A 65,455-nucleotide genomic window follows, 5' to 3' on the forward strand; every position below is an offset into this window, starting at 1 on the left:
AGGGTAAACGTATGGAAGAGGAAGGGTACATGGATGGGAGAATGAGCAGATGGATGAAAGGATGAAAGGTGGGTGGCAGGGTGGAGGATGGAAAAGTATATGGAAGGATGGATGGGTGGATGGATGGATGGATGGATTGGTATATGGATGGCTGATGACTGGACAGATAAATGGATGGGTGGATGGCTGGAAAAATGGGTGGATGAATGGAAGAATGGATGGATGAATGGATGGATGGATGGGTGGAAAGATGGATGGATGGATGATGGATGGAAAGATGGATGGGTGGATGGATGGATGGATGATGGATGGGTAGATGGGTGGTTTGTTGGATGAATGTAAGAATGGATGGATGGATGGATGGATGGATGGGTGGAAAGATGGATGGATGGATGATGGATGGATGGATGGATGGATGGATGATGGATGGGTAGATGGGTGGTTTGTTGGATGAATGTAAGAATGGATGGGTGGATGGATGGATGGATGATGGATGGGTAGATGGGTGGTTTGTTGGATGAATGTAAGAATGGATGGATGATGGATGGAAAGATGGATGGGTAGATGGGTGGTTTGTTGGATGAACGTAAGAATGGATGGATGGATGGAAGGAAGGAAGGAAGGAAGGAAGGACAGAAGGAAGGAAGGATGGATGGATATCTGCATGAAACTTTGGATAGATGGAGGAAAAAAGGTAAACTTTTCCAAAAGGAACTCCTTTTGCAGACACTCAACTCTCCAACTGCAGTGAAACAATTTATTACCAAAGGATAGTGGTGATAAGAGTAGCAGGACGGGTCCCCACTGAGGGGGTGGCTCACCCCCAACCACGAGTTTCAGGGTCTTCTCTGTCTACAACCCCAGTGGCTGGTGAGAGATGACAGCTGAAAGGCCGGGACAGTCGAACGGAGGAATTCACATTATCTGGAGCTTAACTGTGGGTTCCCTGATGCTAAGCAAGACTGATTCAAAGTGTTGCTTAAAGTAGCAGGTATGCACATTCGAGGGATCTTTCTAGAAGCATATCTGTGATACTACAGCAGGCCTTGAGTCACATTTCTTGTTTTGTTTTTTCTGTTTCAAACCTCGAGTCAAAAGTTCTGGAAGACAATAAAAATGGCTGTTAGTGTCCTATTCATTCAAGGAGCACCCATGAAGCCTCTACTGTGTGACAGGCACTTTCTAGAGACAGGCAATACTACCATAAACAAGAACCTTTGCTGGGCTTATGATTTAGAAGAGGGGGTAGAGGGGCGCCTGGGTGGCTCAGTCGTTAAGCATCTGCCTTCGGCTCAGGTCATGATCCCGGGGTCCTGGGATCGAGCCCCGCATCGGGCTCCCTGCTCCGCGGGAAGCCTGCTTCTCCCTCTCCCACTCCCCCTGCTTGTGTTCCCTCTCTCGCTGTGTCTCTCTGTCAAATAAATAAATAAAATCTTAAAAAAAATAATTAAAAAAAAAAAAAGAAGAGGGGGTAGAGACGCTACAAATTGAACACACGCTTCCCTCCTGAACGGGATGGGGCTGTGCGCGAAACCGGTAATGTGATGAGAGGGGGTGGGGAGGTGCCTCCCTGGGGCAGTCAGGGAAGGCTCAGGTCTGAGAGTCAATAATGAGGAGCCAGTCATTCAAAGATGAAGGGGAAAAAAATGGGAATGGCAAGTGCAAAGGTCCTGAGGTGGGATCAAGCTTGGCCTGGTTTAGAATCTGAGGGGAGGACGGTGTGGCTGGCACAGAGTGGACTTGGGGGTGAGGGGAGGTAGGCAGGTCAGCCTCGAAGGCCAAGGCAAGGAGCTGCCAGAAAGCTGAGGTGGGATAATCCTCCAGTTACTCCAGGTCACCAGGCCCTTTGAATAGCACCTCCTCATTAAGTTCCTAACTATGGCACAAACCTGCTACTGAGGGGACTTACTCAGTTTTAGACCCCAAACCACCATGATCCTGGGAAGGGGCTGTTAGGTTTTTTTAGTTTTAGTTTTTTTTTTTTTTAAGATTTTATTTATTTGTTAGAGAGAGAGAGAGAGAGAGAGAGAGAGCACAAGCGGGGGGAGGGGCAGAAGGAGAGGGAGAAGCAGACTCCTCACGGAGCAGGGAGCTCGACACAGGACTCCACCCCAGGACCCTGGGATCATTATCTGAGCCGAAGGCAGACGCTTAACTGACTGAGCCACCCAGGTGCCCCTAAATAAAATCTTTAAAAATAAAATAAAATAAAATTTCCATTGCACCGCGCAGACAGGAAGGTGCTGCAGGACCGGCCAGCACTGACATGAAGTCCGGAGTCTCGGTCGGTAAATATGGGTGGGGTCTCCGTGCGTGTGGCCATCGAGGGGCCGGCGGGATCGCAGACACAAGCCAGACAGAGGAGACCCGCCCTCATGGAGCTCACCACCAGTAGGCGACTCTGCCAAGTGACTGTGCCGCTCTTGGCCACCCCCAGGGAGATCCCAGGAGAAGCGGGGAGGCAGAGACCCGGGGGAGATGGACCAGGGAGGCTGGCCACTGCCTGGAGGGACAGGATGAGTAGATGAGGGTTGTGGGACAGGGTGGGGGGCAGGCGGTCTCCTGGACAGCTGTCTGCTGAGCTGGAGAGAGGCAGCGGGCAAGCTGTGTGGGTGGAGAGGGCCACGCCGTCACTGTTGGAGAGTCTCTGTGGTGGCGGCCCACTGTAGATCATGGGGCATTGAGTGGTGTCCCCAGCCTCCACCCACTCGATGCCAGCAGCACCCTTTCCCCAGCCGTGACAACCAAAAGTGTCTCCAGACACCCCCTGGGGGCAACATGGCCTCCATCTGAGAACCCCTGGCTTAGACAAACACTGAGCTCTGATTCCGGCCCCGGGGAAGCTTCACTTCAGAACCCGTCCACGCAGCCTTGCTGGAGTTAACTGGTGAGTGAACTTAGTTTATGTAGTTTTGACCTCCCCCAAATTTCTGCACACCCTCCCAGGGGCTAACGGGAGTGCAAACAGGTACACGGCTCTGACAGAGAGTGATCCAGTTCTCTTTCAAAATAAGAACCCCCTCCACAGACACACACGCACACCCGAGTGAGGCCCGTGCACACAGGTGTTCAAGGCAACGTTGCTTTTGTAGAACAAGCACCCAGGAAACCAAGCAAACCAGCCCAGCCGCTGGTTATGAAGAGTAGCCTTCCACCCACAGGGGAATATGGTGCCGCCATAAACAAGGTCGTGGACCTTCTGTGTGGACAGGGAAGAGCTGGGTGTGGCACCGGGCACAGAGCCAGCGAGTTTTGTGATGGGGGCAGGGGACGAGGGGGTGGGGAGTCAACCCAAAGGAAAGCAGAGGCTGCAGGTGGATGGATGGATGGATACAGGGGTAGAGAAACAGAGGGATGAAGAAAGAGAGAAAGACGGAGAGAGCGATGGTGTCTTGATTCTATTTTCCTGGCCCTGAATCCAGTCATGCCTAAAGCTTTCCCCTTGGAAGTTTCTTGCTACAAGAGCCAATCAATCCCCCTTTTCCTTAAAGCCAATTTGAGTTAGCTTCAAGCTACTTGCCATTCCCGAGGGCTGGAAGGTTCAAGAACCCTGCGGAAAAATCCAGCATATAACTGGGAAGTTGGCCCTGGAGTAAATGGTGTCCGGGAAGCAGGGGTGGGGGTATGGGGGGGTGGGGTTCAGACTCACAAACTCCTCCTATCAGAACCCACCTATGGAACCATGTGGACGTCCACGGGGTCGTAGGCTGACACCCGCAGATCCCGCAGCAGCGCTTCTAGACTGTTCCTCAGCACGGTGTAGGGCGGCTTCTCGTCATACTGAAGGGTCATCACCACCTTCATGTACTCCTGCAGGGTCTCTATGGTCAAGACATCCCCCACCATGAGAGAGGCCTGAGAAGGGCCCCTAACCCAGAGCCTGGGGGGCTGTGCCCAGTCTCCACCATGGTACCCATTTGCTCAGTGCTTCCTCTGTGCCTGGAACTGCCTCAGGCACTTCGATTAAATTTTTTTTTTAAAAAAACATCAAACATATGTAACAATAGAGTGGTGTCCAGCACCAGTATACCCCATCACCCAGTTTCAACAACTACCATCTCCCAGCCAATCTTGTTCATCAATACCCCCGTCACTTCCCCCTCTGGCATTGGGGTAAAGCAAATCCCAGCTAATGATATCATTTTCCCTATAAATATTGAGTGGGTATTCCTAAAACAGGGGCCAGCAATCTTTCACTGTAAAGTGCCAGAGGGTGACAGTTATGGCTTTGTGTGTGTGTGGGGGTGGGGTGGGGTGGGGTCTGTGTGCCTAGAAGTAGCCACAGATGACATGTAAGCCGATGGGCACGGCTGTGAGTGAGGCAACACAGGTCTGTTTATGGACGCTGCAGGCTGATTTTAGGCAAGGTTCACGTACCATGAGATGTTCTTTTGATTTTTTCCCTCGGCTATTTAACTTTTTTAAAGATTTTATTTATTTATTTGAGAGAGAGAGTGAGAGCACACACAAGCAGAAGCAGGGGTGCTGGGGCAAGTGGGGGGAGGGGCAGAGGGAGAGGGAGGAGCAGACTCCCTGCTGAGTGCGGAGTTCCCCCCAGGGCTGGATCCCAGGACCCTGGGATCATGACCTGAGCCCAGCCGAAGTCAGATGCTTAACCTCAGCTATTTCAAAATGTAAAACAAATTAACCAAACAACCCTCCCCCCACCACAAAACAGGCAGTGGCGCCAGAGATACAGTTTAAAAGGGCTACTTTAAAAGTTAAGGATAAAAGATAAAGGTCCTCTTGTTTTTTTTCCCCCTAAATAAATACAATAGCATTATCACACTTTTAAAAAGTGCCAATTATGATACTAATAACAACAGTCAATAAGAGCTTGCACCTGGGGACTACCTATCGCAGGCTGGGCTCTCAGTTAGAAAGGACATTTAATTAGGGTTGCGGCAGAAGCCAAGGCAGCGCCCCTGAGTGTTCAGGGCAACTTGGGAGGTGGGGGCTATCATGGGCCCCATTTTACTCAATGGGGAGGCTGAGGCTCAGAGGGGCATTTACCCACTGAAAGTCCCCTGGCCGGTAGCGCAGAGCGGAGTGGTGGTGGGGTGCAGAACCTTCTCCTCCCCCCACACCCCGTGACCAGCTTGGTTTAGAATGGCTGAGCCTCAGGGAACTAACCCAGGGGCTCATTCCTCATGGCCCAAGAACCCAGGGCTGGAGGGGAAAGTGACTTGAGCAGAGCCATGATCTGAACCCAGGATTTCAGGTAACTAAAAAAATGAGCCCTTACGGAGCTAGAAGGGACAAGCTACTTCTGTCTTTTCTGCCTCATGTTTAGAAAGCAATGTGGAAGTTCTACAGAAGGGACACTAGGAAAAAAAAAAAAAAAGGAACAGTCTAAATTTCCAGTCACGGGGATTGGCTTTAAAAATGATGGTTTTGGTGGGGCGCCTGGGTGGCTCAGCCGTTAGGCGTCTGCCTTCTGCTCGGGTCATGATCCCGGGGTCCTGGGATCGAGCCCCGCATCGGGCTCCCTGCTCCACGGGAAGCCTGCTTCTCCCTCTCCCACTCCCTCTGCTTGTGTTCCCTCTCTCGCTGTCTCTCTCTGTCAAATAAATAAAATCTTTAAAAAAAATAAAAATGATGGTTTTGGGTCACCTGGGTGGCTCAGTTGGTTAGGCGTCTGCCTTCAGCTTGGGGCATGATCCTGGGGTCCTGGGATCGAGTCCCGCATTGGGCTCCCTGCTCAGCGGGGAGTCTGCTTGTCCTTCTCCCACTGTCTGCCGCTCCCTGCCTATGCTCTCTCTGTGTGTCCAATAAATAAATAAAATCTTAAAAAAAAAATGATGGTTTAGCCAAATCATGGATATTGTGTGGCTATTTAAAAAAAAAAAAAAAGGTTGCGGTGGATCTAGGAGTAAGAACACAGAAAAGCCAGTGTCAATTAATGAAAACAAGATGTTGACCAAAACGTATGTAAGGCGAGCCTATTTTCATTTTTAAAAATAATAGTTTTGTGGGGCGCTCCGTTGGTTAAGCGTCTGCCTTCGGCTCAGGTCATGATCCTGGGGTCCTGGGATGGAGCCCCGGATCAGGCTCCCTGCTTGGCAGGGAGTCTGCTTCCCCCAATCCCTCTGCTGCTCCCTCCTGCTTGCGCCCCCCACCCTCTCTCAAATAAATAAATAAATAAAATCTTTATTTATTTTATTTTTTTTAAAGATTTTATTTATTTATTTGAGAGAGAGAGAATGAGAGATAGAGAGCACGAGAGGGAAGAGGGTCAGAGGGAGAAGCAGACTCCCTGCTGAGCAGGGAGCCCGATGCGGGACTTGATCCCGGGACTCCAGGATCATGACCTGAGCCGAAGGCAGTCGCTTAACCAACTGAGCCACCCAGGCGCCCATAAATAAAATCTTTAAAAAAATAGTTTTGTAAAAACAATGGTTCTGTAAGACAAAGCCAGGTGTGCGCGTATTTATCTGTGTTTGCTTCATACATAGAGGAAGCGCCGGCAGCAGCTTGCAGAGGTGCAGCACCTCCCATCTCTGCCCCGTGTCCCTTTGCAATGTCTGCTGCTTCTCCCATATCATGGGGTGGAGCTACTTGGCCACCTCTAGAGTCTGGGACAGCCTTGGTGACTTGTTTGAACATGGCAGAGTGATTTCTGGGCCTCTTCTGCTCTGCAGAAAGCTGCCTCTGACAGAGTTTTGAGGAGAAGCCTAGAGCTGAGGCCTCCCAGACCTGCCAGTGACAAGCCAGCTCCAATGGCCAGACAGGAGAGAGGAGCACTGAACAAGCCCGCCCCGGTCGAGCTGCCGAATGGTGGCATCAGCATGCATTCCCCTGCCCCGTGGGACCAGGAAAAGAAGCACCTGACAGAACCTCGCCTGTATTGCTATCCCAAAGAAATTTTCGTAGAGAAATACAATATTGTGTGTGGCTGTGTGTGTGTGTGTGTGTGTGTGTGTGTGTGTGTGTGTGTATGTGTTGTTCTTCAGAGACACTTCTGGATTTTGGGGGGAAGATTTTGGTTTTTTTAGAAGAGCATAGATGCACATACAATTTGGAGAGGCAACTCCAGGATGGACCCCAAGCCACCTGTCCCCACCATGGCCCCCAACTGTTCCGTTGCCCTGCAGGACATACCTGAGGGACAGATCCAGCGACTGCACTGTCTCACGAGGGTCTCCGGGTTGTCAAGAAACCTGACGGGACAGAGGTGTATGCAAGAGGTCTTTTAGGGAAGGGAGAGCAAACTTTTAAAGCCGAATGTCTGCCAGGTGTTGACTACCCTCGTAGTCTTTTGTGTTAGTGCACTCGAGGCTGGGCGCAGTGCCTATAATGAGCTCATCACCACCAACCGCATCCCCCTGTGGAGCATCTTGATGTTTCGGACCTTCCCTCTGTGGTTGTGATTGGGAGCCGGGGCTTAGGGAATGAACCGTTATCTTAAGTCATCTATTTTTAAAATTATTACTAGGACCTATCTTATTTACTCTGCACTAATTTGGTGAGTGCAGAGCCTCTTAGGGAAGCACGTCCCACTCACTGATGATCTCTTGTGAAGTGAAGGTGGCAGAGATGTGAAAAGGGGGATAGGGCTGTTCTTAGGAATTAGAGGACGCAGTGGAAGGAGGATTCAACCCAGCGAAGCCTCGAGGGGTGATTTCACCGATGACAAGTGGTGCCCTCCGCTAATTCACATCTGGGTCTTCAGCATTTCCTAGCACAAGGACCGGCACATAAATGCCCTCGGGAAACAGATTCTGGATGAATGAGTAGTTCATGTACGTGCTATCCTATCTGCGTAGACATCCTGCCTCCCTTGCCTGTCTGGGAAAGCCCTCTGCTCTGTACACACTGGGTCAGGCATCTCTTGGGTAAAGGCACCCAGTGGCCTGAGGCCGGGTGACCTGCCTCCCCCTCTGCTCCCACGGTGCTCCTGGGGCTGCCTCCACCCTCATGGGCAGCACCTGCTTCCTGCCCAGGCGTCTCCTCCCAGCCTGGGAACTCCCCAAGGCCGGGGCCGCATCTGCCTGACCTGTGTGTCCACATGGAAGCCTGGGCCGGTGAATGAAGGCTCACGCATGCTTTCCTTGTTCATTCATTCCGTGAGCACCCACCATGTGCCAAGTGCTGTGCTGTGAGCAACACAGTGAGGGGGAGAGCTGCTGCGGTCCCTGCCCGCACAGAAATTTGGCTGAAGGTGGCACCGTGGAGGGGTCTCTACCTGCTGTCCACTGTCACTTCTCCCCTTTAAGGGCACAATCCCAAGGGTCAGCAGCCCCAGGCCAGAGATGTTTCCTAGCCCCCACTGCAGCTTGGGGTGACCATGTGACCAAGAGACGCATGCCATTCCCAGTCCTGCCCTTCAAAAGCAACGAGAGACGGGGGTGGCAGAGCTAGCCCCACAGGAGGATATATGCATGTTGAAGCGGCCAAGGCTCTGTTCCCGAGAGGGAAGTAAACATCTACCTCGTTTGAGCCACCGCGGTTTAGGATCTCCTTGTAAGAGCAGTTCAGCTTTGTCCTTAATACAACGGAAGTGCGTGAAGGAGCCGTTCACAGGCTTCGGGCACATTTAATGCTTTAGCACTTGGGCCATACGCTCCTACTGCCACTGTTACCAATTCTCTGACTCCTTTTTACCTGGCTTCGTTTCAAAAATGGAGAGCTACCGGAAAACTAGAAAGATAGTGCAAAAATAAATTCTGAGAAAATAGGGCAATGGGCTCATGTTCTGGTGGGTTCTGAGGCAGAGGTTGCTTGTGGAAGCCTGGAAGCCCAGGGCCTCTCTCTGTGTGTCTCTCTCTCCTTCTGCAGAGAGGTCAAGGGCATATCAGCGCCAAAGTGAGACATCCTCCTTGCCTCACTGCCCTTCTGGAGGCGACTCACCTGTCACCATTGCCATGAGACCTGCCCCGGCCATTAAATCTAAAGGAGTGGTGTGTGGCCACACCCTGACAGTCCTCCTGGTGGGTACCCAGGGCTCTGGCCCAACGGTCCCAACCAGTCTGGCCTGTGACATGCTCTGTTTCACTCTTTGTCTCTTTACTGTCACCTCCACTAGGATATGAGTTCCCAGAGGGCATTTGTCTCAGTTATTCCCGTAACCCCAGGGACTAGACCACGGTGTGGTGCATAATAAGTGTTCAATAAGTATCTGATGAGTGAAGGAAGGCTGCATCTGAATGCCACCAATCCATCTGTGATAAGCCTCCCACACAGCTACGAGGTGAAAGAGCCTTCTCTGGAGTCAAATGGCCTGGCTGTGAGTCTAAGGACCTCTCCTTAGTGGCTGTGTGACCTGGGCTGATTCTCTCTGTGCCTCAGTCATAAGAGCATTTACCTCAGAATTGTTCGGAGGATGACACAGGAAGCACTTGGCACAGTGCCTGGCACAGACAAATGTATGATAAATGCTGGCCTCAAACAGGTCATTATGAGCAAGCCGGTGTGATGGGGGCAGGTCCCTTCCTCTGAGCACCACAGGCAGGAAACCTGAGGCCCTCCCCTGGGGAGTGACTGAGCAGAAATCTGAAGGAGGAGATTCAGGGCATGGTACCATTTGTGCCAACCAAATACACACCCAACAGCAACATCACAGATTTTTCGAGATCTAGATACATCCAAACAAACAAATCCAGGAGCAGTATTTGGAGGCACTGAACTAGCAACTTAGCTAAAGTTAGAAAATACAGCACTAAGTGAAAGGAAGCAAGAAACAGAATGAAATTTAGAGCTCAGTACTATTTATGCAAATTAAATACACTCATCATAGATTATTCAAGGTCACAAACATGTCTATACAACTCATTGAAAAGCAGGAATCAGAAGCAGTAAACGCAATGCACGTGTAACGATGCGGCTAAAGTTGAAGAACACGGTGCTGAGTGAAAAATGCCAGAAACAAATGACATTTAGAGCAGAATAGCATTTATGCAGGTCAAACGCACATAGTGCCGCCACTACCACACGAGTTAAGGATACAGATATACTTAAGCAAATGTATTAGTAGAACATACGCTGAGTACGTTTGAGTGGGTGTCCATGGTTGAGACAAGATGGTGGGGGGTTATAAAAGGGAAAAATACGAGAGAGAGGCTCAGCATGAACCAGCGACACGGCACACAGAGAACTGAGAAGCACGAGGGACTCGATGCTGTTCCCTGGAGTTTTGCCTCCTCCCACCAGGCACACTTTCCCTGGATAATCCCATTCTCTCCCAGGGCTTCTGCTGACGACTCCTGAGATAGCAATGAGGTCTGAGTCTCTGTTTAGACTTCATTCCTGCACTTCACACATGGATGGCCAACCATCTGCTAGATGGGCCCTCTGGATGACTCCTGGGCAACTCTCACCCCCACCCCCGCAGCTGTACCAGATCTTGAATCCCAACCTCCCGCAGGGCTTCCCTCGCCCCGGCTGTCTACTGTCCTTGGTGCTGAAGACCAAAGTGGCCGTGTGCACTTCCCTCCCAGCCCTGCTGCCTGCTGTCTTTGGTGCTGAATGTCTCTCCAGGGCCAGCTAGTCTCCCGCTGTCCTTGGTACTGAATGTCTAAACCAGAGCTAGCAGGATAGGGTGGTTTTACAAGCAGAGGGCGGGGACAGGAAGTGTGGACTCGGGTGGCCAGTGTTGCCACATGCTGAAGCAGGGCCCAGGCTTCACTGCCCAGGTTGCCCACTTGTCTGTGAAGGAATGAATGAGTCATGGCGTCCTGTGCACCATGAGTATTTTCTACAGGTCAGGCTCTGTGCTGAGTGCTACGTACCTGACTCCCCTGACGTAGGTGCTAATAAGATCTCATCCCAGAGAGAACACCGAGACTTGTGGAGGTTATTAGGCTGCCCACCCAACACACTGCAGTGGTGGGGTCGGAATCTGACCCCAGGCAGCGTGACTCCAGAGTCCACGCTTGTCTGGTGGAATGGACGCTACGGGACACACCTGAGTACTGCAGAGGCCTTGGCTCTGCTGGACGCTGCCTCCCTCTTTTTGTTCCCTGCTGGGTTCTGAGCTCCTGCCCCACTTTCGGGGGTGCTGGGCCAGTGCTGGGTTCTGCTGACCCCCGGACTCACTTCTGTTTCAGCTTCATGATATTCTCGATGTTGGGAAGGCAGTTTGTCCAAGGCAGGGTCCCATAGAGCCACTTCAGCAAACAGTAGCCCAGGGTCTGGAGGTCACCGCGGCGGGAAGGCCCTGGGGAGGGAGGGCGAGAGGTGGCAGCTCAATCCGAATGCTCCATGCACCGACACCTCCACTCCTTTTCTCTGACTCAATGCACTCAACCATCCATGCACACAGGCTCTCGTCTGTTCATTCACTTTTCATTCACCTGCTCTTGTGCTCTCATGAGTCTCTCAATTACTCTCGTTCACTCTCTCGGCTGTCCCTACCTCCCTGCTTTCACTAGCTTACTCCCTCGTCTAGTTGTCTTTCATTCATGCACTCATTCATTCAGTGGGTCCTCAGAGCTCTGTGCACCAGACCCCATTCCACATTCTTAAATCCCAGGCAAGAATTTGGTTAGCTCCTAACCAGTCTAACCCTTGACAGTCTAATGGAGACAAAGTATGGTGTGGGATTACCTGAGCTACAGAGGAGGCTTGAGGGAGCCCAGGAGGATGGACACCGAATGCAGCCTCAATAGAGGAGAGTAACAGAGACTGTGGGATTTTTTTTTATGCTTCCTAAACGGCATGATTTACACAACCATTTGTGTAAGCATATAACAAGGACCAAGAGTTGATTGTGCCGGACCTTCTGCTCCTCGATGCTGGAGGCACAGGCACCACCCCTTTCCTGGGGGAGCTCAGTCTGGTGGGAGGACATGGGTTGACACGTGGATGGCCATGACATCAAGGGATTTGGGAAAGAGGCTCAGCCTCAAGGAATCTTCTCCTTAAAGTACTCTCTTCATACTTACTCTGCACACTTTCCTTGGATAATCTCATTCCTCTCCCAGGGCTTCAGCTGACAACTCCCGAGATACTGCTGGTATGTGGGTCTCCATCCAGACTTTCTCCTGTGCTCCAGGCATGGACAGCTAGATGCCTCCTTGACAGCCTCTCCTGAATGACTCTTGGGCAACTCTCATGGGTTCCAAGTCTAAACCAGACCTTGAATCTGACCCCTGGACCTGTGGAACCTCCTTGTGTCCAGCTGCTTGCTGTCCTTGGTGCCGAATGGCTGCCCTACAACTCCCTAATGCAGGCTGTCCATGCTTTTGAATCCCTATTCTAGCTTGCTTAGCGTGATTCCTGTGTCTGGCTACCTGCTGTCTGTGGTTATGAAAACCTAGAGCTGCCCTTGTATGAGAAGCATGTCTCCATGGTCCTGAATCCCTTCTCCGGACTCTTACCACATCCCTTGTGCAGGTCAAGGCTAATGAACTCAAGATCCCCCTCATGCGGGCTCCTGCTGCCTTCCACGTACGCCACGTGTTTGCCGCCGGGGGCATAGCGGAAGGTGAAGCCGTAGCCTGCCAGCATCACCTGTGTGGACATGGGGAGAAGCCATATAGTTTGGAGGTTAGGAGCTTGGACTCCAGAGTCAGAGAAGTCAATCATGGGTGCAATGTGAAACAACTGAACGCCAAACAGTACAGAAGGGTGTGAAGTGAAAAGAACCAAACCAACCACCTCCAGCCCCCAACCCATCACTCATGAGTAACCACTAATAATACTAATTTCTTATGCCGTGTTTCAATCAACTTCCTTTGAATAACTGGTAAACACAGATGGATGTAGAGTGGGCTCCAGTTTTCTTTTTTTCGTTAAAGATTTTTATTTATTTATTTGACAGAGACACAGCGAGAGAGGGAACACAAGCAGGAGGAGTGAGAGAGAGAGAAGCAGGTCTCCCACAGAGCAGGGAGCCCGATGCGGGGCTCGATCCCAGGACCCTGGGATCATGACCCGAGCTGAAGGCAGACGCTTAATGACTGAGCCACCCAGGCGCCCCTCTAGTTTTCCACAAAGGGATGTGAGGCTCAAACTCAAAACCCCAAGATCAAGAGTTGCACACTCTTTTGACTGAGCCAGCCAGGGGCCCCTGAACTTTTTTTTTTAAGATTTTATTTATTTTGACAGAGAGAGACACAGCGAGAGAGGGAACACAAGCAGGGGGAGTGGGAGAGGGAGAAGCAGGCTTCCCGCGGAGCAGGGAGCCCGATGTGGGGCTCGATCCCAGGACCCTGGGATCATGACCTGAGCCGAAGGCAGACGCTTAACGACTGGGGCGCCTGGGTGGCGCCCTGAACTTTAATAGTGGTTCCAGGCATTAACTTTTGGAGCCAGACAGACCTGGTTCAAGCCATGTCTGAAGCCAATGAAGTTCTGGATTTTCCCACTCAATGGGCTAATAATTTGCAATACCCCCTTAAACATTTTTTTTTAAAAGCCACGTTAAATTGGGCTTCTGTCATTTGCAACTAATAAAGTAATTAGAATTTACTTTAAAACATTATAAGGGGCGCCTGGGTGGCTCAGTCGTTAAGCGTCTGCCTTCGGCTCAGGTCTTGGTCCCAGGGTCCTGGGATCGAGCCCCGCACCGGGCTCCCTGCTCGGCGGGAAGCCTGCTGCTCCCTCTCCCACTCCCCCTGCTCGTGTTCCCTCTCGTTATGTCTCTCTCTGTCAAGTAAATAAATAAAATCTTAAAAAAAAATAAAAATTAAAATTAAAATTTTGACTGCTATATCGAAATGACCTTCCACAAAGGTTGGCCAATTCACACTTCGAACAGCATATAAAGAATTTCCGTTTCCTTACACCCTTATCAGCAATAGAGACCCTTCTTTTTTGTCCACCCCTAAAATAGGAAGTTTTAATTTTTTGTTTCTATGATTACCGACATTATTTAGCGAGGCTGAGCATCTTTTCACATATTTAACCTGTGGATTTCTTTTTCTATGAACTGCTTTTCCTAACCTTTGTCCATTTTTCTACTCAGTTGTTTATCTCTTCTTATTTATTCAAAGGAGCCTTTTACATATGATGGATAGCAATCCTTTGCGGTAAGCATTGGGAGTTACATGGAGGTTTTGAGGCAGATGAGATCCCGGGCCCAGAGAGTCCCTACGGGGGAAGGGACTTGGCTATTACCTGGCTCAGGTCCCCTGGATTCACAAAGATGTTCTCAGCTGTCACATTTCCATGGACATACTCATTCTCATGGAGGAACTCCAGGGCATCCAGCTGGGGGAAGAAAGCAAACATTTCCATGATGACAAACAGAAAGAGGCTCCGAGGCAAAGCCCAGTGAAGGAACCTCCAAGTTAAGCCTGGGGTCAGGAGGTACTACTTGTGATTGGAGGGGAGAAAGGTGTTTAAACCTTACTAATTCTGCGTGAAGCAGTAGGAAGCCCACTCTTGACGACATACCTAAGCATGTCTTCTAATTAGACTTCTGAAAAATCAGCATTAAAGGTAATACTGGTTTTCCATCTATCTCTTTTACCTATTTCTCAGTTGACTGCAAACTCAGGAGGGGAAGATGTCGGTTACTTATTGCCACGCTGTACCCCCCAAACCCAAAAAGCAAAACCCAACACCCACATATACTAAAGACTTCTCATTTCTCCCAAAGAGCAGAAATATGTTTAGTTAAGCAATTTGTATTTCTTATCCCTAGCTCTGACTTCTCCACTGAGCTCCAGACTCATACACTGAACTGCCTGGGTTTAGTTATATCCTGAATATATCTCCAGGCCCACCTTGACCCCAAGGCTTACCTATCCACTAGGTTCTACTTGTTCTATAAACTCTCCGTCCCCACAGCCCATCTCCTCAGGACCATCCTCTCATGCCGACCTCACCTGGCCTCCTTATCACACCCTCCAGTCCATCTACATGTGCCCCTGGGGTCTTTCTGTACCCAGAGCTGACCCTGCCTTTCCTCTGCTCCCAATCCTCCCGTGGCTCCCCAGTGCCCTCAGGACAGAGTCCTCAGCTTGGTGTTCTGCGTGATTGGTCACTATGGACCTTTCCATGCCAACCCTACCTTACCCTTTCTCCCCACACATGTCAGCACAGAGACCTTCAGGACACACCTAATAGGTCACTTCCTGGCCACGCCCAGGTCTCCAGCTATTTAAATCGGGTCCTCATATCCTCCGTCATAGCAAAGGGATATTTCTATTCAGAGAACTTTCACAGCTTGTGAAACTGTTTAATACCATCCTCTCCCACTAGACATAAAAACCATTACTCCCGGCCCCTGGGACAGTGTCTGACACCCAGCAGCAACCTGATAAATATTTAATGAAAGGACGGATGGGGGCGCCTGGGTGGCTCAGATGTTAAGCGTCTGCCTTCGGCTCAGGTCACGATCCCAGGGTCCTGGGATCAAGCCCCGCTTCGGGCTCCCTGCTCCGCGGGGAGCCTGCTTCGCCCTCTCCCACTCCCCCTGCTTGTGTTCCCTCTCTCGCTGTGTCTCTGTCAAATAAATAAATAAAAAATCTTAAAAAAAAAAAAGGATGGATGGACAAGGGAATAAATCAATGAACACATGCCTTATGCTCCCCTCTCCTATATACACCTTTACCTAAGCTGTAACCTTGGCCGGGGATATTCTCCCCACGTATCTCCACTCCCACTCCACCCAGTACCTTGCTATTTCTCACTCATCGCTTAGAAACAACCTCCACCAGGAAGCCCAATGGAGCCCCTCATTTTGAGGCAGGGGCCCCTTCCTCCAACTCCCACATGGGAATGTTTATCTCTCTGGCTCTAATGGCCTAGTGTGCACCTGTTCCAGTCAAGTGCTAGCCCCCAGTGTCCAGGAGAGGGAGGCACGGGCTGAATGTGTCAGTGAACAAGCCGACTGATAATTTAGGATCCAGTTCACCATCCCCTGGACGGGAGCCAGCAGCTTCTAGGTACATACCAGTCGGCAGGCCATCTGGAACACAGACTTTACCGACATTACATGCTTTGGGTTGTCATCCAGGGCCGACTGAAGGCTCCTCCCCAGCATGGGAAACACCAAGAACCTGGAAGATAGGAGCGTCCCAGGAGGTGGGAGAGATGACCACGGGAAGGGGCAGAATATAGGCCATCGAGGCTGGACCCTGGCTGGGTGGCTCTAAGGTCCCAGTCCCGGGCAAGACCAAGGGTTCCTGATTGTGAGGGGATCAGCCTGGCTCAAAGGTGGGGAGAAGGAAGCCACGGACTGGCTCCAGCGTCCCCGGAACATGACACAGTGAGAAAAAACGGGACCAGCGACGTGGCTGGCAAGCAAAGCGACTCACCTGTACTTGTCCTGGTGAATGCCAAAACCGACACAGGTGGGGATGGCCAGTAGGGGGACTGCGTTCAGCTTCTTCCACTTGTTCACTGCGGGAGGCAGGGGAGCGAGAGCTCAGAGCCCCCCGGTCCCGGGGCCCAGGGCCCGTTCTCAGGGCAGAATCAGAGAGTGCCTGAGCCCAGGCCAGACTGTCAGGCTCCTGGTTAGAGATGCCACCTCTGTGGGTGGGTGACAGCAGGGTGGTGACAGGGTGCGCATCACTGACCTCTGACTGTAACCTACATCTGCAAGGGACAGGGGGTGAGCCCGGCCGAAAGCATATACAAAGCTGGCATGCAAGGGACAAGGACAACAGAGTGACCTCTGAATTCACGTGCATCATTAGTAAGGTCAGGAAATGTCTCAACTGGTCATGGCATCGATCAGAGGTCTGCCTGTCTCCCAGGATCTCAGGTGGATGGTACAGAGCCAGTGGTGTGCTGATAAAAGTTTAATGACTGGCTGTCCAGGGAAAAATACTCCCTGACTGCTCGTGTTTGCCAATTTTTGTGGTCTGAACACTTCCCACCATGGCCCATTTCAGGCCACGGATCTGAGATCACAGAATGTGGAGCTGGGAGAGACACCAGCACACCACCGTATGGTATTTTCACCAAGCAGATACAATGGATGTGAGCAATGGATGAGGTCTGTGTTTCAAATGGCCTGCTGGCTGCTAGGTACCTAGACAGACAATTAGGAAGTGAAGAGTGTTGAGGATCTGAATATTTACTATTGATCTTGACATAATGTATTTGATTGTAAGTTGATGTAGTTAATTTTAAATAATGACTCTGTTTAGCAACTGCCTTGTGGTCCTGAAAATTGAACGCTTGGCTCTCCAGAGCTGGTATAGCCGGCCTCAGCCCGTGCTGTCTGTCTTCTGAGGCCTACGGCCTGACGGGTGGCGGCACAACTGGGCCTGTACTGTCACCCCCCCCTTTCCCACCCCTTCAGGGGGAAGTGAGCTGTTTTGACCAAGCTAGTAGCCCCAACTCTCTCCCCCTTTGCCCACTGCCCTGCAGAATACCTTGAAAAGGCTTGGCAGCCCGCTGGAAGAAGTTCTGCTCGTTGAACAAGCGCCCATCCTTGGCATCCTAGTTGGGAATGGCAGGGGGAGAAGGCTGTCACAGCGGAAGTTCTTAGACAAGGTCATCACTGGCCATGCATCACCCCAGGTTAATGCCAGCAACTGCCACCATGACCCCCATATCAGAACCAAATTCCCTAGGGTGCTGCATGTGAACACATGATCTCCCACTGCCCAGATTCCTCTTCTTTTATGCTAGGATCCACAAGTTTTCCTAGGCCTGTGGCCTTCAGCTAGAAACTACATTTCCCAGCCTCCCTTGCAGTGAAGAATGACCCTATGACCAACTCCTGGTCTATAGAGATGTAAGCAGATGAAATGTGGGCAGCTTTCGGATTATGCCCTCAAAGGGCTGGGCACGCTCTCCCTTTCCTCTTCTGTTCCAGTTGGCTAGAATGCAGAGGAGATGGCAGGAGCTGGGGCAGCCACCTCAGCCCATGAAATGGAGGTTATACACGAGTGGTACAGCTGGCTTCTTAAGAGGACAGGGTTAAAGAGAGCTAGGTTCAAATCTCAGCTCTGCCATTCATTCCTTCTTTGTACAAAGCACCTATTATGTGCTGAGTAGTCTACTGGCATTGGAGATACAGGAACTTGCATGCTGCGTGCCCCTGGGCAAGTGATCAAATTCCCATTTCCTCATCTCTTAAATGGGGGGAACTAAAAGTAACTACCTCCCCCAGGCTTGCTTGTGAGACTCTTAGCCCAGGGCTGGGCACAGAACAGGCTGTCTCTTTTTTTTTAATTTTTTAAAATTTTACTATTATGATGATTATTTTTTCAGAACATGCTCTCAACAAGCAGGTGCCATTACTCATCTGTGAGCCTGGCTCCAGAGCCCACTCACACAGCCTCCGTCTAGGGCCATGGCGGTGGGGCACCAGGACTGGCTGCCCCAGTGTTTTTGGGGGTGAGAAAATCCGAATAAATGAAGGGAAGAAAATAAAAGTCACCCATAAGTCCAGCTCTCAGGGATAATGAGGCTACTAGCCAGGATGATACGCTCTTATCAGACTCTTCTTCTATGATGAGGGATGTGACTCGCCTGCCTGGCTGCTCTCTTTCTTGGTTGGTTGGTTTTCCCTTGGGGCCCCCTCGAGTGCATATTTCCTGTGTGCTAAGATTGTGCGTGATTTCACAGACTCCTCAGTGCAGGCACCCCATCTGATTGCTTGTCTGATGGGCCCCATCACCCGGCACAGCGATATATAGTAGATGATCAAGAAATACACACTATGAGACAGATAGGCAAGTGGGGCACACAATGTGGATATTAGGGGCTCCCTCACCCAGATGAGGAAACTCGGCCCCAGGAGGGGAGAAGACACCTGCCTAGACTGCACAGCCAGACAGCACCAGAACCAGGGTGTGGGGCAGACCTCACGGCAGCTTCCGAGGCCCCCCACCGTGATAAAGAACCTGAGGCTGGAGGGAGATGTGCCCAGCCCGAGGTCCCACTGACCCCCACAGGCCAAGGCAGGGCTCTGCAGCCTGTGCCAGCCCTCGGAGGGGCCCTGAGGTTGACGGTGCCCAAGCCGCAGGTCCTCTCCTCTTGGCACCGCCCCTGGGGATACTCACGAGTTTAAGCGAGAATGTCTGTTTCTGACTTGACTTGCAGGCGAAGGTGGAGATAGCCTCAGCTGCGGGTGGACAAAATGAGCCAAGTTATTATCTACAGGGAAGATGAGAGTCATGGGCCTCAAACTTCCTGGTAACGAGTGGCACTTCTGCTTCTCTGGTTCACTCGGGGTCAAGTGTATTCTTGGCTTTCAAGACCCCTTCCTTCCTATTTTCAAACAGGTTCTTGTTTTTTTTCTTTGTTAATATTCAGCTACATAAAAAAGGTTATTGACGAGAAGGCCTGACTGCTCTCCTTGGAAAGACTTGCTTACAAGGGTGGCCCTTGGCTGGTGTCTGGGACCCTGGGTTTGAAGAGGGATCCAGCATTCTCTAACAATAACAGGGGCCCCCTGTGCCCAAACTATCAGGCGGAACAGCTGCTTTCCTTCTGGGAGTCTAGAATTTTGGTATGTTCCAGGCAGAGTGCGCCTATGTGACCAGCTCTCAGTAAAAACCCTGGGTGCTGAGCCTCTCAGGAGTGTCTCTGTTAGACATATTACACGTGCTGTCACACCTCCTTGAGCATCCTGTGTGACTCCACGGGGAGAGGACTCCTGGAAGCTGGTGCTGGTCTCCCCCAGACTTCATGTGTCTTTCCCCCTGTTGCCTGTGCTCTGTGTCCTTTTGCTGTAATGAATCGTGGCATGAGAACAGCTATGTGCTGAGGCTTGTGGATGGGTCCTCTCTGTGAATAACTGAGCCTGGGGGGTGGTCCTGGGGACCCCCAACACACCAGCTTTTTGCATTTGTCTACACATATGGGGAAGTACAGATGTAGATCCCCTGCGAGGAAGGGCTTGTTGCCCCAGCCCCGCCCACCCGGGAGTGCTGTCACAAGTAGCCTTCGGCCCCTGAGGAGTCCCCTCAGCTGCAATCCCGGGGTGGCCCATATCCAGCAGGTTTTCAAGGGGGATATAAAAGCCCAGCTGTGTTGGCCAGACACAGAACCATGCTGAAAGACCACTCCCGCTCCAGAGTCCCCATGGGGCCAGCTGAGGCTATAGGGCTGGGCTGCACCCACCATCCACCTCCTTCTTCCCCTCTGCCTCATAAACACTGTGCATGTTTGTCCCATTCTGTTCAGTTACCAACCCCATGCTAAGTGTGGGCTTTACACAGATGGCTTCCCTTTAGGGTCTATTACGATGTTATTATTACTGCTGTCGCTGGCGTCGTTAACGCCGCCTGCTGGAGTAGATGAGAGAGGCGGGCCAGAGAAGCCGAGGGACACACTGGGCCACCAACTCTCTGTGTGACTTCGTCCGAGGTGCTAGACCTCTCTGGGCCTCCACTGCCACGTCTGTGCAATAGGAGTGATGAAGCCCGCCCCCGGGGTTGGACGCAAGGGTTCAGACGGGCCCGCAGGCACGATCACGGTAGTGGCTGAGCGCGCCTCATAGGTAGCTTCCTCCTTCAAATGCACCACTCGATGAACCCCACCAGTCCCAGAGCCGAGCACTAAGCCTGGCTCACAGGGAGTGCTAATGTGTGGCAGCTCTCAAGATATCGTAGGTAGCACAAGGGCCCACCGCCGGTGAGCGGCAGAGCCGGCTCCGCCTCGCTCACCCAGAGCCCACGAACTGAAACACTGGAGTCCATCCCCGCGGCTCTCTGAGACCTCCCTCCCTTTCTCTCGTCTTTCCTACTCCTTCATCATCCAGGTTGGTGCTGTCTAGGATGCTGAGCTGACGGACAGGAAGGTGACAGTTACCCATTCTTGCTCTCAAGAAGCACCGGTTGGAGCAGGGTGGGAGCCCAGGGTTTACAAATTCAGGGCCAAGGGTGACCTGAGTCCAGTCTATAAGAGGGAAATGTGTGAAGGGCTCAGATCTCAGGGTACAGAGGGGTCCTTTCCAGCTACGAGAAGGGGGCTTGGGGAGACTGTCAGCAGGTGTCTGGAGCTCACTGTGGCACCTCTCACGAATACTAACCCTGCTCAGAGTTCCCTCATGGGCAGGTGACAGGTACACGCCTGACGCTCAGAAGCAAGTGGGAAGAGCTGGTAATTTAAATACGATCTCCTGCACTACTCTGTGGATTATGAAGGGCTTTTCTCTTCTACTCCTCTAACCGGCCCCCCTGCCAATAGCCTGGGGTGCTAGCTGGGCCATTCCCATTATAGAGGGGAGCCAACAGAGGCCCAGGAGGGGCAGTGCGCTTGGCCAATGGCTCCTGCAGAGCCTGGCTATCGACCCAGAGCTCCAGACTCTGGGACCCAGGGAGACCCCTGTCTGATGCACACCTGATACATGGAAAGTCCCTACGTGCTCCCAACGCCGACAAGGGCATAGCAGGCGAGCAGGTGGAAGCCCCCGACTGCCAGAAGATGAGCGATGTTGAACCTGGAGCAAGAAAGCTGCTCTGGGATCCATCATGACCAGAACGGCGACAGGAAGCACTTGTACTGTGCTTGCTGCTTTCCTGTGCGTTGGTCCACCCATGTAACTTTCCCAACAACGACCCTGCGAGGTCAGTACTATTATCATCCCATTCTGCAGGTGAGGAAACTGAGGCATAAGGTCATGACATCACTCGAACCTGAATGAGGTCAGACAACTAGCTGCCAGCAGAGGCAGGCGGACAGCTCACAAGGTCGGGCTACACTCTCCCACCTCCCTGTGAGGGGAGGGCTTGCTGGAGACTCTGGGCACCCCACACCCCTCTCACTGCCAGCAATGCTAGGGTCCTGACGCTTCCTGCTCCTGTTCCTGGGTTTCTAGCCTCTGAGTCTTTGCCTATGCCCTGCCTTCGTCTGGCATGCCCATCTCTTTCCTAACTTATTTGTCATGGGCCCAGTTTGGAAGGTGCTTAATAAAATTGTAGCGCTGGGGCGCCTGGGTGGCTCAGTTGGTGGAGTGTCTGACTCTTGGTCTCGGCTCCGGTCGTGATCTCACGGTCATGGAGTCGAGCCCTGCTTTGGGCTCCACGCTCAGTGGGGATGTGCTTGACATTCCCTCTCTCCCTCTCCTGCTGCTCCTCCCCTACTCATGTGCACTCTCTCTCCAATAAATAAATCTTTAAAAAAATAAAATAAAATCACAGTGCTTCCGCCTGACAGTTAGCAACTGATGGAGTCTCCCCACAGCTGGAGGCACGTTTGGGATGGCCTGACTCAGTGGGTCTCTGTCACTCCCAGTGGGCATCCAACAGTGTCTGGAGACAGTTTCGGTTGTCATGATAAGGGGAGGGGAGGGGTGTTATTGGCGTCCATGGTCTTTCTAGTGGTGTCTAGTGGTTCTCCCAAACTGTTCTGGGGAGACAGGGAGGATGACATCATAACTCAGGAGCTGACGAGGAAAAGAGTGCCCACTCACAGGGCTGCACGAGTAAGGGGGAGTAAGATGAGCTGATTGGTGGGATGAACTGAGGATGGGGCACAGAGTGGCCAACAGTGTCAGTGGCTGTAAAAAAAAAAAAAAAAAAAATCCCAACTCTGGCTGCTGTTGTTGTTTAACTGTTATGGTTTTAACTACAGGACATAAAACTGCACCACTTCTTGACTGGTGCAAGCTGGCAGAGGAGAAAGGCGATGTGCCTAGGGGTGACGCGGCCCCGGGACACATGCAAACACGCTTCGCAGCCCTTACGAGCCCTGCTCCCCGCCCCGACAGTGGCCTGTGCCCATCTGGCACTTCCAAATCAAAGATTTCTGGGCAAAATCCAGATTTCTGGCCTTTCCTGCAAACTTGGAAGATCTCGGAGCCAGATCCCCGGCTGGTTATTGACATCTCCGGGACTCATGTCCCTCTTCTAGGCCATGGGGACAGTGACAGTGCTGGTGCCCACCGTGAGTTAGGAAGTACAAAGCAAACACTCACGGCAGCACTAGTCTTCACAGCCCAAAGTGGAAACAATCCACACGTCTGCCAACCAACCGGTAAATGGGGAAACTGAACACGATATACATACGCCGAGGAGTACTGTTTAGCCACAAGGCGGAATGAAGTTCCGACAGATGCTATGATGTGGATGGGCCTTGAAAACATCATGCTGGGGGAAAGAGTACAGATGCAAAATCTGAAACATCCACAACAGAGAAACCCAGAGATAGAGGACAGATTAGCGGATGCCCGAGGCTGGGAAGAGGGGGATGGGAAGCGAGTGCTTTGGTATGGGGCTTCCTTTAGGGGTGATGGGAATGTTCTGGAACGAGATACAGGTGATGGCTGCACAGCACCATGAATGGACTATAACCCACTGAACTGCAGACTTTAAAATTGTCAATTTCATGTTATGTGGCTTTTATCTCAATTAAAAAAATAACAAAACCTCCCACAAAGCACTTACAACACAGTGTGGCCTTGAATAAGCACTTGATAAACATTAGGTTGGTTAATACTAATGCTTCCAGCATAGATCTTTTTTTCTGCATTGTAACAAGGTGTCTGACTCCATTTTTTAATGTTTGATGACACCAGCCTCTAAGCCAGGTCCTGTCTCTTCCTCTCTGGCCCCACATCTGGGCAGGCTGATAAGCAAGCCTGGGGGGTGGGGGGTGGGGCTCCCTCCTTTGCTGCTCGTGGGAGATGCAAATCATGGGAGGCCCTGGCCCCAGAGTGGGAACCCTCACTCCAGCCCCACCCCTCAAACAAATAAAAACCCAAACCAGGCGCCTATCCTTCCTCTCCTCAGGGGGGTGAAGAACTGCTTTCCCCCAGAAACCTCAATTATGCAAGCAATTGGTCATGCATATCCTCCATCACCACTCTCAACATTCAAACCAAATTTCAGGGGGAGGGGGTTCCACGCCACCTCTGCAGGACACAGAGAACACTCAACATCATCCTTTTCATTCACCCACCCTGGGCCTGCACTCCCCAACGACGAAGGTGGAGGTGGGGAGTGCCTCTTTACACAGGGCACATGCTTTCAGTTGGCCACAGTCCCCACCATTCCCAATTGCTCATTCTCAGACTCCTGCACACATTTACCCTACCAGCCCAGCCTCCATGGGGCTGGGTGGGTAGCTTTGCAGTCCCAAGTCTATAAGAAAGTTGTCCAGAGGCAGGTCTGCAGCTGGGAGATGGCTTCCATTTCCATTCTCAAAAAGGGGTTCCCCTCCCCTTGCCCTGGCTCGAAGACACCCCGGCCCATCCCAGTGCCTGCCGGCCTGCGGACAGTGTACCTTTATAGAGAATGCCCTGGTCGTCCCTGGTCTGGAGGGGTCCTAGCTTCCAGTGGCGCCCATTCTTGTCTGTCACCACTGTCCCTGTGGGCAGAGCCTCAAGTGAGGAAGTCACCCGGCTCCGCTTCAGTGTCTGCGGGCTTCGCTTGGTCACCTGTGGGCTTCGCTTGGTCGCTTGTGGGCTTCGCTTGGTCGCCTGTGGGCTTCGCTTGGTCGCCTGCGGGCTTCGCTTGGTCGCCTGTGGGCTCCGCTTGGTTGCCTGTGGGCTTTGCTTGGTCGCCTGTGGGCTGCTTTTGGGGGTTGGGGGTCTGCTCCAGGACCCTGCAGGAGGATGGTCAGAATAAAGAAAAAACAGCATCCAGGAGAGAAAAGTTGGACGGGTAATAGGACAACGCTTGTCATACAGTTCATTTATTCATTTGCTCATTCAACACATGCTTCCTGGGACCTTTCATGAGTCCGGTCCTTGTGTGATAAAGCTGGAGATCCAGACATGACTCAGACCTGGACCCTTCCCTTGGGAGCCCCTAATTTGGTGGGGGAGTCTGACCTGGACACAGCTGGTCAGAACTGAGTCTGAAACACGGCAGTAAAGAGGAATATGAGAGACTGATAATGCCTTGAGAAGTCAAGAGAGGCTTCCGGGAGGAGGGGACATTTGAGTTGGGTCTTGTTGGATGAGCAGAGGTTTACCAAGGGGAAAAAAGACATTCCAGACATTCAACCAAAGACATCCTGAAACAGGACCTGGCCTTGTGCTGAGTATAAAGAAGGTTCAGAAATTTGTTAGACAAAGACCCTGCCCTTGAGGGGCTCCCAGGCTGGCAAGAGAATGGGATGGCATGGTGAGGAGAGAGGTGTGAACACAAGAAAGGATATTATCTACTCCATTCCTCCCCCCACCCCCCCACCATCCACCCAAGGCACAGAACAGCAAGAGGCAGAGGGGTCTGGAGCATAACAAGGGATGGAGGGGAGGCACCGAGGGCTGTGACTTTAAATCCAAGGGCCCCCTAGGAAGGAGATGGGCACATGGTCCTCAAAACTCTCATGCTCGCTGGCTGGCACCAGGCCTATGCAGATGAGTCTACCTGGTCTCTGCCCACGCAGGACTCTCAGTCCATCAAGTGAGGCAGAAAGGATGAGGGTCCAGGCGGGGTAGGGGATCCCTGAGCAGGGTAACAAAGCCCCAAACTGACCAACCACCCACCTTTTCCCCATCGAGACAGGCCAGATTGACCCCAACTCTCACCTTTGGATCTCACAGTACCTTCAGACCCAGAACTGTCACCATCCAAGCAGCGGGATGATGAAGGGGAGGTGACAGAGCTAGACCATTTCACTTTCTTGGAAGGGATTTCAGGACTGGCACTGCTCTGTCTCCTTGAGCCTAGAGGAAGGGAGATCGGATGCAGACTGGGATTACAAAGGCCTTTTCCAGAAACCTCTAAACCAAGAACCCCGAGGGCGCCTTTGACCACTCTCTTCCCTCTGATCCCTAGAGCCAAGCCTTGCTTCTCCTGTCACCTAAATATCTAAGCAAACTGTCCCTTCATTTTAGTTATTTTTTTTTTCCTCCTTGGGTCTTGGTGTCTCTTGTGTGTCTTTTATCGCTTTGTCATCCTGCTCTCCACTAGGTAATTTCTTCGAACCTATCTTCCGGTTCACTAATTCTCCCTTCAGCTGTGTCTGGTAGGCAGTTAAACCATCCAGCGAGTTTCTGGTTGCCACATGTTTGTTTTTATCATTGTAGGTTTGATTTTGTTCTTTTTCAATTCTAACTTCTGCTTCTTCACTGTATTTTGAATTTCTTCTTTTATTTCTTTAAACATGTTAAATGTGTTTTGGACATATTCTCATCTGTTAATTCTGAGGTATCTGGTCATTGTGGGTGTGATTCTGTAGTTTGCTGTTTGTCCTGACACTGGCCTTTTCCTGGTGTCTTTTTTTTTTTTTTTAAGATTTTATTTATTCATTTGAGAGAGTGAGCAAGCAAGAGAGCACAAGTGGCAGAGGGAGAGGGAGGAGCAGACACCCTGCTGAGCAGAGAGCCTGGTGTGGGGCTCAATCCCAGGACCCTGGGATCATGACCTGAACTGAAGGCAGACGCCCAACTGACTGAGTCACCCAGGTGTCCCTCCTGGTGCCTTCTGATTGACTGGGAGCTCCTGGTTCTAAGAGAATTCTCTAAGGCAGAGGCAGAGGGAGAGAATGTCAAGCAGACTCTTTGCTGAGCATGGAGCCTGACTCGGGATTCCAACTCATGATCCTGAGATCATGACCTGAACTGAAATCAAGAGTTGGATGCTTAACTGACTGAGCCACCCAGGTGCCCCCAAGGCCTGTCTTTAAAGGGTATTCCCCAAGAGAAGGTTTGCCTCTGTTGGAGAGGGGCACCCATACCTCATGGCTTTTACACTAACTTTCCTGCTTGGGTTTTTCTAGGGGCTACATGTATCAGTACAAATTCTGGCCCCAAACTGGTGAGGATGTGAGTTCTTGGTTAGGAATTCTCAGAGAGGACATTCTTCCATCTTTCACTCACAACCAAGGCTGAGATAGACAAATGTCTTCACCAACTTTCTCCATGGAAATTTTTTGTTGTTTTTGTTCCAGTTTACCCAGTGAGGAGTCCCGGATTTTAAGTTTTCCAATCTCATCTCTTACACTGTTCAGGCCATAAGTTTTGTCTCTTATACTCCATTAAAACCCAGGCTCGAAACCACCAGTGCCTGGCAAACAGTCCAGGACCACCACCATCCGTGGCACACACTCAGCCCCGTGGGTCTGTGTTTTCTTACTGTTTCTCATTTCCACGGAATTCACTCACTGAGTGATAGGACCCACTCAGTTCTGCTTTTCAAAGCAGATACTTTATATTTTATCCAGTATTTTGTGGTGTGCTGAACCTTAAGGGGCTTTTGCCGATCATTTAGTCTGCCATATTACTAAAAACAGAAGTCTTCTTTCAATTGCTGCTAACCTAACTAACATGGCTGGTTCCTGGACTGCAGGAATGAATGGCCTCCTAACTGGTTTCTCTTCTTTCTTTTCTTTTTTTTTTTTTAGAGAGAGAGAGCATGCGAGTGCAAGTGGGGGGAGGGGCAGAGGGCGAGAGAGAATCTTAAGCAGGCTCCGCACTGAGTATGGAGTCCGACATGGGGCTCCATCTCACAACCCTGCGATCATGACCTGAGCCAAAATCAAGAGCGAGACACTTAACTGACTGAGCCACCCAGGCGCCCCCACTTCCCGCTTTCCAGAGAGATCTTTTCAAAATGCAAATCATATTCTATCTCTCACTTGGTAGAAACCCTCCACAGCTCCCGATTACATCAGTGATTACTAAGCTTACCCATGGTCTATATAGCCCTCTGCCCATCTACCCCCAGTCAAGATGTCTTTATTTTTCCAACATGCATGGCTCCTCCCACCACACGGCCTTTCCCTTTACCATGCCCCAATGCCTGGAACTCTTGTGACTCCCTCACCTCAACCCCACTCTTCACTTACCTAGCTTTTATCATCCCTTGGTCTTGGCTTAAATGTTACCCACTGAGGGAGGCCTTCCTCAATCCCCCCCAGAAGAAAAGCTCCCTTATCTGGGTTCCACGGTCCATCCATTTCCCTTCTGTTATCATATGCTCTCCCGGAGGTTGCTTATTCAATGTCTGTTTGCCCTACTGGCTTCCAAAAGCTCTGAGAAACCAGACACCAGGTACCTGTCATGTGTGTTACTACCTCCCTGGGACAGACAGCACCTAAGTACACAGTAGGCAGTCCATGTATATTTGTTGCCTGATGATTGGGTGAATGAATAATGAACCGAGTCCTAGGTTGACCTTAGAGAAGGCTGTGGTTAAAACTCAGGCTCTGGGGGCGCCACTGGTTAAGTGTCTGACTCTTGGCTTCGGCTCAGGTCATGATCTCAGGGTCGTGAGATCGAGCCCTGAGTCAGGCTCTGTGCTCACCAAAGAGTCTGCTTGAGATTCTCTCCTCCTGCTCATGCTTGTGTGAGCTCTCTCTCTCTGAAATAAACAAACAAATCTTAAAAAAAAAAAACAAAAAACTCAGGCTCTGAACTCAGTGAAGGTAAATACTGTTGGCATCTCTCTGGAATGCAGAAAAAATATTGGAGATGAAGAGCCATCTTGAAAACTCAAGGCAATAAGCATGGCGGGGGAACCCATCTCCTCAGGATGGCTGAGCAGAAAGACAGGAGGAGCCTGGGTCCCTTGTGGCATCACAGGGACACCATTCCTCCACTGCACTGGCCCCTGAAGACTTTTTTGGTATGAAAAAAATAAAGCCTTTTTTTTTTTAAACTCTTGAGGAAGCATTTTTCTGTTACTTGCAGCCAAATGCAACCTCAAATGATAAAATGTCATGTATGCCGAATTCCTTCTGTGGCCTTCAGACAAGTAAACTCACTTTGATTTTTCAATGCAGGACCTGTGGTTGGGCTTCCCATTGGCCAGGACCCACAGCTGATATTTCATTCATTCAGTGTGTCAATCAGTGAGATTTCTCAGCACCCAACTCTGCCAGGTCCTGGGTGCCAAGCAAGAGAGCAGTGAGAGGTGAAGGAGGGACGGACCAGGAGGTGGCAGAAGTGGGCTGACCGGGCATCGATTTTGAAGGGAGAGCGGACAAGATTTGCCAGAGGGCTGAAGTTGTGGGGTGGAAGAGAAAGAGGCCTAAAGGATAATGACTGCAGGGTCTGGTCTAAGATTACCATTCCACGACTCAAAGTCTACGGAAGGGACAGACAGGCAGGTGGCAGTCACATCAGGAGCTCAGCTCTGGGCATGTGTAGAGATGCGTATGGGACACACAACAGGTGTTGCAGGCAATCTGATATGCACATATGAATTTGGATTTCAGGGGAGGAGTCCAGGCTGGAGACAGAAATGTGTGAGTTGTCAACTTTAAAGCCACGAGGCCGATCAGATGCCAAGAAACTGAGTGTAGACAGAGCCTGAGTCCTGGGCAGCTCTGGGATCAATGCAGGGTCAGACAGCCTGCAAAGGCGACTGTCCTCCCTCTCCAAATGCACGCATGCACACATGCACTCATCATCCCTCGGAGGCCTGGTTCTTACCTCTGAAGGATGATGTAAGCGGTCTGACAAGGGTCTGGGGACTTTCATGCTCAAAACATGGCTCAGACAAAGATTTTCCGCAGTAGGGGCAGAATCTGAATGCTGCTTCCATACTTTTGCCACAGTCTGGACAGAAGGTGATCATGCTAGGAAACAATCGGTGGAGGGAGGGAAAAGGAAGCTGAAAGCAAAACTGAATGCACCACCAGTGAGTTGTCATCTGAGCTCCCCGTAGTGACAGAACTGCAAAAAGGAGGGAAGTTATCCCGTTGGAACAGACTCTCTTAGGAAGTGGCCACTTCAGAAATGAGTTCCTGCCCACTGCATCCAGCCTCTAGCCATGCATCTCTCCCTCGTGGCCCAGGGTGGGTAAAAAGCAGAAAAATGCAATGTGAAACTGCAGGTTTCACAGGAGACACGGGAATGCCTCGGAGTCCAGGGAAGTCATGCAGGAGATTTGCTCCAGTCATGGGAGCACGGAGGGTCTCCCGCCATTATCCGTGATGTTCATTTTTTGAAACACACGATAGGAATCGGAGAGACAGTGAATGTTTGCCAATCAGCTACATGCTCCCCTACACTTCTCAGGTTCCCCCGCCCCCACCCTGCAGTTAGACTGGGGCCATGTGACTAGTTCTGGCCAATGGCATGTGAGTGGAAGTCACTTCCCAGCTGAGGCAGTTAAGAGCTGGACGGCCTCCTCCATCCGCGCGTCCACGCATGGAGGCCTCTGGGAGCCACATGCTCCGGGTGGCATAGCTGCAAGATGGAAGAGGGTGGCCTGGTCCACACTGGAATCTCATGATCAGCAAATGAACTTATGTTGCGTGAAGCCACCAGGACTTTACAGTCTGTTAAAGCTACACAGCCCGTCTTATCCTGACGTACTTAGACACATTATCCTCTAGACCTTGTGTGTCTCTGGAATATTTCCTAATACTTGTAAAAATCAAAACCAAAGCCACACACAGAGCCCATTACAAATGAGGACAGGGCAGGAGTATTCATTTACTTAGATTGCCGTCCCTAAACACCACCCACTGGGTGGTTTCAATGACAGGAATTTATTTTCTCAGAGTTTTTTTTTTTTTTTTAAGATTTTATTTATTTGAGAGAGAGAGACACAGCAAGAGAGGGAACACAAGCAGGGGTAGTGGGAGAGGGAGAAGCAGGCTTCCCACCGAGCAGGAAGCCCAATGTGGGGCTCGACCCTGGGATCATGACCTGAGCTGAAGGCAGATGCTTAACCGACTGAGCCACCCAGGCGCCCCTATTTTCTCAGAGTTTTGGAGGCTAGAAGTGCGAGATCAAGGTGTGAGAATGGGATACCTGGGGGGCTCGGTTGGCTAAGCGTCTGCCTTCAGCTCAGTCATGATCCTGGGGTGCTGGGATTGAGCCCCACATCGGGCTCCCTGTTCACGGGGAGTCTGCTTCGCCCTCTCCCTCTGCCCCTCACCTCTGCTCATGATCTCTCTCTCTAATAAATAAATAAACAAACAAATAAATAAATAAATAAAAGAAAATCCATGACAGTTTTAAGTGCTTTGCTTTGTCTGGAATTTTCCCCAGTGCCAAGTGCTTTGGCTAAAGACAGCCTCTAGGATGGGGCAAGAGCCTAACTCAGTGACCCTGCCATGCCCATGGTAACCTTCCTCCTGGGAGTGAAGTCTGAGAGCAGGAATATAGAGGAGATGGAACAGGAGCAAGCTGTGGGTGGTGAAAAGGCCTTAAGGGGCATGTCCCTGAGGGGATGGTACCTTCTATGGGGTCACGGTCTGGCCCTCAGATTCACTGGGCTGGCGAGTCCATCTTAACGGTATCCTGTAAGTGAATAAAAGTGGAGAGGTTGACTCAGGCCCACTTCACATATGAGTGGAAGATAATGGTTAGTGTTTATTGATCATTGGCAACATAGCCAGCATGTGCTAAGTTCATTCATTCATTCATTCATTCAGTAATCACTCACTGACTCCTGATATGTGCTAACCACTGAGGATACAGTAGCAAAGGCAACAAACAGCCTCTTGACCCGGGGAAAGTTCACATTCTAGTGGCAGAAAAGGAAATTAATAAACAAATGAGCAACTGTTTAATAGGTCAGATGAAGGTAGTGCTACAGTCAACGCTCAAGAAATATGGATGCAAGAAGGGAGTCTCAAAGTGAAGTCACCTGTCCAAGGTCACATGGCTAGGACTTAAACCCAAGGCTCAGGGGTCCTTATCATCCATCCACTGATTTATTTTATTTATTCAACAAACATTTACTGAACATCTGTTATGTGTTAAGAATTGCGTCCCTCCTAGAATATTCTCAGCCACAGCACAGCAAAAGAGCTAAGGGCTGGACTCCACCTTCCCGCAGGAGGGACAAGTGTCCAGATGCCCAGGATTCGCCTAGGCCCCGCCCTCCAGAGAAACCAGGGATGACGTAGTGCCAAGGAGGGGCATCTGTCACGCTCTCCACTAGCTCCGCCCACCTCCGTCGTAGTCACGACCACCAAGAGCCCACAGTGGCTTGCAGGGGTCGCAAGGGTAGGTCGCTTATCCCGGCGACCAGAAGTTTCTTTCATCGAGACCCCAGCCCCCGGGGACTCTGTCTCCCAGGAAGGATCGTGCTGACGTCACAGGCACCGCAACTGGACTGTGGGTAGTGGATCGGGAGACCTCCTCCTGTTCCGCCTCACTTTCCCCTCACCTCTGGACTCTGTGCGCGGGATGGGGAGCCAGACGTCTGCGGCCAAATTCTCCGACCCTTCCCGGAGAGTAGGACTCACCTTCTTTGTTGTCCCGCGCAAGCTTCCGGGTGGCGGAAAGCGCTGCGCGCGCATCCTCCACCCGAAGGGAGGACAGCGCCAGCGCAGGCGCTGATGACCGCCAGACCGCCCTCGGGTCGTGCCGGGGAGGGATTATTTCCTCAGGGTCCACCCCAATTCCACCCTCTTTTGGAAGGCTCCTTGTTCTACTGCGCATGTGCCAATTTAGAGCCAATCGTAAGGAGGTATGAACTACGAGCCATCTCTCCACCTATCAGAGAGAGGTCATATTATCATTTTCCCGCCTCACCTCCGCCCCTTACTTCCAAGCGTCTTTTCAGGAACTGCCTTCTCAACGCGTTTCCGTGGCAACCCTCCGTCGCCTTCAAGCCGGAGTGGGCTGATTAGATTGTCGTTCAACAGGGTAAAACTGGACTACAAAAAAAAAACTGGACTACAATACCCACACGCCACCTGGTCCCGATTTTGTTTCTACTCTATTTCCCAGAGTGCTCAGCGGAACCTGTAAGGCCAAGGAAGCGGGTGGAGATAGGAAGACAAGGGGCGGAACCCGCACAGTCTTCTGGGAAACGGAGTCCTCGAGCTGGCGCGGAGTCTCCTGGGTGGAGTAGTTTGAGGAAATTCACGCGACGCCGGAAGTGGTTACGAGGCGCTAGCGAGAGGAGTTGGGTCAGCGTTTTTTTCTCGGCGGGAGTAGCGTCTGTTAATCCGGCGGACTACAGTCTTCAGGTGAGGAGACGCCGAGGGTGGCGTCGTTGAGTACTTCGGAGGCTTGGGGGCTCGGTCCTTCCTGAGGGGTGACGGAATGCTCACGGGGCGATTTCGGCAAAGGGCGCGCCGTCTTGGGCGGTAGGTGTCTAGGTGAGGTCTTGAAGGCTGTCTTGTTTAGAGCCTGTTCCGGGCCGGGCTTTCTGGAAACCTGAAACGGTTTCCAGTCCTTACCGGAGCCCTTGAGAGGATTGGTTAGATTTTATTTTGAGCGAGGAGTCTGAGGCCGAAGGAGTGGTTGAGTTGCTCGAAGTTGAAGCGAGGCAAATCTCGAGGGATGAATGAATGGGAGGACTTCTTCACGAGGTCGAAGTATTTCACATTCGAGCGCCTCCTGTGTGGCGGCCGCCGCGCCGTTCTCGGATTTCCTTCTGTGATCACCGCAGCAGCGCTAAGTGCAGCTCCTCGCTTTTATCGGCTCCCTTGGCAGGATCTCGGGAATCACATATTTTCATAGTTTAGAAAGTTAAAAGGGTGCATATTTTATAGTTAGTCAACACCCCAGAGGGATCTGGGGCAATTCTTGGAAATTGATTTCTGCAGGGAAAGGCGTGAATCTTCACACTACACTCATCCTGTGGCGGTTCGGGTTCGTTTTGCTGTCAGTTTATGAATAAAGTTCTGGTTTTCAGAGCTTTTTTGGTTTTTAGAATGAACAGATACGGGACTGTGGATCTGTTTCATTTGTCCCATTTTGTACATGTGGAAACCAGGCACAGAGAGCGTGAATGATCTAGATCTAGCCATGGCTCCACACTAAGCAGCAGCAAGACTTCCCAACTCCAGGGCCCAAGATTTTTCAGTCCTGTAATTGTTCGGCTCGAGTTATTCTGACAGGCTGGGTGACCTTGAACTTCACAGTCGGGCTCCTGTTTCTTCTGTCCCATGGCTCAAAGTGTATGAGATGTGGACAGAACGTGATGTGAAAACTGCAGACGGAGGTCTCAAGCTCAGATGTCTCTGAGAGGCAGATAAGTTAAAGGAGAGAACCTGTCTGGAGGAGGGCTGTGGGGCATCAGGGAGCACTTGCCCCATCTAAGGGGGGGTCGCTTTAAGTAGGCACCAACTGACAGATCAGCGGGCCAAATCTAGGATTTTTTGGACACTGGAAATATAATTTTTAAGCGAAATAACTTTGAGACTACTTAAAATAATTTATTTCAAAACCTCCTATCTGCCAACGCTGTGGGCAAAACAAAAACAAACAAACAAACAAAAAAACACCACATCTGTGGACCAAATTATACTCACAAGTTGAGGCTTAACCTCCGTCATGTGAGGAAGACACTGATGAGTAGATGTTAGCACTTACAAGTCTGCCACATTGCCTAATCTGCAGTCAAAATCTGGAAAGCCCTGAAGATCATATTTTTCCATAAATTTCGTGTCCAGACCTGACTGGAACTGCTAAAAGTGATAACCTTTAATTATCCTACCTAGAGTGAATATTTATACCCTTTACTCTAGAAATATCGACATGTTCAATTACAAAATGCTGCTTGTCCCACACTGCACTGTGATTTTAAAGAAATATATTGTATATATGGTATATCACCTTCCAAAAAATCTGAAAATTTCTGAACTTCAAAGCACATCTGGCTCCAGAGCCTTAAGACTTGTGGGCCGGTCATTATGACAATCCTGCTGCTTTGTGATAGGGGTAGTTTCCTCACTTCATAGGTACGTGCTGATTAGGAAGTTCACAGGGCTACCGATGTGTAAATAGCCCTATGGTACAGTGTTTTGTATATTATAGATCATGAAAATAGCTCAGTGGGCAGTGGCCATAATCCTTTTTTTTTTTTTTTTTAATGAAGTAAAATAGAAGAGACCAGAATAGAAAAGATCCTGGTACATTCTATTTTTTAAGATTCAGTATTATTTCATGAAGCTTTTGTTTAGTTATGTGTGTGAAGGAGTAGTAATGGTATATATTGTCTTTGTTACTGTGGGTCATGGTTTAAAAAAAAAATAGTTGGAGGAATCTTGCTGTTGTAGAAATAGCAGGTTTTGGAGGCCAACTCACCTGGGTGAGATCCTAGAGATGGTAGATCAGAAATCCCAGAAAGGTCATCCCAGGGTTTCAATTAGACATTGTGTCCTGTCAAGAAAACATGTAAAAAGTATCTACTGTACTGGGCCTGAGACACAGTAGTGAGCAAGAGGGAAGATCCCACCACCTTAAATGGGCACCTCTCCCAAACACGTATCTACTGACCGTAACAAGTGCCAAGAACAGTTATGAAGTTGCTTTGTAGGTTCTGATGCACAGTGGAAAGGAAGGGCTGGGGTAGTTTCTTTTTTTTTTTTTTTAAGATTTTATTTCTTTATTTGAGAGAGAGAATGAGAGGGAGAGAGCATGAGAGGGAGGAGGGTCAGAAGGAGAAGCAGACTCCCTGCTGAGCAGGGAGCCCCATGTGGGACTCGATCCCAGGACTCCAGGATCATGACCTGAGCCGAAGGCAGTCGCTTAACCAACTGAGCCACCCAGGCACCCCAATACAAAGTTGTTGTGATTCCTGCAGGGAGGCTCACGTTCAGCCTGATCCTCCTTTTTTCTTCTGCCCCTGAAGGCAGGCAGACGCCCAACCGACTGAGCCACCCAGGTGCCCCCAGCCTGATCCTCCTACTTCAGGACATTTTGGGGGTTCATCCAGCATGGCCAGGGAGTCAACCCTTGGAGGAAGGGAGACTTTGCCCCAGCTCCCTTGTCCCCCCTGCATCTCTACCAGTGGGGAACGTGGAGGGGAAGGAGAGGGAGCTTAAATGAGACCTCCAGCTGCTGGGCCCTAGTTGGCTGTGACTGAGGTGAGCTGAGGGCCCCTCTGTCCTAATCAGTCATCCCCAAAGCCTGCACAGCTGGCCTGCCTTTATTCTGGGCTCATTGTCCTCTGGTGGCCCCCAAGTGATTCTCTCTTTATACTATTGCTTCCCTATGCAGTACCCTTCCAGGAATCCTTGCTGCTTATAGGATAAAATCCACATATCTCAGCACAATCCTGCATGATCTGAGTCCCACCACCTTCCACGGCATCTTCTCTGTCTCCCTAAGTAACGAAAACTCCTTTCTTGGCCTGGTGGTAAAATGTTACACTGTACTTTCCAGATTTGCAGCCTTTGCTCAGGCTCCACCCTCTGCCAGAATACCCTACCCGCCATCTCTGGCTGCTAAGTCTTACACAGCCTTCAAGACACAGCTCAGTACCCCCACCTTCTCTGGGCAGTCAGCTCTTCCCGGCTCTGCTCTCCCATAGCGTCCCCTGTTGCCTCCACCATAGCACAGATCCACCTGGATGTGGTTGTTCCTGCCCCTGTCTGTCAGCCCCACCAGACAAGGTGCTCCTTGGGGATGGGTACTGATTGGGACTCACCTCTGGGCCCCCAGGGAACAGCACAGGCCCAGTACACAGGAGTTCTTGAGGCATTGCTTGAATGATGAAAGAAAACCTTCCTCTACCTGCTAATATCTGCTTATCCTTAATGATCCAACTTGAATATCTCACCCGACCAGGCAGCTTTCCCTAACTCCAAGGCAGTGTTTTCACGCCCTTTCCTGGCCACAGCCCTGGATACTGCCCTCTGTTATAGCCCTATCTCCTTATGCTCTTAGCATCCCTGAATGTCCCCTCCAGGCCAAGGACAGGGTCTGACACCTCTGTGCCTCCAGCATCCTCAGAGGGGTCTGGCACACAGGAGAAATGACTGTTGAATGAATGAATGCATGCTCTGACCTTGTCACTGGCCAGTCTAAAAACTCTGTGGCTCCCCAGTGCCCCACGAATCAAGTCCAGGGTCTTCCCACACCCTCCACCACTATTTCCAGGGGTGCTGCTGTCCAGCAAAGTCAAGGAGTCCAGGAAAGGAAGCTTCTTGAGACTCTCTAATCTGGTTCCTGGTGAGAAAACCTCTTTGGCTAATCCCTTCCGACAGGGTATATAGACAGCAACAGTTTCAACTACAAATAACAGAACACTCGACTCAACCCAGTTTAAACTGTCAGTAGATTCTGTAGGGCACATAACCGAAAAGTCCAGCGGGGGTGCTGGTTTGATCCGCCAGCTCACGCAGTGTGACCAAGACCCACTTTATCGTCCCCATCACTCAGCCCCACTACCTCTTGGCTCCATCCTTGTCCCGAAACAGCTGTCAGAACTGCATGCCCCCACATGCTTCCTACAGGTAGGCTTTGTTCTAGGTGCTGTATTGACACACTAGGGAACCAGCTGATGTGGTCCCTGCCATCATGTAGCTCATATGTTATGGGGGGGTAAGAGCGTGTCTGTTTGCGAGGGCTGCAGTAACAAAGTGCCTTGAACAACAGAAATGTATTGTCTTAGTTCTGGAGGCTAGAAATCTGAAGCCAGGGTGTCTGCAGGGCCCCTTCCTTTTGGAGGCTGCGGGGGAGAATCCTTTCCATGCCTCATGCAGCTTCTAGAGGGACCTGTGTTCCTTGACTCATGGTCACATCCCTTTCACCTCTGCTTCCGTCATCACCTTGCCTTCTCCCTCCTTTGTCTCCTTCTGCCTCTTATAAGGATATTGGTCATGGCAATTAGGGCTCACCTTGATCATCCAGGAGAACCTCCCCATCTCAGGATCCTTAACGTGTCACACCTGTGAAGTCCCCTTTGCCATACAAGGTAACAGTTGTGGGTTCTGGGGATTAGAACGTGGATGTCTTTGGGGGACTGTTATGTCTAAGGTCTAAAAGGGTATCTGAAACTTAACTCGCACCAGACCAAACTCAGACTCTGCCCGGAAACCTGCTTATCCCACGTCTCCGGAAGCTGCAGCTCTATCCTTCCGGTTGCTTGGGCTAAAATCTTAGAGACGTCTGGGCTCCTCTCTTTCACTGCTACATTTGATCTCTTAGGAAATGTTGTCAGCACCATCATCAGAATGTCTACATATTGTCCTGCCACCCCACTCTCCATCCCTGTCTCATTTCTCACCTGGGTCATGGAATTCATCTTTTTGCTCATCTCCCTGCCTCTGCCCTTCCACCTTTTATCTTTTTCCAGGAGGAGGGTCCTGTTTAGAATATGCTTAATTAATACGCTTAGTTTTTGAGAAATCTTTCTGTTGTATTTTTTTTTTTTTTAAGTAGGCTCCATGACCAGCACGGAGCCCAGCACGGAGCCCAACACGGGGCCTGAACTCATGACCCTGAAATCAAGATCTGAGTTGAGATCAAGAGTCGGACGCTCAACCAACTGAGCCACCGAGGTGCCCCAAAATCTTCGTTGTAAAATAAAACACAAATGCAGAAACCCATGCACATCAAATGAATGACTTAGTGAAGGCAGACACCAACCAGGTCAAGAGTGAGACCTTGGCCATCCTAGAGCCCTCTCGTGTACCCATAAATAACCTGGTTTTTGTAGTCATCACTTCCTTTTTTAGAGAAGTGGGGGTAGAGGCAGAGGGAGAGAGAATCTCAAGCAGACTCCATGCCCAGCATGAAGCCTGATGCTGGACTCCATGCTACAACCCTGAGATCATGACCTGAGCAGAAATTAAGAGCTGGACACCCAACCAACTGAGCCACCCAGGCGCCCCTTCCTTCTGGTTTTTTGAACAATAGTTTTATCACCCAAATGCATGTCCCTGTTGCCCCTTCTCTTTTTTTAATGTTTTGGGGGTTTCTTAACATATAGGTTCCTCCTCTATCCCATTCTGTTCTTAATAGTTTGTCCATTGAAGAACCAGGGCTGTTTGACCTGTAGAATTTCTCCCAGTCTGGTTTTTTTTTTTTTTTTTTTTTTGCTGGTTACTTACTTTTGGTGCTGTGTAGCATGCTCCCAGTTGGTGGCTGGATTCAGGGGCTTAGATCAGCCTCAGCCAGTCCTTTTGGGAGAACTCGGAGGGGTGCCTGAGTGGCTCAGTTGGTTAAGTGTCTGCCTTCGGCTCGGGTCATGATCCTGGGGTCCTGGGATTGGGCCCCACGTTGGGCTCCCTGCTCAGCGGGGAGCCTGCTCCTCCATCTCCCTCTGCTGCTCCCCCTGCTTGTGCTGTCCTTCTCTGTCAAAAAATAAATAAGATCTTTAAAAAAATGATTGGATAACTTAAAAAAAAAAAGAACTCGGGGAGGCCCAGAATGTCCAGTTCTCTCTTTTTGTGATCCTGGCAGGAATTGATACTTACTGCCTTCTCATCTCTGCATTCCTCAGGGCTTGCAAGATGGTGGTGCTCTAATTCGTTCCTTTTCATTAGTTGGAATACTCTTATAAAAAGATACCTCCTTGGGGTGCCTGGGTGGCTCAGTTGGTTAAGTGTCTGACTCTTGGTTTTGGCTCAGGTCATGATCTCAGGGTTTTGAGTTTGAGCCCTGCATTGGGCTCTGCACTGAGCGTGGAGCCTGTTGAGATTCTCTCTCCCTCTCCCTCGGCCCCTCCCCTGCTGCATGCACTCTCTCACTCTCTAAAAAAAAAAAAAAAAAAAAAAAAAAAGATATTTCCTTTCATCTTCTATTTGGTAACCCACTGGTACAGTTCATATAGCAGAGGTGGGATAAATGCTTGATTCTTTCCTCTTATTTACCAATTTTCAATATAAGATCAGTTCCTATCATCCTTTGAAGATGAGCATTTTTTTTAACATACCCACATGTGTGTGTTGACTGTTATTAAGAGTTTTACAAAGCATTTTCCACAAATATCAATATGACACACCCAGACTAACTTCCATAAGAACTAGACTCTTCTCTGCTCTGCCATATGCCTGGCATGAGGCAGGCTCAGAGCAGGTGCTCAGTGGTCCCTGGACGATGGGTGGTGCTGTGCAGACGGTCCTCGGCTCACTGCATCCCCACAGCAGCAGTATTTTAGAGATGAGGAAACAGGGCCTTAGAGACAGGGAATAACAAGGTCCCATGGTTAATAAATAGCAGAACCAGAATTTGATTTGGGGGCCTGACAGACTACAAAGTCATGCCTCTAACTAGTTGGCTTCCTAGGGTCACACAGGGGACTCTCACTCCTTTGCCCCCACTTAGCGAGTGTGTGACTCGGGGCAGGTGAATTTGATTCTCTGGGCCTCAATCTTACCTTCTATAAATTGTGGACAATCCTGCTTTCAAGGAATTGGTGAGTGAGGACTCCTGGATGAGATTTGTGATGGGGATGGAGAGGTGTGGAACTGTCCTTTGGTCCCTTTGGTTGGGTCCTTTCTACATGGTAGGAGGACTCAGTTGCTTCTTGGAGCAGCGACTCATGCCATGGGGCTCATTAGTCCCATCTTACTAATGGGGTAGGAATCAGGGTTCAGAAGGGGCATGTGACTTACTTGCCAGTGGTCATCCACAGCGGAAGGTAGCGGGGCCAGGTGCCAAGCCCAACTAGAGACTCAGGTTCCATTCTTAGGTAAAACATGCCTGTAGGGGCACCTGGGTGGTGCAGTTGGTTACGTGTCTGACTCTTGGTTTTGGCTCAGGTCATGATCTTACGGTCATGGGATCAAGCCCTACATTGGGCTCTGCTCTCAGCATGGAGCTTGCTTGAGAGTCTTACTCCCTCTCTCTCTGCCCCTCCCCCTCATGCCCTCTCCCTCTCCCTCTCTCTCTCAAATGAATGAATAAATCTTTTTAAAAAACCCATGCCTTTGTGTGCATTGATAGCAGTCTGGAGGGAGCACATCAGAGAGCCATGGGTCCTCCTGGAGACGGGGTGCTTGGGGTAAGGCTGGCACTTTTTTTTTTTTTTAAGATTTTATTTGAGAGAGAGAGAGGGGTGAGGGACAGAGGGAGAAGCAGACTCCCTGCTGAGGGAGAAGCAGACTCCCTGCTGAGCAGAGAGCCTGATGTGGGGCTCCATCCCAGGACCCCGGGATCATGACTTGAGCCAAAGGCAGTCGCTTAACCAACTGAGCCACCTCAACCCTTTTTTTAAGTAGGTTCCACACCCAGTGTGGAGCCCAACACAGAGCTTGAAATCATGACCTTGAGATCAAGACCTGAGCTGAGATTAAGAGTAAGATGCTTAACCAGCTGAGCCACCCAGGCACCCAAAGGCTGGCCCTTTATTATCAATACTTCTCAAGTATTTGAGGGTTTGTTCTAAGTACCTACTCACTAGGAAGTTTTCAAATTAAGAAAGATGATGTCACTTACAGTTGGACATTCGGGTGCCTCAGGCAGTCATGCAGCCCAAAATGGACCCAGCACCACCTATGAGGGCTCTTGCTTCCCCTCAGAAGTCGTACTGAATCTAATCAGGCCACTTACCAAGCAGTTTCTGGGAGATGCAGTGGGCCAAGGAGCAGCCAGATGACAGTGAGAGGAATCGCCACGTCTATAATGTGGGACGGTGGAGGGACGGTGGAGGAATGAGAGGGCAGAGGGTACAGCTGTAGATTAAAAACCTTCAGAGTCATGTCAACCCAGTGCAGGGCGTGGGCCACTTTGGCTTCTGATTCAAACAAGCCAGCCAGAAAAACATACCATTGAACCCATAGTGGTCAAATCATAGCAGAATGGTGATGCCAGGGGCTGGGCTGGGGCTGGGGGTGGGGAGATGGTGTTTAAAGGGGACAGAATTTCAGTTCTGCAAGGCGATGGCTGCATAATGTGAATGCCTTTGATGCCACTGGATGAAGTGGCATTTTTTTTTTTTACAATTAAAAAGAAAAAACCACCATTGAGATGTCAGACAAATCTACATTCAGACTTTGAATATGGTCTAGGTATTCAGTGACTAAGGAGTTCTCTTGTAAATATTGAAGTATTCACAGGGGAAATCAGATGCTGCCTGGGATTCATTTTGAAATATTTTGTCTCCCCCCCCCCCCCCCCCCGCAAAAAAACCTAATGAACAAAATAGACCAGTGTTAACAAGGGTTGAAGTTGGGTGATGGGTACATGGCGGTCTGTTACAAACAAATCTCTACTTCTGTATATGTCTGAAATTTTCCATAATAACTTAAAATCTTGAATGAACACTCAAAAGCAAGAGCCACAGTATGTAGATTTTAGCAACAGGCAGACGTGGATTTAAGTCCTGCCTGTGTGACCTTGAGGGGACCTCAACGTCCCCTCTCCAAGACTCCATATCTTGCCTATAAAATATGGGGATGCCCAGTCTCTTATGTCTCAGGACTCCCAGGAGATGATTTTTGTCAAAGGCCTGGTATATTGAGAGCGGGCTGCATGGAGTGAGCCACTGGGTCCTTCCCTGACCCCAGTCCCAGTGTCACTGACAGTGTGTCACATTTCAGGAATTTGTGCCCCTTGGGGATGCGGCCATGGACTTCACATTGGAGGACTGGGAGCACCTGGGGCTGGACCAGGGGGACCTGTTCTGGGACACAGCGCTGGACAACTACCAGAACCTATTCCTGCTGAGTGAGTGTCCACTCCAGCCCCGGGGGCTTGGTCACTGCCCTGCTCAGTGGCTCCTGTCCCCCAGGATAAACTCCCGGCTCCTGAGTGCCGGAGAACGAGCATAACATGGCCCAACAGTGCTCAGCTGGCCAGTTCTGGCCACAAACCCCCCTCCAGGGACATTGGCAATGCCCTTGCTGATTATCAGCACTTGGGAGTGGGGGGTATGCACCTAGCATCTCGGAGGTAGAGCCCAGGCTTGTTGCCACATGTCCTGGAATGCAAGGACAGCCCCTACAGCCGAGGATTATCCGACCCCAAATGTCAGGAGTGCCAAGGTTGAGAAACCCTGATCACCCCCACCTGCTGCTCTGGCTTCGTCAGCACTTTCCTCTTTGTCATTGTAAAGTTGATAGGCAGAGTCCTCGCGTCTGCCTTCCCCTCTGCTGGAAGACTTGTCCCCTCCCTGCCCCCAGGACGGCCTGTGAGCAAGTCCTCCTCTGTCTCCTGCTCTGCTCACCCACCACCCCTGCACTTGCTAACTGCTCATTTGATGTTCTGTCTCCTGCAGCTGGGACGGGTGCCCCCTGAGGGTAGGGACTGTTCGCCCATGCTGCTCACGGGTATATCCCCAGTGTCTGGAACAGTCTGTACCTGCTGTGGGGACTCACCGAGCGGCAGCTCAGTAAATGCAGGAGCAGCTGGGTCAGGAGCCGTGTCTCATGCTGGGTCAGTGCTGAGAACTGCCCTTCAATCCTACCATCCCCCCCACGAAGAAGTCTGACTCCCTGTTTTGTGGGCCCTTCTGAAATCGAGGTCCACAGAGGGGAAGTCACCATCTCAGCTATGCTGAGGTCCCCACAAGCACCCTGTGTTTGGTGGTGCACGAGGAGGACTCGCAGGACTCAGCATGTAGTTGTACTCCTGGCCACGACATATTAGAGAAAAGACCCAGCACGGGCAGCAAAGGGGAAACCAGAGCCAGCTTCCAGAGCCCTCTGCCTGTGGAGTCCCACAGGTTGTGTACCAAGGTGACAACACATGGGAAATGTCTACCAGGGACGCTTGTTAAAGAGACTCAGTGCCCATAATTTTTACTGGGGGCTGGTCACAGAGGCGTGCTCTGCCTGGAATGTACCAGAATTCTAGACTCCCAGAAGGGAAGCAGGTGTTCAGCATGACCCTTGGGGCACAGGAAATCTGGCACCCTCCTCAAATCCAGGTTCCCAGACACCAGCCAAGGGCCAGCCTTGCAGATTTTCTCTCAACTCTGCCCAATGTGTGCTATAGAAGCAGCTTGGCTCAGACCTCTGTGTCTTTTCTATTTTTAAACTACGGGACACAGTAAATGCATGTTTCCCTTGACTCCCCTGCACATGTGTGTATACACCCGAGCAGCGTATTAGCTTCCTATGGCTGCTCTTACTCATGCCACGAACACAGCAGCTTAAAACAATTCTTACAGTTCTGGAGGTCGGAAGTATGAAATGGGTCTGACGGGGCTAAAATCAGGGTGTTGGCAGGGCTCGATCCTTTTGGAGGCTCCAGGGAAGAGTGTTTCTTTGCCCCTTTTCAGCTTCTAGAGGCGCCTGCATTGGTTGGCTCACGGCCCTTTCATTTTCAAGCCAGAAGGGGCTTTTCCTCCACTGTAGCTCGGACCCCCAGTATTACGACTCTGCTCCCTTCCTTAAGGAGTTAGTTTGCAGGGGGCAGCGTGTGGGGCTGACTGGGCTGTGGGAACCCGGCATGCTCCATCCCAGGCCCGGCCTGTGGAGGCCTCAGGTGATGCGTGCTCCCTGGGTGAATGCGTGAGCCACGGATGGCTGAGTAAGTACGAGCCTCTCCACCTGGCAAACCGCTCATGCCTCAAGAGCTGCTGCAAGTCCTTTGTATCCCCAGCCCCGGATGTCACAGCTCCGATTGTCCTAGATCGTGACTGTCTGCGTCCCTCTCCTCCACTGGGAACCCAGCAGGGCAGGTGTCCCTGGAGTCGCCCAGTGCAGCGTCTGGCCCTCAGGAGCAGTACGCTGGATAAAGCATTGGCTAGGCAGGAGAGCCAGGAGGTTCTCGCTACGCAGCTGCCTGGTCCTCCATGTCCTAGTTGATGACAGTGCTATTCTCTGCCTGCAGACCCCTCCAAACCCAAACTGACCTCCCATACAGATGGCACCGAGGAGCTGAAGGTCCGGGTGAGAGAAAGCCCAGAATCGGCGGGCCCTGGTGAGTGGGCAGGGAGGGGAGGGCGGTGGGCCCGTGCCACATGGCCCCTTGTGTGCCATCCATCTTTGGAACTTCCATCCAGATCCAGAATGTTTATCCAGACATCTTGACCCTGGACTGATGAGTGTCACTCTGCCATGTGCTGGCTTCTGTCCGCTCATCCTGGCAGGTTGGGACCGTCCCTCTGCCGGCCTGTCTTGTCTCCGTCTACATCAGTGTTCAGCATGCGGCTGTTCTGGTGCCTTTCCTCTGTCCCCTCGTCCATCTTTTCAGGCTGAGCAGGAGGTGGCCTTCCAGGCCCTGACTCAGTCTGTCCACCTTCCTGCCTTGTGCCTGTTGAGCCCTGTGAACCCCCGGTCTGTTTCACCCCTCTTTGTACAAGTCCGTCCCACAGGGCACAGCGGGGGGCTGCATCTGTGAATAATGCAAGCCCAGGCCTTAATGCAGCCAAGAACATTTGTTTGGGTCTCTCCTAGGCTGTGCTTCCTCCGGGGGGAGCAGGTTAGGCAGTGAGGGTATGAACCTGGTTGAGATGTCCCCAGTGGGAAAAGGCAGAGCAGGGGCCTTGCCTGGGGCACAGGAGGCTTTTCTCATGGTCAGATCATTAACACAAGAAGGGCCCCCGAATCAGAGATCACAGGGGGGTGGCCGCATGGCTTGGTCTCAGCCTCCACCACCCAGTCAGGATGCAGCTCTGTTCTTGGCTCACTGCTCGTGAGCTCATGAATGTGGACCCTCTATAGCCTCCTGTCAAGTGCATAGGTGACCAGCCCAGGCACAGAATCCGGCCACCTCAACAACATATGCTGTTTCCAAGCACACGTAGCTGTGCCTTTACCAACCAAATCTGTCCTCCGGTGGTAATAACGGTACTGCGTTACTATTATTTATAATTTTTTCCCCATTGAACAGTGCCCTTCTCCAGGAAGTGGGCCATAGCTGATGGGGGTAATGGCAGAGAGTATTTGCTGAGAGGCTCCCCTTCCCAGTGGAGCCCCTGTGGCTGCCCAGTTCCCCGCTTAACTGTCCTGGAAATGGGCTCTTTGTTTCCTGTGATGCTAGTTCCAGCCAGGTCACGACTTTGGCCCCTTCTCCTTCATCACCTTGAGGACAGGCTTACTGAGGAGCCATCACCCGTTCTCCCTCTTGTCTGTGTTCTCACCCTGCAGCTCCAGACTTTTTTACCCTTGGGAACGGGAGACAGCTACACTTTCTCTCTCTTTCAGACACAGCTGAGGTCAAGAACTGTCTTCTGGCCCAAGACTTCTTGGAAGAAGAACTCTCCCAGGAGATCGTGGAGACGTTTTCCAAGGATGGCCTCTGGAACTCCAGTTGGGAGAAAGTCTGTGTAGGCGAGAGTTGGTTAGATAGTATCTTAGAGGATCCAGAAAGTTTTCAGAGGTCTGACTTTGCTACCAACAAGGAAAGTCCCATAGAATGCAGGAGTCACGAACTCAAGAGAGACCTTGATCCTGAGTCTCTCCTTTCCACAGGAGAGGATTCTGTGATTCACAGTCCTCCTGAAAAGAGCCTGGCACCAGCTACGTCTCTAGAACATGGGAGTGACTTTGGCTGTGACTTAGACCAGAGCCGGCAGGAGACTGTCCAGGAAGGGGAGAAACTGTATAAATGTAGTGAATGTGGGAAGAGCTTCAGCCAGAGTTACCACCTTATCCAGCACTGGATTATTCATACTAGAGAGAAACCCACTGTACATCAAGAGTACGAGGAATGTTTCAGCCAGAGTTCTTGCCTCTTTGTGCCTCCGATGACTCACACAGGCTACAAATCCTGTGTGTGTACCAAGTACGGGAAAACTTTCAGTCAGAATACACACCTTCTGTGGCATCAGAAAATTCACACTGGAGAAAAACCATCTAAGAATCAAGATGGTGACCAGCTGTCAGGTCTCGGCTTACAGCCTGCTGAGCATCAGAAAACCCACACGGAGGGTCAGTCCTACATATGTAGCGAGTGTGGCAAGAGTTTCAGCCGAACCTTTCATCTTAGTCAGCATCAGAAGACCCATACCCAGAAACGCTATGAATGCGCCAAATGCAAAGCGACCTTCAACTTCCCCAAATACCTCCTCCAACACCAGAAAATCCATGCTGCGAACACGCCCTCTGAGTGTCAGGAATGCGGGAAGACCTTCAGGCGGAGTTTGCTGCTTGTCAAACACCAGTCTGTTCACACCGGAGAAAAGCCTTACAAGTGTGATCAGTGTGGGAAACCCTTCAGGAATATCTCAACCCTAAAGATCCACCAGAGGGTTCACAGTGGAGAGAAGCCTTACAAATGCAGTGAGTGTGGGAAAGCCTTCTACCGGAACACTCACCTTAATGAACATCAGAGGATTCACACTGGCTACCGGCCCTATAAATGTCACAAATGCATCAAGAGTTTCAGCCGGCCCTCCCACCTGATTCGACACCAGTCCATCCATGCCACAGAAAAGCCCTACAGCTGTGCCAAATGCAAGGAAACTTTCAGCCACAATGAACACCTTGTCCAACACCAGAAAATGCACAATGTGGAGACCCCCTATGAGTGTCAGGAGTGTGGTGAGCGCTTCATCTGCAGCTCCACCCTAACTTGCCACCAGACTGTTCACACCAGAGAAAAACAAGGACTTGGTGAGAGCAGGAGGATCCTGAATCAGGACTCAGAGCAGAGAGAGCAACCAAGAATCGGCGAGAAGCACTTTAAGTGTAAAAAATGCGAGAAAACCTTTAGCCGCAGCAAATACCTGACTCAGCACGAGAGGGTTCACACCAGGGTGAAACCCTTTGAGTGTAACCAGTGTGGAAAAGCCTTTGGCCAAAGTACACAGCTCATTCGCCACCAGAGCATCCACTCTGGGGCGAGGCGGTATGAATGTGGGGACTGTGGGAAGGCCTTCATCCGCAGCACTTCCCTTACCAAACATCAGTCTGTCCACAAAAGCGAGCACCCCTTTAAATGTAATGAATGTGGAAAGACCTTCAGTGAAAGTGCACATCTCTCAGAACATTGGTTAATTCACACTGCAGAGAAACTATCTCAGTGTAACAAATGTGACAAAGCCTTTGCCCCTGGTAACTACCTTACTCAGCATCATAAAGCTCATTCTAGAAAGAAGTCCTTTGAGTGTAACGAATGTGGAAAATCATTCCATCAGAGCTTGTGCCTTTCTAAGCATCAGAGAGATCACACAGGTGAGAAATCCCACAAATGCAGTCACTGTGGGAAAACCTTCAGCATGGGTGCTCAACTCATTGAACACCAGAGAGTTCACACCAGAGAAAAGCCTTATGTTTGTCAGGAATGTGGGAAAGCCTTCAGCCAGAGCTCGTGCCTTTCTGTTCACCAGCGAGTTCACACCGGAGAAAAGCCTTATGTTTGTCAGGAATGCGGGAAAGCCTTCAGCCAGAGCTCGTGCCTTTCTGTTCACCAGAGAATTCACACCGGGGAAAAGCCTTATGTTTGTCAGGAATGCGGGAAAGCCTTCAGCCAGAGCTCGTGCCTTTCTGTTCACCAGAGAATTCATACTGGGGAGAAGCCTTATGTGTGTGCTGAATGTGGGAAAGCCTTTGCCCAGAAAGCAAATCTGATGCAGCATGAGAGAGTTCACACTGGGGAGAAGCCTTATGCCTGTAGGGTGTGTGGGAAAGCCTTTGGCCTCAGTGCCCATCTCAGTCAGCACCAGAGAGTTCACACCCAGGAGAAACTAGCAATGTCAACCTTGTCAGCCCTTTGCTGCAGGTCTCAGCAGACATCAGCAAGTTCACACTTACAGGTAACAAGGAGTTAAGTAGAAAGTAACAAGTAGCAATACTTCCTAGTACTGGGTGGCAGCAAACTCCCAGACATCTGAACATGGTTCATCTGAGTCCTAAAGTTGAAATCACATTGTAAGCTCCCTCTCTCCAAATAAATAGATCTCTTTATCCATAAAGAGTGATTAGAAAATTTGTACACGAGTTTCATGAAAACACAGTAGTTGAGAACATGGGAATTCAGAGGTAGACCCGAGCCAGTTGGCTGAGTTAAATCCCAGCTCTGACACGTGCTACCTGAGTGATCTGGGGAGAGTCATGGGACCTCCTAGGGCATCCTCATCTGTAAAATGGGCACAAGACAATTACCTACCTCAGAGGGCTGTTGTGAGAATAAATAAATAGATGTAAAGAAGCACTTTGAACTGAGTGCCCAGCACATAGCAAGTACTCACCAAATGTGAGCTACAAATACTTACAATACACGACAAATATATTGAAAAGGGAAGAATTAGCAATCCTCTATTTAGTGCAGTTAATGTTCTTGCTAAAACTATGCAGTGGCTTTCATTTTTTAAAAAGGTTTTATTTATTTATTTGAGAGAGCACGAGCAGGGGTGAGGTGCAGAGGGAGAGAGAGAAGCAGGCTCCCCATTGAGCAGGGAGCCTGACCCAGAACTCGATCGCAGGACCCTGAGATCATGACCTGAGCCAGGCAGATGCCCAACCAACTGAGCCACCCAGGTGCCCCTCATTTTTTTTTTTTTTTAAGATTTTACTTTTAAGTTATATCTATACCCAACATGGGGCTTGAACTGACCACTGAGACCAAGAGTCATATGCTCTTCTGACTGAGCCAGTTAGGTGCCCTTTCATCACTTTTATTTATTTATTTTTTAGATAGTTTTTTTTTCAAGATTTTATTTATTTTAGAGTGAGTGGGAGGGAGAGGAAGAGAGAATCTGAAGCAGATTCTGTGCTAAGCGCAGAGCCTGATGTAGGGCTTGATCCCACAACCGTGAGATCACAACCCCAGCCAAAACCAAGAGTTGGATGCTCAATTGGCTGAGCCACACAGGTGCCCCACATAGCTTTCATTTTTAAAGGTTTCTCCAAAATGCCCCTGGCTAAATTTGGTTCTCGAAACCCAGCACCTTGCTCTTTTCTTTAAAAAAAAAGTCTAGTCTTTTCCTTCCCTCTGCTCTTGTACTTTCTTAATTAACCCACAGAAGCCAAGAAGAGCATGTAAACTAACACCAACTAGTTAGAACTTTCCACTCCTAACCTCCAAAACCTCCCACTCAAAAGGACACCCTCCCACATATACATGTCACCCCGTCCCATAATTTAAAGTTGATTATACAGCATGAGGCCCAGTTTGCTGTGGGAGTTAATGGTACTGGAAGCAGTGGGGTTCATCTGGGAAAGCTGCATTTTATATTGCCACAGAGTTCACAGATGTCCTTGGTGGTAGAAATTCTAGTATACAGAAATGACAGCTACCATATTCCTCATGTACTGTTTGTTCAAGCCAGCCACTCACCAGGCACTTTGTCAGGCTCCAGGGTAGGGAATACCAATGCGGTAAGCCCTGCCCTTGCCTGGAAACTTCTGGAATCAAAGGGAAGTGGATGGCCCCATTTCCACAGAGAAGTACCATTCATTGACAAGTGACATCTTAAATTCCCTCATGTCACAGCAAGTTCTGGGACTGTGGCGGAGTGCTGGAGAGCCCAGGGAGGGCACCATCCTGTTGGAGCCCTCAAGTCAACTGCTTAACCTTGGCCAGGCCTGTTCTACAGCTGAGACACCTTGTGGAACCACACGATCAGCTCCCTCTTGATGATACCTCCTCAGCTCTGGGTTTTTGTGTCTCACCCACTGAATGACCAGTGACATGTTTCCTGAAGCACAAACAGAATCTAATGAAGACATTGACACTTGTGATATCTTTCATGTTTTTGGTGCTACAAAAGCTTAGGAATATGTGCTCTGTGCTCTTGAGCTTTTTAAACCTCACACCTTGAGTTCTGCTGGTTAGTTTTGTTGTAACTAAGAACTGATTGGCTGACCACTGGGCCCACACCACGGTGGGAACATACTGGTTTTCAAATGGCCAAAACATCTAACTCCCCGCACGTGGTCCCCGCCCTCCAATTGCTGTGTAGTCTGTGTGACGGGCCTGTTCTCTACCAAAGGGGCAGAACAGAGGCAGGAACTCGGACTGATGAGTGTGTTCAACGAGAGTTTTGACACCAAAGAGAGAGGTCAGAGGCCCTGTGGAAAATTGGCAGCCATGGTGGGGGCAGTCTCTGTAACTACTGACCTGTGTTGCTGTGGGGCAGTGCGGAAATGCCGTTCATGTGTGCGTTTTGGTTCTCTTTGGTTCTCTGATTAAAGTTTTGAGTCTATAAGCGTTGGTTGCCTCTCTCAGCCTGCTGCCACCTACCTGGCCAGATGCTGGGCACACGGAGACCCCCAGGCCTGCCAAGTGCCCACGTTCTGGAGGAGGAGGGCTTCTCACGGTGAACACTGCCCCATGAGAGGGGGTAGTTATGTCCATTGTCCCAAAGTGTGGGTGGAGCGTGGACACCGGGGAGCCACACAGTTTTGCTGGTCCTCAGATACATCATCAGACCACACTTCGTTCTAGTGTGATCCTGACTGAAGCATCAACCTCATGTTCACGCCTCTCTGGATACAAAGACACAGCAGGCCTCAGGTTCAGGCAGTCATTGTAGATAGAAATTAATACTGTTTTCCTCTCGGTATTTATTTTAGTTCCTCCCCCCCCCCCCCCCTTTTTCCTTTACTGACAAGAGAAACTAGTTTCCCACTCATGGCAGTAGTAGAAAATCCTCTTGAAAAATAAATCAATTTAGGGGCTCCTGAGTGGCTTAGTTGGTTAAGTGCCTGACTCAATTTTGGCTCAGGTCATGATCTCAGGGTCTTGAGAATGAGCCCCAAGTCAGGCTCCACGCTCAGCGGGGAGTCTGAGATGCTTTCTCCCCCTCTCCCTCTGCCCCCTCCACTTGTGCTTGCTCTCAAATAAATAAATCTTTAAAAATTAAATCAGTTAGGGTTGCCTGGGTGGCTCAGTTAAGCGTACAACTCTTGATTTCAGCTTAGGTCTTGATCTCAGGTTGTGAGTTTAGGGGGGAACACTTGAGTTTGGCTAAGGCCCAAAGGATATCAACCTGCCAAGGATAACTAAGCGTGTCAGGATAAGCCAGATCAATGCTGTGCCGACACAGTTAAGTGTCACATCTCAGTGGCTGAACACAAGTTTATTTTGCTCACTCTCGCTACATGTGCACTGTGGGTTGGTGAGGGTGAGGTGGGGTGGGAAGGAGGTGGGGCTGTGTCTCTATCCACCTGAGAGGTCAGGGTTCCCTTTTTGAGTCTGTTGATCCTTCTGGTCACCTCAATGAGGAAGCAGCTTTCACACCTGCATCTCCCCGTCTCCTCTTTCAGGCAGAGCAGGACTCTGTGGCTCTGCACTTCGGGTGGACAATCTGAAGTTGTTCCTTTATTTACTCCTACAGCAAACTTCCATTCATGGCATACGATACTGGTTGTCCACTCACAGTTGTGGGTGAAAGGCTTAAGGGGTATTGATTGAAATCAATGGGTCAGGAGAATCTTGGTGCAGGTACCTGGCATCTCAGGCAGGCAGAAAGAAGGTGGCTGCTCGGCAAACACCCAAGCAGGAGGCACGCAGACGCCTAACGTTGAGAAGATACTGCTCTACCTAGGAAACTACCTAGGAGCCTACTGTATAAAACATGAAAGTGGATGCATCCCGGCCCCCACCATGGCCCCAGCCCCAGGAACAGCCCACCTCTCTTCTGGAGGCGCTTTCCAAAGCTGCCTGGAAACAAACATGGAGCCCTGTGACAATATCCCAGGCGAGGCAGATCCAGTGAGATCTGAGCAAGCAGCAGAGATCTTGTGGTGTTCTCTGCCAAGGGGACTCCCTGGGAGGCTGGGAAGTGCAGCAGTCCCGAAGGAAGTGGTTCCCCACCTTGTGCCATCATGACCCAAATGACCACAACATCCCATGAACCTCGTGTGCGCTGGGGTACGAGATAAAAGCTGTTGGCATTGCTGGTTACAGTGAACATCTCTCACCTCTGAGATCCACCCTTCACCTCCCCAACAGTCCTGCCTTCTCTTGGGGACACATGTAGCTCTGTGTCCTCTACATTCCATCCCCCATTCTAGGCAAAGAATATATGGCCTAGTTTGGCCAATCAGCACTCCCATCCCTGATCACTGTGATTAATTCAGAAATGGGCCTGACCTAAGCTGGGCCAAGCACAGCGAATCTCAGGACCTCTGCTAAGAATGCTGGAGCAAAGATGCTTTCTTACTGGCCATGAGCAAAAAATGCACAGAGCTGTTGCTGGCACAGCCACTTAGAGCTGCTAGGGACGGCAGTGGGTTAAACAGTGTCCAGAATTCACACTCATCCACAGAGCATGTGGCCTTGTTTGGAAATAATGAAAGGATTGAGGTGACATTATACTGGGAATCCAACCACAGGCATCCTTACAAGATCCTTACAAGAGGAAAGGCCACAGAGAAGAAGGTCATGTGAGGATGGAGACCGAGGCAGGGGTGATGTGGCCACAAGCCAAAGAACACCAGGAGCCACCAGAAGCTGGAAGAGGCAAGGAAGGATCCTCCCCTCGAGCCTTTGGATGGAAGACTGCCCTACGTACACCTTGATTTTGGACTTCTGGTTTCCAGAATTGACAGAATAAATTTCTGTTGTTTTTTAAGCCGCCAAGTTTGTGGTACTTTGTTACCACAGCCCTAGGAAACTAAAACAGGGACTCACTTAGATGAATCAACATTTCAGGAACTGAAGTAAGCAGACAGGACAAATCTGGTAAAACTGTTGACCTCCTAGATCAAACCTTACCTGAGCACATTCACTTTGGACTTTGAAGTTGGCCAAAGCCCATGACTCCCCTATTTGTTTAAGCGAGGTAGAGGTGGGTTTTCTATTCATCCCAGCCAAAGAATTCCTGGCTGATAAACTGGTTTAATTCGCCACTTCATCCCTCCGTCAGAAAAGCATGTTAATACATCAAGTGAGGGAGACATGAATGAATCTATTCTCATTGAGGTTTTTAAACTGATTGCTTGCAAGCTTTGGTGCCATTTTAACTATACAGAGAAGACCTCATAACTGAGCAGGACCCCCCCGCGGCTGAAAGGTATCATGGTTGAGATCGCTGGTCTCACTCTAGACCCAAAAGTTTGCTTAAGTGCCCCCACTGGGTGGATCCCCCTAAATGAAAACCATCTGAATGCACATGAAAACACTCTGAATGCACATGAAAGTGATCATGCATGACAGATGAATAAACAAAATGTGGCACATCCCTGCAGTCCCAGGGCTACACTGGGAAGTACCAGTGTCAACTGGGGGCAGGAAAAGGAGAGAAAAGCGAGGCCAGTTTTGTGGGGGGGGGGGGTTTCCATAGGAAAGCCAAAGCAAGGAAGAGCACAGCTCAGGTCTGGCCAGTCTGGATGATTCCAGTGGGCTCTGAGGCACCAGGGCTGTTCCCACTTGCCTGGTACCTGGCCCCGGGATGACTTAGGGCAGGGGAAGTTGTGGCTTGGTGGTTGGGGGGTATGGGCTCCAGATGGGTTGGTTTGCAGCAGAGAGGCATGCCCTTCACTATCTCTGGGAATTGGCTGGCTCTGGGAGAGGCAGCCTTTCCTTAGACACATTAAAAAAAAATATATATATATATCTAATATACAAAACTATATATAAAATAATATATAGTATAATATATTAATAATAAAATATATATTTATTACATATTATTATATATAATATAATAATATAATATAGCCCCGGTATATTATATATAATAGTATAAAATATAAAATAAGTATATTTTAAATATTTATTTGAGAGCGAGAACACGGGGGAGGAGCAGAGGGGGAGGGACAAGTAGACCCCGTGCTGAGTGTGGAGCCTGACATGCAGCTCAATGCCACGACCCTGAGATCATGACTGGAGCCAAAATCAAGAGTCAGATGCCTAACCAACTGAGCCACCCAGGTGCCTGGCCACTTACATATTTTTAAAATATCAGAGTATCATATTATACAAAATTTAAAACAGGGTTCATACAGGGGGCTCCTTCCCCACGTCTTCCAGCTTCTGACCGTCCCAGGTGTTCCCTGGCTTGTGGCTGTGTCACTGAGTGTCTGCCTCCAGCTTCTCACTTTCTCCCTGGATGGCTTCATATGGTCTCCCCCTGTGGGTGTTGGATCTGAGTTTCCCTCTCCCTATGAGACTCCAGTTATACTGGATTGCCCCCCCACCTCCAATAGGACCTCATCTTAACTAATTCCATCTGCAACAACCCTATTCCCAAATACAGTCCCATGCTGAGATCCTGGAGGTTAGGACTTCAACACATATTTTGGGGGCAACACAATTCAACCCAGAGCACTGGTGATCATAATGAGTGAGAGCGAGAGGCCCATTATCTCCCACCTGAGAGACCAGTGTCTTTTCTGCCTGTTAGGAACTGAGGAACTGGTTTGGTTTTCTTTTTTTCTTTTCAGTTGAGGAAAAGTGCACATAAAGATCAAAGTAACCAGCAGCCCTTTAAAAGTAACAATTCAGGGCACCTGGGTGGCTCAGATGGTTAAGCGTCTGCCTTTGGCTCAGGTCATGATCCCAGGGTCCTGGGATCGAGTCCCACATCGGGCTCCCTGCTCAGCGGGGAGCCTGCTTCTCCCTCTGCCTCTGCCTCTCTCTCTCTCTCATGAATAAATAAATAAAATCGTTAAAAAAATAAAAGTAACAATTCAGTGGCATCTAGTACACTCAGTGTTGTGTGACTATCGTCACTATCTAGATCTGAGATATTTACATCATCACCCAAACAGTAGACCCCCTCCCCATTAAGCATTTACTCCCCCCCATTCTCCAAAGCCCTGCCCTCCGCAGCCACCGATCTGCTTTCTGTCTCTATGGATTTACCTATTCTGGAATTTTCATATAAATGGAATCATATGATAGGTGACTTTTTAATGTGGTTGCTGCTGAACACCTGCTCTCCTTCTGGAAGTCTCTGATTTTGGTGCATCCCGGGTTGAGGTTGTCTATGGCACTAGCCCCCAGTACAAACTCTGGGCGATGACTGGGTCTCTGATGAGCATCCCTGGTAGAGAACGTTACACATGCGTTGTCCCACCTCACTGCTGGTGGAATTGACGTGGCTTGTGTGGCTCCGTGGGGAGAGGACTCTGGAAGCTGGCACTGGTCTCCCCTGGACTTCACCCCATACGCCTTATCTCTTTGCTGATTTTACTCTGCGTCATTTTACTGTAATGAGTTATGGCCGTGAGTATGACTATAAACCGAGGCCTCTTCATGAATCATCAAACCGGGGATGGTCCCTAGGGACCTGCAGGCTTTACAAACACTAGTGGCATGAACACAATGTCCTTTCCAGAGGACAGCGGACTTGCCAGGGTGACACTCTGAACAGGGCTTCAGAGCAGTTTCAGAAGACAGATCCCAGGTGAGCCATGCAGACAAGAAATGCTCTGAATGCTCCAAAGGTGAGCCAGCCTTCAGCCACCATTCGAATTTCACAAGACCTCAGAACACACACAGATGGACCCCATGGGTTTGACAGCTATGGGAGACCCCTGGATCAAAGCTCACCCCAGCCGAACGTGGGCCCTCCCACCCGAGAGACAGATACTCATGCACTGATGTGGCAAGGCCGTCCCCGAGGGGAAAGCCTTTCTGACCAGCCTGGGGCAGGGACCATGGCGACAGACACACCCTCACCCCAGCCCTCCTGCTGTGTTTCATCTGTCACCTCAGGCAGTGCTGTCCTGATGCAGATGTCCCATCCATGCTTTCCAATTTGGTGGCCGCCAGCAAGTGTGGCTCGTGAACTCCGGGAACATGGCTCCTCAGAAGGGTTTTCCCTTGGAGGTGACCCTATGGCCTCTGTCTTGGCAGGCCCAGTGGCCCAGGACTCTGCATTTCTAACAAGCTCCCAGAAGCTGCTGAGGCTGCCGGTCCTCTGGGGCATTCGGGTGACTTGCAGGGGCCCTTCCCACTGTCATGGTGACTAGCGTACAAGTGGGTGGGAGCTGGAAACGCCAGACCCTTCCAGGGGGCAGGACGGCCCCAAGTAACAGAGAAACTTCCCGGGTCCCTCTCGACTTCTTGATGTCCTTGGAACATTCATGTGGAGGAAAAACTCATTACCCGAGCCAAGAATCCCATTCTGCCATCCATATAGACGCCCAAGTGTTTTTAACAGTTTTAATATCACTAAATGTCCCAGGGATCCAACTAGTGGGTAAATCAGAAGACAGTGTTTTGTTCATCAGAATGTTTGCAATAACCTTTGCCCACCTAGTAAGGACGATGACATCCCCAATGACTCTGCCAGGCCACCAACAGAGCAACACAGCAGCCTTGCGTCTGGCTGATCTGTAATTACTGGCTCACTACGGATGTGATCACCCAGCCTGTGTGTCTTCTGTGTGCTCACTCCTGAGCGCTACGGAAATTATAAATTACAGCAATCAGTGCTTTTCCTCTTGTTTCTTCTCTGCTGTATTATAGTCAGCTATGGAATGGCACCGATTTTATTTTTATTTTTTGAGATGAATTGTGGAGTTAGCTTATATTATTATAAATTTCATGTTGGGAAAGCAAAGGGGACATTTAAAAAAATGTGTTGGGGCGCCTGGGTGGGTAACTTGGTTAAGCGTCTGCCTTCGGCTCAGGCCACGATCTCAGGGTCCTGGGATCGAGTCCTGTGTAGGGCTTCCTGCTCTGCGGGAGTCTGCTTCTCCCGCTCCTCCCCGCTCATGCTCTCTCTATCTCTGTCTCACTCTCTCAAATAAATAAAAAAAATCTTTAAAAAATGTTATAAAAAGGGGGTGCAGAATGGAGAACCATTGAGTTAGGTTACAAGTTTGGGCTCAGGATTCATAGGGCAGGCTCCCCAAGCCCTAGGCCTCAGTTTCCTCATCTGTTAAAAGGTGAAAGATTTATATGATCTGAAGAGAAACCAGAGTGTTCCTCATCTGTTAAATGGGGATAGTAATGGCCCTCACCTCACGAGGTTGGTGAGAAGATGAATGAAAATACAACCTGGCAAAGTGCTTATTCCCCCCGGGGCGGCCCTGCCAAGGATTCGACTCTGCCATCACCATCACCATCACTGTTATTATGTGGCCAGGACGATGATCGTCATAACTCCTTGGTGGCATCACCAGTGAGGAGTCTCTTTATGCCCTTCAATGAGGGCTATGTAGTGAGTGGTTCAGAGCCCAGGTTCTGGGGCCCGATGACTCAGGTTCAAAACCTTCTCTACCGTCTACCTGAGGCGTGTGTCCTTACGCAAATCACTGATCCTCTCTGAGACTCTCTCTCTACCGCCCACATGATGACTCAGTGTTCCCTGAGCGCGGGCTGTATGCCACACAGCAAAGGTGAGCAAAAAAACCCTCAGTATAAAAATAATGACAATGCTAAACACACAGGCCTGACCCCTGCACTCTTGAGGACACAAAAATAAGTGTAAGTTTGTTATTCTGTTTGGGCCCCATGGCACGCACTCCTTCCAAGGTTACGAGATGCTTCTGTGACATGCTGCTTGTGAAAAGTGTGAGGCAGGGCCTGGCCCCCAGACTTGGCCCAACATGGGTCCGGCCCGCCCAGCAAGCTGGGAAGAGCTGAAGGTGCCCTGCATGTTTCTTCGAGATGCCTCCCCTGATTGTGCCACGGAGCCCTCCTATAGTTTTGTCAGAAGAAATCATTAATATTCTCCTAGTCCTGAGATTTGCTACACAGTGGAGACTAAAACCTGCATGTTGTGGGGAGGCTGGGTGGCTCAGTCTGTTAAGTGTCTGACTCTTGATTTCAGCTTAGGTTAGGATCTCAGGGTCGTGGGATCAAGCCCTGCGTCTGGCTCCATGCTGGGCGTGGGGCCTACTTGGGATTCTCTCTCTCCCTCTTCCTCTGCCCCTCCCCCCATTTGTGCCCTCTCTTTGTAAAAAATTAAAAAAATAAAACAAAACAAAATAAAATGTACATGTTGTGAACTCTAGGATGAAATGGACCCATTTCTATGTCTCAGTTTTAGTTTCCTTTCCTACCTACTAGCTGTGTGACCACTGGTGAGTCGCTTGGCTCCTCTGTGCCTCAGTTTCCTCATCTGTGGCATGGGGTGATACTTACAGCCCTCCCCCATAGGGGTTGATGTGCAGTCCTTACACTTCAGTGAAGCTGGGCAATATATTCAGAAGGCACCCTGGGTTTGGTCTGGAGTATAAAAGTGTGAGCCAGGGTGGCAGAGTTTTGTCTCAAGCAAACCCTTTTGTGTGGTCCCTTTGAGGCAGGTGGTTCAAGAGGACTTTTATTGGGACCAGCTGTCCTTCTGTGCTGTGTGCCCCACAGTGGCTGGGGCTTCTGTCTCATTCTCCACTGTGTCCCCTGTGCCCAGAACCCCAGGGCCCAACACACACTGGTCACTGACTGCTGTGTCTCCTGTGGGCACTGGGTATGGGATGTGCCCAGCTCACCTTGTGTGACTGGGCTGGTGAACCCAGCCTTTGAGGGCCTTTCAGGCAAGACACACCTGAGCTCTGGACATCCACAGCCCACCAAGCTGCCCCTTCCTCCACAGGGCTCCCCTTTTAGGGAAGGGTAGAGTCCTGAGCCCACAGAAAGAAGGAAGACCAGCCTGGCCTGCAGTCCCAGTAATGCACAGGGCCAGGCCCCTTCCTCCATACCACGCATGCTGGACTCCCTTGGGCTCCAGTGTTCTCAAGGCTGTTGGAAGCTGCCAGGCTCTGCCAGGTGCCGATGAGTGCCTGGCCGCGAGTCACCTCGGGTCTGAAGGGATAGGTGTAGGAGTTTACCACAGGATTGAGAGTCAGCCAATCTGCCCTCTGCCTACTTCCTGCCTCCAGAACTTTAGGTGGGCAGCTTCACCTCTCCATGCCTCAGTTTTCTGCATCTATATAATGGGTATGAAAACACCAAGATAACAGGAGAATGTCACCAAGCACACAGTCTGTCCGGTTGTAAGTACTCCTTAAATGCATGGTTTCCATGTAGTTTCACAACATCCCTCTAAGGTTGGGATTGCTTAGCCTGTTTTGAGACAGAAACGAGATCTCAGAGAGTCGGGTGACTTGTCCAAGGTCTGCCAGGAAGTAGCAAACCCAGCCATGCCCAGCCTTGAAATTCCATGCTCTTACTTGCTTATTTTTTATTTTATTTTATTGTTTAGAGAGAGTGCAAGTGGCAAGGGTGGGGGAAAGGAGAAAGGGAGAGAGAGAATCTCAAGAATATTCAGCACTGAGCCCGATTTAGGGCTTGATCTCATGGCCCTGAGATCATTTTGAAATCAAGACTCAGACCAACCGACAGCCACTCAGGTGCTGCTTAACTGCTTCTTTAGTGCCAGTCAAGTATAACAAAGAAGGAATTTAAAGCCAGTGGATTTTTGACAAGGGTGCCACAATTCACTGGGAAAAGAACAATCTCTTCAACAAACAGTGCTGGACAACTGGATAGCCATATGTAAAAGAGCCCTACCTCATACCATACACCAAAATTAACAACAAATCAAAACAATGATGATATATAACATTCACTGAGGACTTACCATGTGCCAGGGGCTTTCCATAAATCAAACTAGCCTCCAGAGCCACACTACGAGACAGATACTGGTATCATTCCCACCTTATAAATGAGGAAACCTAGGGACAATGAGGTTAAGGAAACTTAACCTGTTGTCCCGTTGGTCAGTGTGGAAGTGCTAGAGCCAGAATTTGAACCAGGATTTTGAACCTCCAGACCTGGACTCCTAACTGCTATATGAAAGAGGAAGATTCTCATCTGTCCTTTAGCAAACAGCTGGTGACCCTGGGCGGGTGCCATCAACCCTGTGAGTCTCTGTTTCCTCATATACAACACGGCAATAACAATGTCGGGACTCCACCAGGAGGTCGTGAGGGGTAAATGCTGGTGAAATGTTTAGAGCTGTGCCTGGCTCCCAGGATGCATACATATTAGCTGTTTCGGTGTAATTAATGATTTTTTAGTAATTATTAGCATTAAAACTAAGCCCCTGTTTTTCAGCACTACCCTTGGCTCATAATAAGCATTCAACCCATTTTATTATCATAAATTTTAATGATTTATTTTGTAAGATTAGGACTTACAAACTTGGAACCCTATTCTTAAGCTCGGCCATAGAACACCACCTGGCGATTAATAAGTGATTGAAAAATGTATTATTTGTAAAACAATAATGGTAGATTTTATTACTAAACAATTACTAATCACCTTCCTTAGAAAGTGATTTAGAAACTGAAACTGAGCTAGTTCCACACCATTCAATTCAGCCAGTGAATTCCTAAGCCAAGGGCACGAGAAAATCAGTTAACAACCCTGGTCGAACCCCCACGCTCTCTGAACTTGTTCCTCCACTGGACTCAAGAAGGAGCCGGGGCATGAGGATTCTCAGAACAAACGTCAGCATGTTCTGCCCAATCATGGTTGGGGTCCCGCCTCTTTTCCTGGGCACAGCCACACCCCCTGTGTTTACTCCAGCCAATTCTCGCGCGAGCCCCGCCCACCGCCCCGCCCCTGCCACCGCGTGCCCAAGACCCTGCGGCCCCATTGGCAGGAGCCGGCTTCTAGCGCCTTTCCATCCCTGTAAGTGGCCTAAGCCCTCGAGGCCGCTTCGAGCTGCTCTTCTGGCCAAAGAGGGGAGGATACGATGAGTGTCGTTAACTCGCGGGGCCCCGAGTACCTGGCAGTTGTGTCCTGCACCTCGGGTCGGCCTCCCACGCGGAGCTCTCTCCCCACGAGGAATCCCCACGATGGCGGCGCCGTGCATGCGTCTGCGCCTGCACCGACTCCCTGATGGACTACACTTCCCAGAGCCCCGCGGGATTCGGGCTCCTCTGGGCAACCATCCTCCGTTGGTCAAGGAGGAAGGAAACTTGGAGCATCGGGCGGCCTTCGCCTGGGATGCACCTATCTCAGAGGCTTCTTCTGGCTTCCGTAGGCGAAGTGGAGAAGCATCGCCAGCGACCGTCTCCAGGGCAACCGCTGGCTGGAATCGACGGGGCTGTCTCCATGGCAACTGCCTAAGCGCTGGCGCTAGGAGTAGGCCCCTCATTGCAGGCGCTTTTAACTAGCAGGGATGTTCAACAAAACAGCGTGCTCTGCTCTTAAGACTTAATGGGAAGCGTATGTTATAAAACAAAGAAGGGAGGAAAACTAGGTAGGGTGGGAAAGAGTTGATGTGAGGAAGGTTTCTCAGAGGAGGGGATCTTTGAATAAGGTTTTGAGGGATGAATAGGAGGTCACCAGAGAGAGAAGAAACGGAGAAAAAAATACCATCTTTACTTACCTATCTGGTCAAAATTTGAAGCTGTGAAGCTGTATGACATAGTCTTAATGAGGGTGTGGGGAAACAACCATGCTTGTACCATGCAGGTAGGGAGGGGAATGACTTCAGCCTTGAAGTCGATCAGGCAATTGAGGACTATTTTCTGAGAACCTGCTATGTTCTAGGCAGTGCTCTAGGCGCTGGGGATATAGTGAAGGACACACATGGACCCGGCCTTCAGGGAGTCGGAGCAGGCAGTACATAGGAGACATATAAAGGGAAATTATGATTTGTGCTATGAATTAAACAGGCAAGGGGCTGAGACAAATGAAAGGACACCTCTGTGATCATGAAATACAAATATTTGGGAACATACATGGGCAATAAAAGCCAAATAAATCTCAGGTGAATTGTAGAGAGATATTACTGTTTGGCAGGTAGAGGTTACCCTACCTGTAGATTTCTTTCTTTTTTCTTTTCTTTTCTTTTCTTTTCTTCCCTCCCCTCCCCTCCCCTCCCCTCCCCTTCCTTTTCCTCTTTCTTTCTTTGATAGAGAGAGACACAGCGAGAGAGGGAACACAAGCAGGGGGAGTGGGAGAGGGAGAAGCAGGCTTCCCTCTGAACAGGGAGCCCAATTCGGGGCTCGATCCCAGGACCCTGGGATCATGACCTGAGCCGAAGGCAGACGCTTAATGACTGAGCCACCCAGGCGCCCCTGTAGATTTCTTTCTAGCGTTTGTGAGGATCTGAGTTGGGGTTTTCTTTTACTTGTCATTGAAGGCAGCTTCAAGTACCAGTATAAACAGGTTGAATGCCTTGCTTTTGGTCTTTTTGGCTACTTTAGTAAGTAAGCCATCTCTCTTGTTTGAGCTATTTTGAGTTTTCTGTGACTTGAAACCCAAAACATCCTTCATAATAAAGTTGTATTATTCTCCTTTGAAAAATAAGGAAACTGGATCAGACAGCAAGACAATGGCAAAGGCAAGATTCAAAATTAGCTTCTTTTAGACTAAAAAATCCAAGCATTCTACATTAGTATGTGAGTAAAAGGGTGAGGGTGAGTCTTTGAGAAGGAAGTGGATCAATTGTGCCGAGAAAGGTACAAACATGGTGGAATATATGAGAAGAAGGCATTTAAAGATGCTACCCTGCTGGCTTTGAACAAGAAGGAAGGGGGCCACAAGCCAAAGAATGCAGGTGGACTCTACAGACTGAAAATTCATACCATAAGACGTTTTAAAAAGGCAGATAGAATAAAAATTTAATTGTTAAAAAGTCATAAAAGTACTAGAATACAATATAGCATAATCTTGGGGGTGAGGAAGGCCTTTCTTAGCATGATAGTAGGTCCAAGAACTACAAAAGAAAATACAAATAGATTTGAATACCTAAAAATTTAAAAATTCTATGTAGCAAAATACATCATAAACAAAATTGAAAGAGCAATAACAAACATGGAGAAAATATTAGTGACGTATATACCAAAGGGTTACTATGTGTAATACATAGAGACTTGCTCCTATAAATCAATACACAAAGGCAGCCCAATCAAAATTGGACAAAATACATAAATAAGTAGTCCAAAGAAAGCAAAACCTTAACAAACACATAAAAGGTCATTAATCTCACTATTGCCAGGACATTTTTACTTATTACATTAGAAATATTTTTTAAAACTTTTAAAAGATTTATTTATTTGGGAGAGAGCAGAAGGAGAGGGAGCACCGAGAGAGAAGGAGAAGCAGACTGCTTGCCGAGCAAGGAGCCCAACACGGGGCTCGATCCAGGACCCTGAGATCATGACCTGAGCTGAAGGCAGACACAACCGACTGAGCCACCCAGGTGCCCCTAGAAATATTTTTAAAAGGCTAATATTGAGTAATTTTTGAAGGAAGTTGGGCAACAGAGAATAGGCATTCATATATATTTCCAGGAGTCATGTAAATTGGTTCAACCTTTTTTGGAGGATTATTTAGCAATAATTATCAAAATTTAAACGTGGGCATCCTATGGTCCCATAAGTTTATTTCTAGAAATTCATCTTATGGAAATATCTCAAACAAGTGTCAAATGGTAAATGTCCAACGATGGAAAAGAAAAGATAAACAATCTCAATGTCCATTAATAGGGATTAGTCAAATAAATTCAAGAAACCCTAGCATGAAGTATTATGCAGTTGTTATAAATGAGGATATATATATATATATATGTATGTTTATATATAAACATGTTTGCATTATCATGGGAAAATATCCACATTATACCAAGTGAAAAAAGTCACTCCTAAAATCCTATGTGTGGGGGCGCCTGGCTGGCTGTGGGTGGAGCATGTGACTCTTGATCTCGGAGTTGTGGGTTTGAGATTACTTAAAAAAATAAAAATCTTAAATCATATGTGTGCATGTACCATACAAATTGTATACTGTATTTATGTGGATATATATGTATGTGGATATATACGTGTGTATATACACACACAACCAGTTTCATAAAAACAAAAAAGGAAGTTCATATTCACAGAAAAAAGTCTAGAATCTTTGGAATGAAGATTTATAGAGAGCCATTGCTTTCATTTTTGTTTTCTGAATTATTCACCATAAACGAGTATTTCTTCAACCACAAAAGGAGTCATATACTAAAAGAAATACCTGGGAAGACTTTAAACACGGTAATAGTTACCATGGGTGATGTTGGTGAGACAGTCCATCCTCTGTGGCCAGATTGCCAATGGACACAGAACTTCTTGGAAGCCACTGGCCCACGTCTCTGGGATCATTGGAACATTCTTCCTTTGACCCCATGACTTCCCTGCCTAGATTTCACTTGGAAACTGGTCGGGTGCTCAGCCAAAGACTTCAGCAGAAGGGACGTTTGTAAAAGTCAAAAACTGGAAACAACCAAAATGTCCAACAGGGGATTGGTGAATTAACTATGCAACCCCCCCAAACATCTGGTTGTTAAAGATGATTTAATGACATGGATAAATCATGATATTTAATGATAGGGGCTCGTGATATAAAGTAAACTAGAAGTATGCTAAATTGCATATTCAGTATACCCCAAATTTATTTAAGCATCCATAATATTATATATTGTTTTTAAAGTAGCAGAAATGTATCCAAATGTTAACAGTTATCTCTGGGTGGCACTGAACTTTGGGTGAAATGTTCTGGATTTCTTGGGTCTTCTAAATTTTCTATAAGAAGCATGTATTGATTTTTATAATAATAAACATTATTTTAAGAAGGAAATGTTATACGTGAAATGTGTTCAATTTCCATAGATGTTCAGAGCATAGCTTCTGAGCCTGACTACCTGGGTTTGAATCTATACTCCATGAGCTCATAGCTGTGAGGCTTTGGCCACTTCATCTCCCTGTGCTTTGGTGTCCTCACCTGTAAAATGGGACAATATAGCCCTGAAGAGGTAGGATTGTTGAAAGAATGAGAATTCAGACATACCAAGGGCTTGGGACAGAACTTGGCACACAGTTAAGTTACTGAAAACACTAGTCATTTTATATGTTTGACATAGGAAAACATTATGGATGTTCAGTGCTGGTTCCATAGAGTGGAACTGTGGTCCTCATGCCCAGCTTGCCCCAGGCAGACTGGGACCAGGCCATTTGGAAAGCAATTTGACAAAATGTTCCAGTAATCAGGAAAATCATTAGAATCATGCTTCTGCTATTTCCATCCTGGGAACATGACTTAGAGAAATAATCTCAGGACAGAGGAAGCAAGTATGGAAATGCTCATTCTAACATTCATAATTGGGAAAATTGGTGAACCACCTGTGAAAATCAGGGGCTTAGAACAAAATCCACGTGGGGGAATGGATCCGTAAACTATTTTACACCCACCAGTGAAATATTATTAGCCTGAATAATGATGAGTATGAAGTGTATGTGATTACAAAAGACAATGCTCGGGGTATAATAGGGACAAATCAGAGAAAGCCAAAATTGTTTCTACACTCTGATCACAGTGAAATAAAATAACATTGATTTTAAGATGATC

At 49.6% G+C, this 65,455-nt stretch overlaps 2 protein-coding genes across 4 annotated transcripts; one reads left to right on the forward strand and one right to left on the reverse strand.

Moving 5' to 3' along the window:
- Nucleotides 1-737: 737 nt before the first annotated feature.
- VRK3 (VRK serine/threonine kinase 3) lies at nucleotides 738-32,117 on the reverse strand. Of its 3 annotated transcripts, none has more exons than XM_027617300.2 (15): nucleotides 31,951-32,115; nucleotides 30,934-30,997; nucleotides 29,177-29,322; nucleotides 25,328-25,465; nucleotides 24,076-24,396; nucleotides 18,909-18,970; nucleotides 17,271-17,337; nucleotides 16,206-16,290; nucleotides 15,842-15,947; nucleotides 14,059-14,151; nucleotides 12,318-12,450; nucleotides 11,035-11,155; nucleotides 7,102-7,160; nucleotides 3,673-3,821; nucleotides 738-1,100 (listed from the first exon to the last, which is right to left on the reverse strand). In XM_027617300.2, exons 3-14 carry the CDS (start codon nucleotides 29,319-29,321, stop codon nucleotides 3,673-3,675), a joined length of 1,479 nt encoding a protein of 492 aa, XP_027473101.1. In that variant the 5' UTR covers nucleotide 29,322; nucleotides 30,934-30,997; nucleotides 31,951-32,115; the 3' UTR covers nucleotides 738-1,100. The 3 variants fall into 3 exon arrangements, with proteins under 3 accessions (XP_027473101.1, XP_027473100.1, XP_027473102.1); XM_027617299.2 differs by having other exon boundaries at nucleotides 31,872-32,115; XM_027617301.2 differs by lacking the exon at nucleotides 25,328-25,465 and having other exon boundaries at nucleotides 31,872-32,117.
- A 453-nt stretch (nucleotides 32,118-32,570) lies between these two features.
- ZNF473 (zinc finger protein 473) lies at nucleotides 32,571-48,690 on the forward strand. The gene is given in 5 exon segments (XM_027617281.2): nucleotides 32,571-32,679; nucleotides 41,929-42,055; nucleotides 44,165-44,254; nucleotides 45,481-47,965; nucleotides 47,967-48,690. Coding segments are annotated over 4 exon segments (2,745 nt in total). The 5' UTR covers nucleotides 32,571-32,679; nucleotides 41,929-41,955; the 3' UTR covers nucleotides 48,037-48,690.
- The last annotated feature ends 16,765 nt before the right edge of the window (nucleotides 48,691-65,455 follow it).

This window comes from Zalophus californianus, chromosome 17 (genome assembly GCF_009762305.2).
Source record: "Zalophus californianus isolate mZalCal1 chromosome 17, mZalCal1.pri.v2, whole genome shotgun sequence".
Lineage (NCBI taxonomy): Eukaryota > Metazoa > Chordata > Mammalia > Carnivora > Otariidae > Zalophus > Zalophus californianus.

Coding starts and splice junctions, on each gene's coding strand:
- VRK3 (XM_027617300.2), bottom strand. CDS start 29,321: ATGATCACCTTCTGTCCAGACTGTGGCAAAAGTATGGAAGCAGCATTC. Junction 24,397..25,327: donor AGGTACTGTGAGATCCAAAG/GTGAGAGTTGGG, acceptor ATCCTCCTGCAG/GGTCCTGGAGCAGACCCCCA. Junction 17,338..18,908: donor AGACATTCTCGCTTAAACTC/GTGAGTATCCCC, acceptor ATTCCCAACTAG/GATGCCAAGGATGGGCGCTT.